Source organism: Dreissena polymorpha, unplaced genomic scaffold (assembly GCF_020536995.1).
Source record: "Dreissena polymorpha isolate Duluth1 unplaced genomic scaffold, UMN_Dpol_1.0 chrUn072, whole genome shotgun sequence".
In the NCBI taxonomy this organism is placed as follows: domain Eukaryota; kingdom Metazoa; phylum Mollusca; class Bivalvia; order Myida; family Dreissenidae; genus Dreissena; species Dreissena polymorpha.
The window spans coordinates 35093-107181 of record NW_026273386.1 but is presented as its reverse complement, the minus strand read 5'-3'; the positions used below and the strand labels follow the sequence as shown (position 1 = coordinate 107181).

Below are 72089 nucleotides of genomic sequence, written 5' to 3'. Positions count from 1 at the left end.
AACATGTCTGCTTGGCTAAAAATTTGATGTATACATCATTCGTGTACACGTTTATGAAACACGCAACGTGAAAATTTGGCACCGATTTCAGACGTATTCAATGATATTTTCTTAAATCTTAAGATATCGGCACAGATTGCAAGACAAACTCTCTTTCATACACTAAAGATTTTTGCAAATGTATTTTAATAACTTTTGATATTTCTAAAATACAATTCTTATGGGTGTGTTTAGATTCTGCCCAGCCCGGGTGTGCACCCCTGAAAACCCCGTTAATCTTGCACCCTGACAATAAAAGTGCACGATTATTGGACGGATGAATGCACATACAGACTTATTAATGGACGGATGAAAACATACATTATCACAGGGTCAAACCATAAACTGAGCAAGAGACATCTGAACACCACCTAAATAAATCTTTCATTTTTTTTATCCATGCAAACTGCAAATATAAACGACATTTACCTACCGCCATTTTTATCAGGTTAATCCTTAATCGCTTCCATGGTGGATACATATTATGTTCGTATTTGTCTTTATACAAATGTTCACAATATAAATGTTTCGAGCGTTTGTCATAGAATTCCATCAAACAATCGTTTAACATTTTCGATGAACGACTATCTCTATTGCAAGAGGATTCTTAGTTTATATAATATGGTTCGGTGAAAAAACATGTTAACTTTTGTCCGTATTGCATACGTGGTTCGATAGTTTTGCGCTGAGTCCTTTATGTATTAATCAGGTGTACCATTGGACGTAAGTTACCGAGCAATTAAGAATCGTTAGTCAAATAGCCCAATTTCAGATAAGCTTGATAGGTGCCCGACGTGCCCAGGTCAGAATATGTACATGTATGCATCGTTAAGGTTTAAAAGCCCATTCACACTCAACAACAACAAATATTCGTACAATATTTCGAAAATAAAATTTACACATCACCAATCAAGGTTCCTATAGCAATAACCAAAAGGTCAAAAAATGTGTAACAATGTATTCCTTGTAAATTTCCGGATACGATATCCGAACATTTACGAGCAAACGCGAGATTGGCTTCGGACAGCTTCAGAAGCACGACGCAATCTCCACGCAGAGTTGTCGTTCCTTGCTCTCACATACAACTCTGCATAAGGCTCAGCACGCCATTTTGTCTACCAAATAGCTAAAACCGAACAAACGCATACAATGTATATTTGAGTGGATATTTAAGATCGCATGCATTTAATTAAGAAAAATGACTTAAATGTACGATAAATCGTGCAAAAACTTGTGAGTTTTAATGCAACTCTTTGGAACTATTTTATTGCCCATTTACACAGATGTAATCATTCCACGCACTTCACAAATGTAAACAATTGTACATATTTTTTTTAGTGACGTTAGGCATTGCTTCGACGTATTTATGTATGTTGGTTTCTTAACATAAAAAAACATATCAATTTTAAAATAATTAATTAAGACTGATATAAGATATCATGGCATGAGATGGTTTTCTTTAATGCAGTTAATGCAATGTAACCGTCGTGCAAGAGATTGTTTAGTATACTGTAACCTCAATGATGAACGCTTGGAATGATCATGACATGAATGAGACGCTTTCAAAACAATAGTCCGTTCTGAGCCCAACACAGAGGTGAATGTAATGTGACCGTCGTGCAAGAGATTGAAGCACGACGTAGTTCTCTTGAATATGTCGTTCTTCCGACGCTGCCCGAAGACAGTCTCGGGTTCGCTTGTAAATGTCCGGATATCGTGGCGGGAAATTAACATGGAATATATTGTCGGGCAAAAAACGAGCGTTTTGTATCTCCTTAAATCTATGTTACCATCACACATCTAGCGTTAAAATTTTGGCTATTGCGAAAAGGATTACTGATTGTTTATGGGTAAGCTTTATTTTAGGAAATATTTTGCGAAATATTCGTTGATTTTGAGCATTTCTGATACGTTAACGTCGTTGCATCGTTAAGGGCCAGTGTTTTTCCTGTTGGAATAATTTTTTTTGTTCAACTTCACATACCCAAATATGTGATCGAGCGGTGCCAATGAGCTTACTGTGTATACACACTTTTAGATTACACAATTAAAAAAACTAATTGAAGAAAAATAACGCACATTTCTTTAATTATCCGGAAAACCATCTGTCAATCTCATCCATACTGATTATGAATTACAATGCAGTGCTTGTGGAAGGTAAGAAAATTAATAATAATTTAATGGTATCCATTAGTTTCAAAGGCGGTAATAATTGGCTCTCGCCAATTATTAAGCTCTCGCTTAATTTTCATTGTTTATGGTTCCTGAATGTTTGAGAAAACTACAAAAATCTAAGAAAAACGACAATTGCCAGAGTACATAAGGCGACTAAGCGGGTACTCTGCGCATAGTTATCATTTGTGTTGATATTATACAATATGAGAATACCTTGATTTTCGTCATTAAGCGAGAGCTTTTTCCGCCATTTTGTGCGTACGATGTACTTTTGTGATCACGTGATTCCCACAGTGATAAATCTGGAATGTGTTGACACGTGTTACTGAAGATGGAAGACATCTGCTGGACAAAAAAGCAATCTCTTGGGTTTACGTGCATTTAAATAATTTAAACGGGCTGTTTATAAGCATGTACGCTGTGCATTGTGGTAGTTATTGTTAAGATTGTCTGATTAAGTCGACAGAGGTTCCGCTGCTCTTTGAAATATTATGTATACTTGTCATTGATACATTAGCTAATTTTCGTTGATAAGATGGTTAATTATTCTTAATGAGAATTCGGCGGTCTCTTCGAGAGGCCACAATTCAACGCATGTTGACTATCTTTATAAAAGTTGGAATGCCATGTTATTTTTATATCATATTTCAGGGGTATAAATAAGATTTATGTCGCTAAATAAGTATTGGAAAGGTCTTGTTTGCAAAAACTACTGTAACTTTTATGGGCAAATGCGTTTTAATTGTCCGCTCCTAATCACGATTGGGTTCAGTATGTGTAACCGTGGCGCTTCATTTAATATAAGCGGTTTGCTTGCTTACTATTAAAGTAATAGACAAAGTATTGTATAGTCATCATTTTGTTTACTTGAAAGCCGCGTGTTACATAAATCAATCCCATGTCAAATGTAAGTTTAAATAAAAACTCAAATGCAATCTTCCCAATTTTGAGATGTATTCAACAGGTTGGGTATTGACATAATACTGAATATGCATATCAACGAACTGTAAACGTTCGCATTACTCAATTGTCTATAAAAATGTGAAAAATGCTGTCCATGAGCTTTAAATATCACCGTATTCAAATATCAAGATTAAAATGCTGCACTACATATTCATGAGCAAAGAGCAACACTGTAATCGTAGGGTCAAAATCATACACACAAGTCTCCATGGTGATATTTGCTATATACGCAAGACACGTACATTCTATACCGCAAATGCCAACCAAATTAACTATGGCTTCTGGGTTCGATATAATGTAATATAACAAGATAAACAGATATAATACATTAATGAAAATATACATAACGTCATTGGCAGCTGTAATACGAGGGGCAAAAAGATAGTACATCAGTAAATGGTGAAGCTGAAGAGTTTAAACCCGTATTTGCTTTATATGATGTACGTACTTTTGACAGTGTATATAATTGATAAGATACCCAATATCGACGGCTTAATGGCAGCTTAGAAATTACCCTACCTAACACAATAGGCATAAAATTAGCCGCGATCTTTGAACACTGGGCTTAATACATTTGCGTTAAGTGTCATGCAAGTTTAGCCTGTTCATTCCGCACAGTCTAATCAGCTATGACACTTAACGTTTAAATGGAAATTTCCTTTAAAAGAGGGTCTTTTCAAACGAAATTCAGTATAGGCGTTAAGTATTGTCCTGATTTGTTTGTGCGGACGACACAGGCTCCTCTGACAATCGCGCATGCTTTGAGCCCTGTTTTCCAAGAACGCGACTGGAATTAACTAAATATAAAGCGTACAACTACTCAAATCTAAAATGATGCATCCATCCTTATCGCCGATCTTTGTTGCATATGAAATACCGGTATTGTAATGTTTCTAGAATTGCAACAACAAATACAGTAAATACTACGTACATCGTAAACGCCCCATACAATACTTTACGGGTTCACATGTATGACCAAATGTGAATTTCACAAAGAAAATGTTATCTTAAATTTGCACTGAAATCAAAGACTAAAGTTAAGATTCCTCTTAGGAGCATTATGAATACTGACTTTAAACCGTTTGGGCAGAGATATCATATAATAGACAGCATGTTTGTTATGTGTCGTAAAAGCAATATTTGAAAATGACGAACATGTTTGTCGACCGTTGAATTGAGTGGGCTTGCGACCCTAAAGCATGAGAATTTCAGTCATATAAATAGAGGTACGCGATGTTTGGTAAGATAAAATGCATTACAACTTTCATTTCACAAGAAGTTGCTAAAATAAGGTGTAATCCGTTGTTTCCGTAGTTAACCAAATAACAAAAGCAATAAATAGGGAGCATGTCAAACAAAATTAATGGAAACCTGCATTGTTAATTCATTTCGTTTACATGTCATGAGAACAACTTAAGTAAGAATGGTTTATGTTAATATAAATGTTATCATAAATCAATTTCGCATGCCATTCAACCCAAAAACTGAAGTGCACATCTTTCATTTAGGAAGAACTTTAACCCAATAACTGAAGTGCACATGTTTCATTTGGGAAGAACTTCAACCAAATAACTGAAGTTCGCATGCTTCATTTAGTAAAACAATTCAACCCAATAAATGAAGTGCACATGTTTCATTTAGGAAGAACTTCGACCCAATAACTGAAGTGCACATGTTTCATATAGGAACGAACTTCAACCAAATAACTGAAGTGCGCATGCTTCATTTAGAAAGAGCTTCAAACAAATAACTGAAGTGCGCATGCTTCATTTGGGAAGAATGTCAACCAAATAACTGAAGTGCGCATGCTTCATTTAGGACGAATGTAAACCCAATAACTGAAGCTAGCATGTTTCATTAAGGAAGAATTTCAACCAAATAACTGAAGTGCGCATGTTTCATTTTGGAAGAACTTCAACCAAATAACTGAAGTGCGCATGTTTCATTAGAAAGAACTTCAACCAAATAATTGAAGTGCGCATGTTTCATTTAGGAATAATTTCAACCCAATAACTGAAGTGCACATGTTTCATTAAGGAAGACCTTCAACCAAATAACTGAAATGCACATTTTTCATTTGGGAAGAACCTCAACCAAATAACTGAAGTGCGCATGTTTCATTAGGAAGAACTTCAACCAAATAACTGAGGTGCACATGTTTCATTTAGGAAGAACTTCAACCAAATAACTGAAGTGCACATGCTTCGTTTGGGAAGAACTTCAATCTAATAACTGAAGAGCACAAGTTTCATTTAGAAAGAATGTCAACCAAATAACTGAAGCGCGCATGTTTCACTTAGGAAGAATGTCAACCCAATAACTGAAGCGCGCATGTTTCATTTAGGACGAATGTAAACCCAATAACTAAAGCGGGCATGCTTCATTTAGGAAGAATGTCAAGCAAATACCTTCATGACATTCCGTTTTGTTTTGCATCACGTCAATCTAATTGACTATAGAAGTAAGTTTAGTAGCCTGTGTGTCGACCAAATAATTGAAGTAAATTTATACAGTGTTTTAGTTCAGCCAAACAATTGACGCCTACGGTGTGAATTTTCAATAGCACGTGACCTAATGACATTATGGTGTTAAGTTCAGCTACACGTCTGCAAAATTACTAAACCTGCTTTTAATTCTGTATAACGTCAACCAACAACAGGACACAGTTTTACGGTCAGTAAAACGTTGACTTAATTTTGAAAGTTCAATATTTTTTCAGCCAATATCGACAGTAGATTTTAGTAGCCGATATCAAAACGAATCAATTTTTGTCAGCATATACCAATAGCCGAGGTCAGCATGATTCAACTTTTGTCAGAAGATTATCGCTCCAAAGATTTAAACAAGAGGGCCATGATGGCCCTGTATCACTCCCAGGCTGACAAAAGGCTCAAACAAATAGTCTCTGCATGTGCAAATACTTAAATATAGGCCATATTTAAGCACATGTACACTTTTGTGACCCCCTGGGCTGAGTCAAATTTAACCCCAGGGGCATAATTTGAGCAAACTTTGTAGAGGACTACTATATCGTACTACATGTACATACAAAATATGGTAGCCCTAGGTCCTAGAGTTAAGGACAAAAATATTTTTAAAGTTTTCACAAAATAAGCAAGATTTAAGCGTATAAAATGTTCAATTTTGTGACCCGCGGGGTCAGGGTCAAATTTGACCCAAAGGGCATAATTTAAACAAACTTGGTAGAGGACTATAAGATGTTACTGCATACCAAATTTAGTAGCCATAGTCTGAATGGTTTTCGACAAGAAGATTTTTAAAGATTTCACAAAATAGAAGCTATATTAGCGTTTATTCAATTTTGTGACCCCACAGGGCAGGGTCAAAGTTGACCCCAGAGGCATAATTTGAACAAACTTTAAAGAGAACTATAAGATGGTGTCACTACATACCAAATTTGGTAGCCCTATGCCTTATGGTTAAGGACAGCAAGATTTGGAAAGTGTTCACAAAATTGGCACTATATAAGCTTATAATCGATTTTGTGGCCCCCAGGGCATGGTCAAATTTGACTCCTGGGGCATAATTTGAATAAACTAAGTAGAGGACTATACAATGCCACTACATACCAAATTGTGTAGCCCTAGGCCTAATGGTAATGGACAATAATTTTTTTAAAGTTTTCACAAAATAGGCATTATATAAGCATATGTTCAATTTTGTGACCCCCGGGGCAGGTTCAAATTTGACCCCAGGGATAAAATTTGAACAAATTTGGTAGAGGACTATAAGATGTCACTACCTACCAAATTTGATAGCCCTAGGCCGGATGGTTAAGGACAAGAAGATTTTTGAAGTTTTCACAAAATAGGCCTTATATAAGCATATGTTCAATTTTGTGATCCCCCGGGACAGTTTCAAATTTGACCCAAGGGGTAAAATTTGAACAAACTAAGTAGAGAACTATTACATGTCACTACATACCAAATTTGGTAGCCCTATGCCATACGGTTATGGACAAGTAGATTTTTAAAGTTTTCCCACAATAGGCCTTATATAAGCATATGTTCAATTTTGTGACCCTCGGGGCAGGGTCAAACTTGACCCCAGGGGCATAATTTGAGCAAACTTGGTAGAGTACTATAAGATGTCACTACATTCCAAATTTGGTAGACCTATGCCCAATGTTTATGAACACGTAGATTTTTAAAGTTTTCAAAAAAAAAGATCTTTATAAGCATATTTTCAATTTTGTGACCCCCGGCGCAGGGTCAAATTTGACCCCATGGGGCATAATTTGAAAAAATTTGGTAGAGGACTATTAGATGTCTCTACATACCAAATTTGATAGCCCTTTGCCCAATCGTTATGGACTAGTAGATTTTGAAAATAGACCCAATAGAAGCATCTGTTCAATTTTTGTGATCCCCGGAGCAGGGTCAAATTTGACCCCAGGAGCATAATTTGAAGAAATTTGGTAGAGGACTATTTGATAGCCCTAGGCCCAATGGTAATGGACAAGAAGATTTTGAAAGTTTTCACAAAATAGGCCTTATATAAGCAAATTTTCATTTTTTGTGACCCCCGGGGCAGGGTGAAATTTGACCCCAGGGGTATAATTTGAACACATTTGAAAGAGGTTCACCCCAGGAACATTCCTGAGAAATTTCATCAGAATTGGACCAGTCGTTTAGGAGAAGAAGATGTTTTAAGGAAAAGTTTACGCACGCACGGACGCACGCACGACAGACACAGGACCATGACATAAGCCCCGCTGGCCTCTTGCCAGTGGAGCTAAAACAATCAACTGTTATCAGAGGATTTCAGCAGCTGCTGCACGACAATTTTCGTCTTTCGAACGCGTTTGAAGTCAGGGAGGTGTTCCACCATGGAGTGTTTCACGTGATGGTGATCCTTGACGACGTACTCCGTGTCAGCGAAGCGGAACGTTTGGCGTGTCACGATCACTCGGCCTCCTGGCTTCGGGGCGTCCTGGGACAAAGAGAGAAGTTACGTTGAAATAATGCATAAATGAGCCGCGTTCCGGTAAAACTGAGATGAATGCATGTGCGTGATATGACAGCCCGGGTCAGCCTGTGTTGTCCGCACAGGCTAATCTGGGATGCCACTTTACGCTCACGCATTAAAGGGATCTTTTTACGGTTTGGTAAATTGACAAAATTGAAAAAGTTGTTTCAGATTCGCAAATTTTCGTTTTAGTTATGATATTTGTGAGGAAAAAGTATTACTGAACATTTACCATGGTCTAATATAGCCAATATATGAATCTTTTGACGTTTTAAAAACCTAAAAAATATAAAGCATTGCAACGCAAAACGATTGAATAATTTGGAGAGTTCTGTTGTTGTCGTTAAATTTTGTGAAACTACGAAGATTGCTCATATAATGCATAAAATACTTTAACCAATCATGCTTAGCAGAATAGCCGTGCGGGCTATTGCGTTTTTACTCCAGGTTACTCCAGGACTCTGGGGGTCACTGGTTCGGGTCCAGCTGCGGCTACTTTTTTTCCTATTTTAAATTTTATTCGTGATTTTTACTGGAGCTTTTAAGATCTAATGTTTACATTTATCAATATAAAGCATGAAATGACGTATTTCAAAACATGCCAAAACTGTCAAAAGGCCCCTTTAAGCCCAGTTTCCCCCAGAACGAGGCTAAACTAATAAAATAAATGAACAAAAACATAACATAACAATCATGCAAATAAAATAATACTATAGAACATAAAACAAATATACACAATATAGCATACAATCACGAGCGAATTCGTACACATGATGTACGTTCATACCTACACTCGGACGTACACTCATCCACAATTGTCGCTAGCATAAAACATTATTTATATGAAAACACGTATTACATTCAATAACGTATAAAAATGGTGGGCATGAAGTAATGGCACAACAAGTTTGTTTTAGATGCATCTAAACTAATTTGTAACTTTTGATAATAATTGAAAAATCTGTTATAAAAATGAGAACGATGAATGTATACCGACTTTTCATTAAAGCTTTACTTTATCAAACCCGGCAATGTATACTTCATGTTGAGAAAAGTGGCCTGCTAAGTAATGATATTATTATCGTATAAATAATCTTATAAAGATTGACAAATATTAAAGGTGTCATAGTGCAAGAAAAGATTATTAAAATGTTAAATTAATGTTGCGGAAAAACAAGTGTCCCTTGTCGCTTAGCTATTGTTGTATTTAATGTTTGTTATAGCCCCGTCACACCAGACTGGCGTCCTTACTGCGTCCTTATGGCGACCCAGGTTGCAGTGAGGACGCCATAGACGCCGGAGGAACGCAATAAGGACGTAAGAGGACGCAGTGAAGACGCCGAAAATTGCTGAGGACGCGAGCCCACGGCGACCACTTTGAATATGTTCAAAGTGGTCGCCGAAGTCCGGCGTTCTGATAAGGACGCAATAGTCGTAGTAGGTACGTGGTAGGGTCGTTGTAAGGTCGCCATGGACGTCGTGTTGTCGCCGCTCAAACCCACAGAAAATGATAACTGACTGCAAGGCGACCGTCCGGCGACTTTATTGCGACTTTAGTACGTCCTTTGTAAGTCTATTGCGTCCTCAGAACGACTATGGGGTCCTTACTGCGACTTCATTGCGTCCTTATGGCGTCTACTGCGACCCTAACACGACTATGGCGTTCCTAGTGCGACCCCAGTGCGTCTTTAGGGACGTATTAAGGACGCCGTGAGGACGAGCAGAACGCCATAAACCAGAACGCTGGTATGACGGGAAGGCGAAAAACAGCATTTTTACCGAAAAAGCCATTGGCGTCCTTACTACGACAATCAGAAATTTCCAGAAACACAGTCGTAGGTCGCCGCAAGGACGCCAGTCAGGTGTGACGGGGCTATAATGCATAGTGTATGTTTGTCATTGATGTATACGACCGTATAATAGTTAATGCATTAAAGGAGTGCTCATAACATACTTTTTGCGGACGGTGGTAGAATATAAAAGGCGGACAGACTAATTAATAACTGCTTGTAAAATACTTATGCAGTCAAAGTTTGAACGGTTGTAGTACAGTTTATATATGGCAGACGGACATATCAAACCAATAACCGTTTGTAAAATACTTGAGAAGATGAGTTTTAACGTTCAATGAAAAGAAAGAAAAGATAATGGCAGGCAGGTTAATAAATAACTTCATTTATATACTTCCACGAAAAAAGGGTGAAGTTTGGTTAGATAGTATATACCGGTATGTGGCAACGAGCTTACCAATAACTCATTGTAACATGTTTTGCAGTCACAGTTTATTTTACAGTGTTAAGATAAAATGAATGGACATAAGGCAGACGGACACATCAATAAACGCGTGAAACACAGATTGAAGGGTGGAATAATAGTATATGTATGCAGGATAAGCAAGACACATAAGGGCTGCGAACGTTGTTTTTGGAGTGGAATAAATCAAAACATGCATAAATACATGTCCTTAAAGTTTCGTGCCAGATTAGCCAGTGCAATCTACACATACTAATCAGGGACGACACTCTCTGTAATAACTGGATTTTCGATAAGAAGAGACTTCCATTAAACAAAAAAATACCATAAAAGCGGAAAGGTTCGTCCCTGATTATCCGGTGCAGACTGCACAGACAAATCTGATGCGACTCTTTTCGCAAATGCATTAAGTGCCATTTTCCAAGAGCTAGACTTAATTATTGAACGAAATCTTACGTCGAGCTTGTATCGTTTCAGGGGCGGCAGATTTTTCGTTTTATGTCCCATCCCGTACTTGATGTGGAACGCTTGTATCGGGTTCTCGAGCAGTTTCAAAGACGGTTCGCTCGTCAAGAAATCCCTGTATGGCGTTTCTACCTCCATTAATGCCTGTAAATACCGAAATTATACATAAATTTTTATGAACATATTTTTTATGCTATTGTACGCCTTCTAAATTACTATTTTTGTTTACGATAATACTTATGTTAAACATGTTAATTAGGTTAATTACTGTTGTTTAACCCAAACGTCAGTATGTTTTTGTTCAATCATATTGCGTAATAAATCACGTGAGCTCTTTTGTCATTGGCAATCAAAATCGATCTTGGTCATTATGGATCGAATGGTTGCATTATGCACGGAAAGCATAACCTTATAAATTGTATATAAATATTATATAATATATAAATTAATCATTAATGTTGATCGTAAATTGCCCCGGATATGTTGCGTATCTGTATAAACAATACTCACTACACGTGAAATACATAATGTATTATTGGTAAATAAATAAAAGAAATTGAAAATATAGCATTTTAGTCACATTTAGTCCAGCCTTAACTATAATTATACCATAAAACGCGAATTTATAAGTAAGTGTTTTTGCCAGTACGTGTGTCGACGTATAATGAAGTACTTTATGTAAACTAACTTTACCAACCAAAACATGTTATAGTGCAAGAGTAATTATATTATCGTTTTCTTGTTCATAAGAACGTATCTGGGCACAAACAGGATGTTATAGGATGCTACCTTAAATAACGTGGGCTAAATGTACATCATACATATATCAAGCACAATCTGTGACAAACAAAGTCGAAAAAACGTATGATCTATACGCCTTTTTTAGTTTAACCTCATGGAAATTCATAAAAATATTTAAAAAAAAAAGCTTTTTTATTCAAGATTTAATCTTAGGTTAAAATGAAATTATTTAAAATATAATAAACTACATTATTAATATATGTAATCCATATGATTACAAGTATTTGTATTAATTTGTATACAATCTGAATACACACCATTTAAACCATAAAACAACTTATTTAACGGAATATTTAATATAACTTAATTTTCGTTCATGAGATAATTGTATAGATATACATTGACGTCATTATAAAATTGTCACCAATACACAAGCCGCAAAACGCATGGCAAATATTTGCGTTTAAACTACGCCTATAAATAATCACTGCATATATAAAAGTGCTGGAGATTTACTTTCGGCAAGTATGGGATTCGAACCCCCGACACTGGGTACTAGTCCGTCATCAACTAAAATGTGTGAATTAGTCCAAAATAATAGCGTTGTGTATCTCTTCCATTATGTTATGCTCGTAAAGATTTTGGCATGTTTTGAAGTTTGTCATTAACTGCTTTATATTGGAAAATGTGAACATTGGATCTAAAAAGCTCCATTAAAACAAGAATAAAGTTAAAGAAAGAAAATAACCCGCAGCGAGACTCGAACCACTGACCCCTAAAGTAAAACTCTAACGCTTAGACCACTCGGCCATCCGTGCTCATAAAATGAGTGATGTATTTGAATAAAATTTAAGAAAAGAAAAAAAGTAACCCTCAACTGGGCTCGAACCACTGACTCCTGGAGTAAAACTCTAACGCTTAGCCCACTCGGCCATCCGTGGTCATAAGATGAGTGATGTATTTTATACTTTATATAAGCAATCCACGTAGTATCACACAATATAACGACACCAGGGGACCGTTTCTTAAAACTACGTACGTTCAAAAATCATGCGTAAGTGCAAAACGTTCAGTTTGTAGCGTTTCTATAAACTTCGTAAAGTTACGTTTACCGTATTTTTGCACGTAAAATTACGTGTGCTCAAAGGCTCACGTAACTCAGTAATTTAGCGTAAATATGGCGGCGTATGCACCGATATTTCGGAGAACCGAACTTAGACTACGAAATCTACGAGCGCAACATCATTTTAGTTAATTTAAACCTTTATCTATATTACGATCTTGGTAGGGCATGGAAAGATACTGTAACGGAAATCCTTCGTTGATTGTGCAGGATCTATTGTGTGCGATTGGGGATTGAAGTTTTGCTAAAAGAGGAAATTTAACATGTTCGAATCGTTTGTTGATATGATTTGTTCGATTTTTCTTTTGACAATCATTCAACTTTCGTTTTGAACAAGGCTTTATCCATCACAAGACGCCAAGTTGAACTCAACGAATGTGACGTTTGCTGAGTGATAGAATCAATTCATTGTAAACATGGGTAAAAGTATACTTTTTCTGTAAGAATTATGTATTAGAATTGTATAATCTACGTTTTTGTAAATAGTTGCATTTGTATTATACTGCTGTGTCAATGAATGACAATTATACAGTAGTCTGCGCTAATATTATTTCAATTAATTTTAGCACAGATTACTGTATAATTGTCATTCATTGAAACAGCAGTATAATATAAATGCAACTTTTTACAAAAACGTAGATTACTGTATACAATTTTAATTGATATGTCAACAGCGCTTCTTATTAATGTGTATATGGTTGTCACTTTATTGTTGAATTTGGTACATTTACAGTTTAAGCAGAAGTTCTGCATCAAGATTCATTTCCTTGGAAATAATATCATGCATATATCATTTTGTCAAAACTGCGTAAAATAAAATATACTGCAGAGACTGTGAGATACAATCTGTCGACATGTTAGCTCAGTTCAGTTTGATTGGTCTTTGTCAGCTCTGGTACTACAATTGTATTTTATTTCAGGTGTGTGGCTTTAAATACTCATCACCTTCATTGTTTTCGACTGTGTGCTTATGGATTAATTTAATGTTTGATCTGCATAACGCCTGCATAATATCATAAGACAAAACATGTGCATAGTTGTCTTTTTGTAAGATTTGTTTTATATTGAAAACAATAATAACGTTTCATTTTTGTGCCGATATAATTTGCATAGATATTTAATTAGTTGTAAATATATGTCATAACTAATGAATATTAAGAATCACTCGCTCGAATCATGTTTCAAAATAAGGTTATACAATTCAAGTCTCTGTTGTTTCTTTGGCATTTAATGCTTAATGCATTTAATTTTGAATATAATACTTTACGTGAAGCTGCTATTTTATAAATAAAAAAAAAAAAATCATGAAAGCCACGCTGCTGCTTACGACGAGTACTTGTCAAACAAATTAAAACAAAATCCTCCCTTGATAATTTTGTTTTAATTTAAATAGATCAAATAAAAGAATTTGCCAGTACCGATAAATACAATCTAGAACATCCCAGTAAAGGGTCACCGAATATCGTCTTTCTTCAACAAGTGGCAACACAAGTGCAATACATTTTAGGTTTTAATACACTACTCAAACGTTAAGTACTTTCGCAAATATCACTGTTGATTTATTGACATACAGTTTAATAAAGCCAAGCATTTCTTAAGTAGCCTTACCCTACCGAGTTTGCCTTCGACTGTTTACTAAAGTAGATCAATAAGAACGCCGACTGCATATGAACGAGTGTATTTAAATCAATATTTGAACACAAATGGAAGGGGGATATCAAATCATCATCATCAGCAGCAGCAGCAGCAGCAGCAGCAGCATCATCATCATCATCATCATCATCATGATCATCATCATCATCATCATCATCATCATCATGATCATCATCATGATCATCATCATCATCATCATCATCATCATCATCATCATCATCATCATCATCATCATCATCATCATCATCATCATCATCATCATCATTATAGTCATCAAATTGTTTTGACAATTCCAGGCTTACCACATTAAATATATCTGACAATTCCACTGACATTTCAAAACAGTCCCAAACGGGCAAACCTAACCAAACCAACTGGCCATAACCATTTCGTAAAACCATGTTAGACTGTGACGAATGTTAGCTTCATGTTCTGTACGACTTTGGGCGAGTTTTCACTTGCCTTAAAGTGACGAGCTGGTCGTTTAAGGACGACATTTGCTCGAGTTCTCTTCAACATTGACACGAACATTTAGACGAGCTCAGCCAATATATATATTTATATATTCCTTATGTTAGTATATCAATCGCAGATATAATAACTGACTTTGAGAATGATCGAGTGTAGACGATTCTGCACGAGTTTATAAGCATATGTCGTTCGCGATTTGCCCCCCCCCCCCCCCCCAAATGCACACCAAAGTCGAGTTATGCCCTAGAATGCCAACAGAAAGCTACATTCTACGGGACGTGAAGACATGCAAAAGATGTGTATTCGAGAGTGCACGATTGTCATGAGACGTGCCCTCGCTACGTGTACGATAGGCGTCGACAATATTGAACAGTTTAAAATTGTCGCCGCTTCTTGGCGAGTTCGAGCAACAGAAGAATACAACACTGCGACATAGAACGACGAGTGGGCAGTTTCACACGACACAATGCAAGTTCTGGCGAGGTACATTGACTCCACATCACGATCATCAGAGATCAGACAGACAGACGAACGGACGGACGGACGGACAGACAGACGGACGGACAGACAGACAGACAGACAGACAGACAGACAGACAGACAGACAGACAGACAGACATACAGACAGACAGACAGACAGACAGACAGACAGACAGACAGACAGACAGACAGACAGACAGACAGACAGACAGACAGACAGACAGACAGACAGACAGACAGACAGACAGACAGACAGACAGACAGACAGACAGAGAGACAGACAGACAGACAGACAGACAGACAGACTTTTTATTCCAGACTTGTACACATTGTATATCGTCTGAACACATACATTTACACAGAAAATGTAAATATTATAACACGGTGCCTATACCACGTGACTTTTTAAGATCTGTGTGGGGAGTTTAATGTCAACAAAAGCACGACAAAGGTAAGATTTTTAAGGATAACTTTTTTAATATGTCATCATTTTCAATGGGATAAAGTGGAGAGCCCGCTCATTCATGAGAGTTTTCTATTAGTATCATGATTTTGTAAAACAAATGAATATTTTTTCAGTAAAGTGCAACCGCGCGTTTGAACGGTTAGAAAAAGATAGGATCAGTGTGGGGACATTATTTTATTTTGACACAGAAACATCACCTCTCGTGAAATAAAGCCATAAACTTTATGGGCGGAGCTTACACTATATCATTTTGCATTCTTTTTTCAGGTGTCTTTCATATATTTATGAAAACAAAATCAAGAAAAATATTCTAACAGTAATATGATCTGTGTGGTATACGTGTTTAGAAGGATCTGTGTGGTATCCGTGTTTCTACAATTTACGGATAAATTGAGATAATAACGACAATATATATATTTTTTTTTTTGCTTAATTTCAATTATTTCAATACAACAATTACTACTACTACTACTACTATTACTACTACTTCTGCTACTACTACTACTACTACTAATACTACTGCTACTACTACTACTACTACTACTACTACTACTACTACTTCTACAACAACTATTACTACTAGTAGTAGTAGTAGTAATAGTAGTAGTAGTAGATCTTTTATTATTATTTAAAAATTCATTCATTTCAGTAATCACCTATTTGGCACTAATGAGCGGACAAAGGTTAAGGGAAGAAAAAACAGAGGAAACAGTTTCACGAGACAGGAATGCTATACAGAAGGGGACACTAGGAGTAAGGTGGGAGCGGGCGAGACGAAACGATAGCAAACTGTTGCCAACAATAAGAATGCGGATAGACGAACACAATGGACATTTTAATTCTGACACAAATTCTGCAATAGAAATTGTGTCAAATATTACACAGGTTGACAAAAAGCAAAGGCATGTTCTTTCCGGAGTAATACGTATGCTTTAAAATTTGGAATACAAACTGATAAAACAGAATCCACCAGACGTATTGACTTGTCATTTTGTTGTTATTTAAAGTTTAAGGTAAACGGTATGTTTATTAAAAACAAAATACTGGTCATAGTAGAAACATATATATATATATGTGTGTGTTTGTGTGTTTTATTTCATATATGGAATTAATATTGTTGCATTAGTTTATTACATAGTATAGATATTGACAATCATCGCCATGTGTTGGTGATAATGTCATGTTATAAATTATGTCGTTGTCTTCAGTGTAATAAATGTATGCTTGTCTTAAGCGTTAATTATTTTGAAGAGAATATAAAAAGTAAATGAATAAATATTATATTATATTATATGATTATATATGTACGATTCTCCTCTTGTGTTGTGGATGGATGCAGCTCTGAAGAATGTCAAGACGTATTTCGAATTAAGGAGTATTGTATTGTATGCACAACCACATTGCATACATTGTCAGTGTTTTTTATGGCAATTTCGGGGCCGATATTCGGCCCCATTCCCCTCAAAAAAGAGTATATATTTTCCCCCCATTTTGTAGAAAAAAATCCCTTCCAAAAGTAAAAATAATAAAATAACTGTCTTATGATAAATATACAGGGCTCAGCATTTATGGTTGTCCTATTGCCCCTGGCAAGTAAAAGTTGGGTCTGGGCAAGTTATTTTATAATCTAGTATATAGTGCGCCCTCAAATGTGCAAAAAAGAACAGAGACCATTTAATTTAGACTTTAATTGCTGTAATCATTTTGTTAAATGTTAAAAAATAAAAAGGTTTTGTGGTGTATCATTTTGGTTTATCAAACAATATTAGGTTTACAGCTGATGTGATATTTCATGTTTGGGCAAGTTGCTTTACGTTCAGTGCAAGTAGATTTTGGAAGTACTGGCCCGGTAGGGCAAGTTGGTTTTTCGGTTAATGTTGAGCCCTGATATACCTCAAATTTATTTCATAAACAACTAATAAAGTATATAACTATAATTAATATGATTTTGAATTACTATAAAGAGTTATATTAAGTTAGTTTTTCCCAAATCAGTTAATTTAACAAGAATTGCATTTTTTTCCCAAAATGGCCAGGGAAAGGCCTGATGTATTTAAGTATATTTTGTCAATATTCGTTGATAAAAACATACCAATTTGGTCCATTTTATTGATAAAAAATGCTCACATTTTCCATTTTATCGATTTAAAAAATCCCAATTAGACTCAAAATGGCAAGGAAATCTAAGACTGTGCATGAAGGCTGAACTGTCTGAAACTAATGTTGAAAAAATCATTGGTATATATTATTTAAGAAATAGGACAAAGACATTCAGCTGTGAATATTACATTCATGCATACATGTGTATTCATATAATAAATATCATTACATATAAACGAGTAATTTTTTTATTTTCCTCTTTTCCTAAAAAACTACGCGTTTTTTGCCTTTGGACGGGCCCCGCCACTATTCCCCTATAGGTGAAAAAAACACTGATTGTTTACTGTCAATTACCACGGCCCAGAGTAATTATAAGCAGGCAGTTAATCATGTAAAGCAATCGTGAAAATCCCTAGTATTAGAAACCCTGGCTGCTTATGATTATCGAACTAGCTCGTGACAGCGGTATTTAAAATTGAAACCAACGAAAAAACATCGCAAAACTTTAATCAAGTTATAATTAAAAAAGAATCACAGATTCGATAATACAAATCACAGATGCGATATATTAATGAATAACGTAAATCCAAATTATTGCACAATTATTTGAGATGATTTCAAACACACAAACGAACTAAACGAAACCTAAAAATTAATCAAATTCGGATAACTTTAGAATAATTTTGAAAACTAAAGTAAAAGTAAAACAACGAATAAAATAACGTAAAACGATAATGAAGTTACACAGACAAACTGTAAACTATTATGATTTTAATCAGTATTCACGGATTTATGTGAAGTCCTCACGTATCGAGAAAGGTTTGTTTTGCGTTTGTACGTTTTGAAACACTCCTCACTACTGTAACACTTGTCATGCATGTGGGTATTGACGTGCTCTCTGAGTTCATTCTCACTCCTAACTGCCAACCCACACTGGTAACATTTCACCAATCCCTGTGTTTTGCACTTTTCTCTCTAGCCACGAGTAGGTACTTGTCCGCAAAGCTCCTGCCGCACTGTACACACACGTGACATTGGGGTCCTTTGTTCGTTGAAGCCTTCTAAGATTGTAGGCATCCTGAGAAAAAAACAACATATTTTATTCACGTGACATTTCAATGCGTAAACACGCTATTTCAAAAATGTTAGTATCTGAGGACACGCGTTCGTTAGTTTTAAATTACAAACGATTTGACGATTATTGAGTTATTTCAAAATATATGATAACCTGAGAGATGAGATATATTGTATATTTGTGTTGTTTCAAGAAAATCCGTTCATCTGTTTGTTAGCATAATTGTATAAAAATGTAATTATTTTTAAGGTATTTAATCTTACCTGAAATGCTTTCCCACAGCAGTTATAGTTTCCAGAGTTAGCGTGTAACCCTAATGTGGCGCAATAATCCAGCTCTGGTCTTCGACATTTTTCCGCAATCGGAGCATTGAGCCATACCTTAAAGCAAATATAATATCAAAAATAATATACGATACATTACTTCACCTGACAGTAGTGTTTGGCGCCAACATAAAAATGGAATTTGATACAATAACATAAAGTATACACTTATTTAAGGTAAGCACGGACTTGTCATCGATTTAAGATGCTCCAGCGTAAGATGTTAATATTATAATGGGGATTGTACAGCATGCCTGTATATCATAATTATGTATTATTTTAACAAGAGGTGCAAGCGTAGTGTATAGCCATTATGTGTTTTACATGCAAGCGCATTTAAAAATCCCGTTTCAAATACATTGTTGACAAGCATTTTCAACTAAATAGAACTGAAAAACTGAAAAACAGTATACCACACAGATCCGTTGAAAAACGTATACCACACAGATCATATTACTGTAAGAATAGTTTTCTTGAATTTTGTTTCGTAAATAAATAAAAGAAACCTGAAAATGGATGCAAAATGATTTAGTGTAAGCTCCGCCCATAAAATTTATTTCTTAATTTCACCAGAGGTGATGTTTTTGTGTACAAAAAAATAATGTCCCCACACTGATCCTACCCTTTTCTAACCGTTCAAACGCGCGGTTGCACTTTACTGAAAAAATACTTATTTGTTTTATAAAATCATGATACCTATAGAAAACTCTCATGAATGAGCGGGCTCTCCACTTTATCCCATTAAAAATGGTGACATATTAAAAAAATTATTCTTAAAAATCTTACCTTCGTCGCGCTTTTGTTGATATTTTACTCCCCACACAGATCTTAAAAAGTCACGTGGTATAGGCACCGTGTATATGCACCTTTCAGTTTCTCATTTGCAGTGGGCTTATTTGGCAAATGTAAGAAAGTTTTGTTATTGAAACTATTTCCACTGGTATAAGACATTTATAATTTCAATCTGTACAGGGTAGCAATTCAAATTGATTGTTATTTCATTGTTTTATCTTAAATTGTGTTCGCCGAAGAAGTAGAAGTAATATGTCTTTTTAATTGAATTTGCTATAACATATAACATATATATATATTCGGACTAGTACTTGAAATTTCCCTGGGTACTCTTATGTATGCTACAAAATACCCTGGGTACAGAAAATATACTTAAACATACCCAGGAATACTTAGGCTTAATCTGCTGTTGTTGGCTCTATTTTCAAATTAATAATGTTTCCGTTTACATTCTGTGAAATGGCCTCCGCGATGATATTATCGAAACTCGTACTCAAAAAAGCATATTGAGTTAAGTTTTGTTCAAAGATGAGTTAGGTTTTGTTCAAAGAGGATTTTGTTTCGTATTCGGAAGTGCGTTTGATGACATCAAATTTTAGGCAGGAATAAAATTCTGTACCCAGGGTACATTGAAGTGTACTTAAGAGTACCCCGGGTACTTTTAAGTAGTACGGGGCCAACAATGACCAATCAAGCTTCAGTTGTTTAAGCGCTGCAATAACAACTGGAAGTAAAGGTCAAAGCTCACACACTTGGCTAACTTTGCGCAATGGTTATTGTAACAACTGAAACTTAAGTTATCTGAATATTTATAATGGCTAATTTTAAAGTAGGTTTGAAAAGTTTTCACTGTTTAAGTAAATTTACTGAAAAAATGTATTGAAATGTACCAAATATGTCATTTTATACAAAAACTGTCAAAACACTATGACTTTTAAACCAATGAGATTTGTTTTTGGTAAGTTACAGTTGTAAGATGCTCAAAGTTGTATTTTTAGCGAGGCTGTTTTCGGAGAGAGAAAACCCGAGCTATTGTCATATCCAGCTAGTTGTCCAACGTCCGCCCGTCTACTGTAGGCAATGTGCTAAAACCTTAACATTTGGCTCTAAAATCAAAGTGCTTCCACCTTCAACTTTGAAACTTCATATGTAGATGCACTTTGATGAGTTCTAAACGCCACACCCATTTTGGGTCACTAGGTTATAGGTCAATGTCACTGTGACCTCTACAAAAATATAAAATTCTGACAAGCTTTCACAGCCCAGCGTGTTTTTTACCAATCCATGCATTTTCTTAAATATTGAACAAAAAAATATAATATAATTATATATGTGAAGAAGCATACTTTATGATAATTGCAAATGCCTTTTGTCTCAAATTAATAGAAGCATTCATGGACAATGTTAATTTATCACAGAAAAAAGATTCTCATTTTACCAGTACGTGTCCCCAAAACAACCCGGCTTCCCTCGACTCTTTAAGCAGCAGTTACCTTCACCTAGTGTGACCTGGGCACTTAAGATTTCCATTACCGTGATTTCGCCATGATGTTGGCTCATAGCAGTGTTAGGGCATCGGTTATCGTTCGGTAGTGTCAGTTCGTGTAACAGGCTATTGTTTAAGGGTAGTGCTCTAGCAAATTTTCGTTCCATGAGTTTCTGTGGGGCCCTTGCCAGTGTTTGAACACTGTGGAACACTGTGCCATAACTTAACCCCCAAGTACGAGCAGCGGGTTGCTCTCCCATCCCCAGCTGCCCGGTATGTAATACTGCGGCGCTTTTTATGGGCCATTGCTTTCTTCCGCACGAGGTTGGCTATGAATCCCCCGCACCCAAGCCACGGCGTTGCCTGAACGGTTGGGTTGTGTTGGGTGGTGTAGGTAACCGCCTAAGCACGGATGAAAATGTTTCCGAACATGGCCTAAAACAAGCGAAAACACGAATGACTTATCCTGTCTTGCAGGCCCGTAAAGCCTGCGTGTACCTATTACGTGTACGTTTAGTAAGTGGTCAGGGATGGCGCTGGTAAGCACTCAAATTGACCTTTCTGTGTATGTTAAACCGATTTATTTATGCTCCCTTATCGTTAGGGAAACGAGTATGTGTGAGTTAGTTAGTTGGTTAGTTAGTTGGTTAGTGAGTGAGTGAGTGAGTGAGTGAGTGAGTGAGTGAGTGAGTGAGTGAGTGAGTGAGTTAGTGAGTGAGTCGGTTGGCTAATGAGTGTTTGGGTAGTGCATAAGTTGTTGACAATGTCACGAGATATTTCTTTCAGTATCGCTTAGGTGGCCCTAAAAAGGGCCGTTTGGGTAACGTTTCAAGCCAGAGAAGGCGCTTATTTGCCACCAGCCTGCTTGGTCTTCTTGGGCAGAAGAACGGCCTGGATGTTTGGCAGCACACCACCCTGAGCGATGGTGACTCCAGACAGAAGTTTGTCCAACTCTTCGTCGTTGCGGATGGCGAGCTGCAGGTGACGAGGGATGATTCTTGACTTCTTGTTGTCTCGGGCAGCGTTGCCAGCCAGCTCGAGAACTTCAGCGGCCAAGTACTCGAGAACGGCAGCCAAGTACACGGGTGCACCAGCTCCAACACGTTCGGCGTAGTTGCCCTTGCGCAGGAGACGGTGGATTCTGCCCACTGGGAACTGAAGTCCAGCCCTGGATGAGCGGCTCTTTGCCTTTCCCTTTGTCTTTCCTCCCTTTCCACGTCCAGACATGATTGTGCTTTCGGTTGTGAGTGCAACAGAAAATACCTCGGCACACGTGTGTGTATTTCAGAGTTTATTTACAGGTCCTACTGGCCTCTTCACGAGGTTATAGTAGCCCGACCTGCCCCTGTGACCTTTCAGGGGAGAAAGATTAATTTAGAGCCAAAGTAGGTCAAATTTACCCCGGCTTCCCGGGTATTCGCCAAAGAAATAATTTAGATCCAAATAGACCAGTGCACGGTGGCCAATGAGACCTTAATGTGCACTGGAAGTAAGACAATCTCAAAAGACAAATTCATGTCTGAACGCAGCACCGCTGCAGCACACAGCTCCGCCTTTATGGCCCACTTGTTGTCATCAGCCGTCGTCTTCATCCCCGAGACAGTTTCCCCAGTGCGTTGAGCGTACTGAGTACCGCTGTCCCGGGGTCCCTCTCTAAAGCCACCCCCTCGATGTTCTGGGTGTATGTCGCCCCAGGTCCGTCCCGTATGTCCCCCACACTGGTGGTCTCGCTGTCCCGCCGTCCCCGGCCCTCTTCAGACGGGACCTCTGGCAGGTCCGGGCCGGCGAACTCTCGACGATAAACAGCAGGTGTTTATAATGGTATAAGGCCCTGCACCGTGCACTCCAGTCCGACATGGTTCTTCGAGTTTGAAGGAGAAAGGGTGGGGTGTCAAAGAGGAAGGGAGGGGGTGCAATGCAGCCAACAATCCCAGGTTACTGGACAGCCTCGTCCTTTCTTGTAGTAAGAAATGCCATAAAATATGATTGTATTAAAAAACTGAAAAATGTAAATGCTAAAACCCTGACTATTGGGGTTATTTACCCTCGGGACTTCGGTTAAAAACCATTGCCCGAGCACACTGCTTAACATAGAACTCTGCATAAAAAGCCGAAAACGGCCATAAAATGGACAGCCCGATTTTACTGGGCTGTACCATTGGTATAAATATAAAACTTTGCAGTGTTGGTGCGGTGCCTTAATAAAAATCTATTGGTTTAAAAATATATAACCTTTATATGAAGCGTTAAAAAGACGCAGTGCTATACAGTGAATAGGCCTAACGCGGTTAAAAAGCGGCGTTTTAATTGGTTGATGCGCTTATATAACGATGGCGCTGATTGGCCGAAATTTCTTATTAAGGATTGCCAGTAGGTCAATCCGTTTTAAAATAGATTTTCCCACGGCTGACTTTGTACTTTTAAGAAAAAGTAAACAATGATGGTTGATATGCAAAAATATAAATGAAAGAACAAGAATGAGTTAATCCAAAAGAACTTGGATTTGTTTTATAGTATTAGATTACTATGTTTTTTGTTACATTACTGTGCTTATTATTAATTTATATCATTCATATGATGTTGTTATTGTATGTTATTCTTTGTATTGTTTTTTAAGGAGGAGAGAGAGAAAGAATAGCCCAATTTTTATAAGTAAAGATGGTGAAAACACACATACTGTTGTATGTGGCAGCATCATTACCAGACCCATTGTTCAGTATATACTGCAATGGGTTTGTTGGAGTCTTTAGACTTTGTGATCTGTAGTTTAAAAATTTGAATCCAAATAGGACTATTTAATATATTAATTATAGAAAAAGGAATACACAGATGTGTAATATGTTTGTGTAACAATATAAAACCCGTTTTTGTCAGGCTATTTAAACACAAAGAGCACTGTGTGGTGACCTGCTAACCTACTTTCGGGCTGCTTAACGCTGATTGGTCGGTGGTCGAATCTGATTGGTCGAAGAAAATCAGTGAAATGGCCGATTTGCGTGTGCATGCGAGTTTGATATGGAATATGTCTGTTCATACGATACTAAACGGCGTTTTCTTGATTGAAATATGTACAATATGTGGCCGTTATTTGTTGCGTGCATTGACTTTGTGTTGTCGTAAGTGCATGACTGTGTACTGTGACGGTAAAGTTGAGGTCTGAGGCGATGTTGGTCTGAAACAAGTCTCAATCTTGGTCACTTTACACGTGAGTTTGTCAACGGGGTGGTTTCAATACGCGAAACCTATGATGTATGTGTGTTGTATGTCATATTGTGAATGACTTATGAACGACACGGCTCGTAATTCAACCCGTAAGTGTTATAACGAGATGCTTTAAAGTGAAGGATCATTGCATATCTGAGTGAAGGGTCATTGCATATCTGACGAACATGAATTGAGATGCGAGTGTACACCATAGCGTTCCTGACGCGTATATGTGTTGGCCGGGTCCGGGTACTGTTGATATATATTGGGACGTGAATAGTCGGTTTAGGCTAAGTTTAATTGACTTTGACAACTGAAAAATATTCTCTCTTAATGTTTATGTGGCCCTAAAAAGGGCCGTTGTTTGTGTTTTAGCCAAGTGCAAAAGCTTACGCACGTTCACCGCGAATACGGCGTGCGAGCTGGATGTCCTTTGGCATGATGGTGACACGCTTGGCGTGGATGGCGCACAAGTTGGTGTCCTCGAAAAGGCCGACCAGGTAAGCCTCGCTGGCCTCTTGGAGAGCCATGACAGCGGAGCTCTGGAATCGGAGGTCAGTCTTGAAGTCCTGAGCGATTTCACGAACCAGGCGCTGGAATGGCAGTTTCCTGATGAGGAGCTCGGTGCTCTTCTGGTACCTTCTGATTTCACGAAGGGCGGCGGTTCCTGGCCTGTATCTGTGAGGCTTCTTGACACCGCCGGTTGCTGGTGCGCTCTTGCGAGCGGCCTTGGTAGCCAGCTGTTTGCGTGGAGCCTTTCCACCGGTAGATTTACGAGCGGTCTGCTTTGTTCTTGCCATCGTTGCTGCTGTAAGACAGTATGTTCGACAACTGAAAAAACGGGCTAATATAACGAAACAAGCGGTGTGCGAGTGACAGTCGATTGGCTGTAATCCGCGTTGCAAATTTCGTATCTGAAAACGGATAGTAAATTAACAAATCAACGCCAGCGTGACAAACAGCGTCAGCCAATCAAAACGCTCATAGTATCGCGGGTTAGGCCGGTGCGAATAACTGTTGTAAATATGCGAGTTATGTACGTGTTGTTAAGCGATAATATAGCTTTGAAAAAGCAATGTGTATGAAACAAGCTGCACAATTTAAAATTATGTCTTTGATATAAACAGTATATACATGGACAAGGCCGTGGCGTGTTAAACCTTTGAGTATTTTGCATGTAAAATAGCCCTATGAAAGGCTAGCTACACAAACCTAAACATGTATATTTTGGAGTTAAATCAAGTCCAATGTGATGTTTATGAAGCTCATACATGCATAAATATAGAAGACACATATGAACTTAGCAAAGTAGCCAAAACAAATTAATTCACTGTGACTGTTTTTGTCTCCAAGTTGGGGAATTTTGTTAAAATAGCTGCTTGCTAATATTAGTGTAACATGAAACTCAAAATCTGCAGACCTACCTTTGTGCTAACAGGTACACGTTGTCCACTATGTCTGTCTCTATGCCAAAACATTACACGTGTATGGTTCATAGCTTAACATAAAGACAAATGTTGAATTTTATGCCTGCGAGTAATTTTGTATGGTATACAAATGGCAAATCGACAGCCGACAAAGACAATTCTTTCAAAATAGGATGAATGGTCCTGAAAAGGACCTTTGAGTTGAAGTCTGTGAGACACTTGGGAAGCCCTTTACTTTTACGCCTTCTTTGGTGTCTTTGCCTTCTTGGGTGCCTTGGGCTTCTTTGGTGACTTAGAAGCAGCCTTCTTAGGCTTGGCAGCAGCCTTCTTTGGCTTAGCAGCGGCAGCCTTCTTTGGTGTCTTGGCCTTCTTTGGCTTGGCTGGGGCCTTCTTGGCAGCGGTTTTCTTGGCTGCAGGCTTCTTGGCGCCCGCCTTCTTGGGTGTCTTGGCCTTCTTAGGGGCCTTTGCCTTCTTGGGCTTGGCAGCCTTAGGCTTGGCAGCCTTCTTTGCGGCCTTCTTCACCTCTCCAAGCTTGAAGGATCCAGAGGCACCGGTGCCCTTGGACTGCTTAACGGCTCCACTCTTGACGCCAGCCTTGAGGGCCAGTTTCAGGTGGGCGTTGACGGCACTGACGTTATCCCCGACCTTGTAGTTGGCCTGGATGTACTTCAGGATAGCCTGTCTTGAGGAGCCAGACCTCTCTTTCAGGGCACCAAGTGCGGAGGCAATCATCTCGCTGTACTTGGGATGACTTGCGGGCTTCTTGGGCTTGGCAGCCTTCTTCACCTTGGCGGGTGTTGGGGCAGCGACGGGAGCAGCGACAGCGGTATCAGCCATTTTGATGATGTGGTATTCAGTGATAGAATGATACAAAAACCGGCTGCCTAAGTCTTTATATGTAAAGTAGGTCACCAGCGTTGGTATTTGATCGCGCGGACGTGATAGAGAAACCGGCAGGTGCGCGCAGAAATTTTATGTTCGTGTGTTTCTTCGTGCTTGTATTATTGCATATTTCTAATGTATCATTTGTGTAAATTGATGCGAATGAACATAGGTACGTAGATGAAAGATAGATCTTCAAGCACTACCAGGTTTTATAAGGATTGGGCATGGAAATAACGACGAAAATAGTATTACAAGTCACACAAGTCGCCACAAAAGCACGGTGGACAGATATTTATGGGTTAAAACAGCGACAATACACTTGCCTAGTCCTCTTTCTATCGTTGTTCATACTTGAATCGCATCACAATATGACCTGCCCATACAGTACGTATATTTGTGGGAGTCCCTAGTACAGAGAAACACCAAGTCCTTGATAAAAACGAACACACGAGAAACACAGAGTAAGAAAGCACTAAACACCATGCGTGCAGTACCAGTACGTGTCCCCAAAACTACCCGGCGTGCGTCCCTCGACTCTTTAAGCATCAGTAACCTTCACATAGTGTGAGCCTGGGCCCTTAAGCTTTCCATAATCGTGATTTAGCCATGGTTTTGGCTCATACCAGTGTTAGGGCATCGGCTATCGTTCGGTAGTGTCAGTCAGTGCGTATGAGAGGCTATTGTTTAAGGCAAGTGCTCTAGCAAATTCTCGTACCAGGATTTTCGGTGGGGCCCTTGCCAGTGTTTGAAAACTGCACAATAACTTGACCCCAAGTACGAGCAGTGGGTTGCTCTCCCATCCCCAGCTTCCCGGAATGTAATACTGCGATGCTTATGGGTCATTGCTGTCTTCCGAACGAGGTTGGCTATGAAGCCCACGCACCCTATCCACGGCGTTGCCTGACCGGTTGGGTGGTGTAGGTAACCGCCTGAGCAAGGATGAAAATGTTTCCGAACATGGCCTAAAACAAGCGAATACACGTGTGACTTATTCTGTCTTCAAGGCCCCTAAAGCCTGCGTGGACCTATTACGTTACGTTAGTTTACGTCAGTGGTCTGGAAGAGAGGGCTGGTAAGCACCCAAAATGGTATTTCTTTGTATGTTATACCGATGTATTTATACTCCCCAATCGTTAGGGAAGCGAATGAAGGAGGGAGCGAGCGAGCGAGCGAGCGAGCGAGCGGGCGGACAGGCAGGCAAGTGAGTGAGTGAGTGAGTGAGTGAGTGAGTGAGTGAGTGAGTGAGTGAGTGAGTGAGTGAGTGAGTCAGTCGGCTAATGAGTGTTTGGTTAGTGCATAAGTTGTTGACAATGTCACGAGATATTTCTTTCAGTATCGTTTAGGTGGCCCTAAAAAGGGCCGTTTGCGTAACGTTTCAAGCCAGAGAAGGTGCTTATTTGCCACCAGCCTGCTTGGTCTTCTTGGGCAGAAGAACGGCCTGGATGTTTGGCAGCACACCACCCTGAGCGATGGTGACTCCAGACAGAAGTTTGTTCAACTCCTCGTCGTTGCGGATGGCGAGCTGCAGGTGACGAGGGATGATTCTTGACTTCTTGTTGTCTCGGGCAGCGTTGCCAGCCAGCTCGAGAACTTCAGCGGCCAAGTACTCGAGAACGGCAGCCAAGTACACGGGTGCACCAGCTCCAACACGCTCGGCGTAGTTGCCCTTGCGCAGGAGACGGTGGATTCTGCCCACTGGGAACTGAAGTCCAGCCCTGGATGAGCGGCTCTTTGCCTTCCCCTTTGTCTTTCCTCCCTTTCCGCGTCCAGACATGATTGTGCTTTCGGTTGTGAGTGCAACAGAAAATACATCGGCAATGTGTGTTTCAGAGTTTATTTACAGGTCCTACTGGCCTCTTCACGAGGTTACGGTAGCCCGACCTGCCCCTGTGACCTCTCAGGAGAAAAAAAATATTTTTAGAGTCAAAGTAGGTCAAATTTACCCCGGTTTCCCGGGTATTCGCCAAATACTTTAATTTTTAAAAGAGTTTGTTGCACGTTGGCCAATGAGACCTTAATGTGCTAGCTACCTAAAGGTGGTGTTGAGAAGCGGATCCCGCCAAGTGTCCCGCACATTACTTATGTACAAGAAACTCAACGCGATCCACAACTCAACACCACCCGGTACATAGGACCCGGAACACACACACCCACTCATTACGGGTGGCGCGTATGAGAGCGCCACGCCCGTGCGTTCCGGGTTCCTTGGTGGTGATGTGTATGGTTGTGTATAGTGTGTGGTATGTGATTGTTGTGCATCTGTCTGGAGCGGAAGAGGAGGTGTCTGTCAGTAATTTACGGTCGTCGGTCAGTCGTGAAGGGTAGTATATTGTTGCAGTTCCCAGATCGCAGAACCCGCCGCCCCGCACAGGCGCACCCACGCCGAGCGAGCCCGAGCCCCCCCCGCGCCCGCATACTGCCCCGGTCCGAGCACCCAACCGCTGAAGACCCTCGAGACAAGCACCCTCATCCACCCACTTGCTGCGCGCGACAACAAATCCGTCGAGAACCAACCATGGAGCCATCCAAAGCCCTATCCAGAGTCACCATCGTTCCTTCCCACCCGCCTGCCAAACATCCAGACCGTGTATCAGGCTGGGATGTATTAATTTTGCTGTTATGTTGTATTTGCTTTTATAATTGGATAGGTAAAGTAAATAAATGATCTAAAAACTCCGTTGATATATCATATGATTTATTTATGTTTGATGTTAATTTGTAAAACTCATGGTATTATAGATTATGTCCTGTGCTCTAGCTTTCATTTACCCAAGTGTGGTTGTTGTGCTCTCCGCCCCATGAGAGGTGTTAGTGGGGGTTCGAGCAGGATACAGGAAACGCCCCGATTCCAGAGGCGCCCCTGGTTCTTTTAAGTGCCCGGTGTATAGCACCGATACACTGCACCCCCGTTTAACGTCCCTCGCGGAGGACATATTAGTACATAGTGTTAGAATTGGTGTTTATATACATGTGTAGTTCTGCTGTTTTGTGCCATAGCTTGCGGTAACGTGGGCTCTCTCTGTTGTTATTTGGTCTGTAGTATGGATGTTATTGCGTAGGGTAGGCTAGTTTTTGAAAGATCATGTATAAGATGATAGAAGAAGGTGACTATGTTTGTTTGATTGGGCCGAGATGACTAGTTCGTTGGGGGCAGACAATCTTTTTGTAAATTCTTTCTTATTGATGTGTTAAGTGTCTTGTGAGACTGTGGTGTTGTAAGGGCCAGACTAGTTTTGATAGGTCATTTATTTGATGAAAGAAGAGAGGGGCTGAGTTTGAGTGTATTTGGTATTAGGGAGAGCGCACACGTTAGTGTTTCTGGTTATACAAGCAAAGATAGCATTCCTATGTGTTTGTGTAATATGCCAGGTTTAGTATTGTGGTCTGGTCTAGGGCATGTCGAGCTAAGGGCTCGAGCCGGCTACATAGGAACATATAAAGGTTAGTGTACCAATGAACTGCAAACAGTCATTCTTTTCAGTATCTTTCAAGAGGGACGGCATGTAGCGTCTCTCGCTGAAGGCATATTAGTATATAGTGTTAGTAAGGTACATATAGAGATCTGCTGCCTTGTGTCATATGTTATAGTAGCTTGGGCACTCTCTGTTGCTTTTTTGGGTAATGGTTGTATGCTGATTTGAGGGTCAGACTGGATTTTTGACAGATCATGTATTAGATGATAGAAGAGAGGGACTGAGTGTGTGTAAATGGACCAAGATGACTATTTTGTTTTGTGGGCTTAGACAATTTCGAGATTTTCTTTCTTCTTTCTGAGGTGATTGCCTGTGGCACTGTGGTGTTGTGAGGGCCAGACTTTGTTTTTGATAGATCATTTATTTGATGATAGAAGAGATGGGCTGTGGTTATGGTAGTTTGGTATTAGGAGAGTGAGCGCTTTACTGGTTCGGGTTATGTATGATATCAGAGGCAGCAGTTCTATGTGCTATTGTGGCTATTTCAATGGTTAGTAAATACATGGACTGCAATGAGTTATTCTATCTATACACTGAGAAACAAATATACTAACTATCATCACTTTTCTTTTTTTTTTGGTAATCTTGGGTGGGTCGTGTCGACACAGCCGCAGTGCGAAGGGGGGCGTCTCACCACCCCAGCCGACACGCTCCATCCAACATTTTTTTTTAAATATAATGCATATATAAAATGGTTGTGATATCTACATCTAAAGGGGTTGTACTGAAGGTTTCTCTATTGAGTTACCTGAGTGCGCACTTGATGCGGCTTCCGTCTCTGTGCGGAAGTGTAGTGTCTGCGTGCTTACCCCACTACAGTCGTCGTCGGCTGCTGCGTGCTGGTTGCAGCGGCAAAAATTTAAAATAACGAGGACCAGCACAGGGGGGGGGAGGGTCTCGCGGAACCCGGATACTGTTAGCCCGATTTTTTGGTTTACAAAGGGGGGATTTAGATTTGTCCATATCTTTACATAGTGGTTACAGATGTTCGTTTTTATTTTTATCAAGCGTACCTATCCGTCATTGATTCTGGTAGCGTGCCCTTAGGGTTAAGATGCGTTTATGTTGTACGGTCGCGGTTGTTAACGAGACAGGCGACCGATACATTATTTGGTTGACAGTTATATTCGGTACCGTAATCCCTTCCGTCGTTTTAGTAAGAGAGTGTTGTTGATGTTTTACTGGGTAGCTTGTCAGCCCTTACCCGTCCGTGGCGTCGTCACAGGGCACAGACCAGGGGGCCCCACTGACACACAGGTGTGACCCGTTGGCTATGCCCTGCGACGAATAACTATAGGTCGGTTGTCATATCCGCGTTATGCTCAGGCCGTGATAGTACCGTAGGTTCACTCTGTGCTGGCCCGGGCGAGCAGCCCCAGTGACATACGGAAGTGACCGTCGTCCGTGCCCGCACAGAGGGTTCCCTTATGGCTATAGTCCACGGGCGGGGTCCGGCAGACAGTGTAGATGTTATGTAGTTACCTACATGTGTGTTTAGTCCGGCATCAGAACGCGCTTTATTCGCACTTTTGTAAGTTACGCGATTTGTTTATACGCATATTTATGTTATTACGGCCTAAGGAAGGTAGTTTATGCAAAAAGACTCTGGATAGTTAGTATGCCCTGCTGTATCGCTTTATTTTATAGATTAAGTGCAGGTATGTATCTAGTTTTACCCTTAATTTTGATTTTAATGCGATTTTCCTTATATCTTGCTTATGCAAAGGAGATAATAGAAATACTCAAAGTTCGTAAAAATAGTCCTTTCCGTGCATATTTATGTTTGTTTTGCAATATATATGGGAATTAAACCTTTAGTTACTATTAGTATGGGGATGGAGAGATATTGTTACGGATATATGATGTCTGTATAATATCTTGGGATACACATACATATATATATGCTATTATAACACCTACTCCCCTGCGGCGTCTCCCGCACCAACGCGGCGTCCCACTCGGGGTCTACGGTTTAATAATCAGGTTGTTAGAGAAACAATTTATCTAGTGTATTTATATTGTAATATTTATAATATTTAGATTGCTAAGGAAACAATGTATCTTGTGTATTTAACTTGTAATACTTATATTCTATTTTATTAAGGCATACGCAGTGGAAGCTCGCTTATCGGAGTATTTTAACTGTTTGTCTAATATGCGATGTAATTATTGAATTTATATTTTATTGAGATATCCCGTATCCCGCAAAAATTTAAAAACATGTTGTCTTATAACTGATCCGATCTTGTTCGGGGGCATTAACAGTAGGCTGCGATCAATTATAACAGAAATATTGTTATATGCTGCTATTATACCTGCACTTAGTTCTAGTCTTTGGGCCGCGTGTTGAGGGCATATGAAGAACAAATGTTCGAAGGTGTCTGGGACACTGCATATGGGGCACAGAACAGTTTCGTAGCTATCACCGTGTAACCTAGTCACCCCTAAGCGCATACGCGTATATGCCATATCTTCTTGCTTAATGGGGCTATAGATATGGATCTTATGGCTGGGGTTAGTGATAAGTGGTAAATCATGCTCAGTGCAGTATTTTGACCATTTGTAGTCCTGTTCATTGAACGCTTTTTGGTTTATAATGGCTATAATTTCGCGTGCGCTGGGTTTTAGCTCAGAGAGTAGGCCGTCTTGGGATCCTAACTTGGCAAGTTTATCTGCGTATTCATTGCCCGGGATGCCTACATGACTAGGTATCCAAATAAGTTTAAGAGATATGTTTTTATTAGTCAGTTTTGTGATACCTTTTAGAGCTGCTTATATCAAATCTGGTCGCGTTTTCGAGGATCCTGCGTGTAGTGCTTGCAATGCGCTAAGAGAGTCGGTTAGAATCGCGTAGTTAGTCTGTTCGTGCGTGTTAAGCGTGTTAAGCCACCTTACTGCGTCATTAATTATTGCTAGCTCGCAGGCAAATATGGAAAGTTCTTTTTTAAGTTTTAATCTGTTGTGGTGGATAATGACATTTTGAGGGTTGTATACTACGTACGCAGCGCCGGCTAATTTTAAATCCTCGTTTTTACTACCGTCTGTGAAAATCTGTGTGTATCCGCCGTATGTATTATTTATGTAATTTAAGGCTATGGTTGCGCTATTGGAGTCGATTTCGGATTTTTTAATCAGTGTTGATAGATGAAAGTCGATGTCGGGTTTTACTATTTCACTAAGGCTGTAGTAGGTAGGTGGTTGGAGTTCAATTTCGTTAATTTTATAGTATAAATTAAGCGCTCGGACATTTTGCGCGTACGGGACTCCAATGCGACTTTTTGGTTTACGGTAGGCCGGGTCTTCGGTGACCTTTGAGTTGATCGGTAGGTTGTTTTCCATAGGATTAGTGCGCGCGTAATACTTCATTTGATTTATTTGCCTTTGATGGTCCAGGTCAAGCATTCCACACTCGAGATGGATAAGAACGGTGCTTGTGGTTTTACGTGTGCCCGTGATTATTTTGAGTGCCGTGTTTTGGATAACTTGTAGTTTTTTTAGTAGTGTATCGCTGGCTGAGTTATATGCTATGCTTCCGTAATTTATCTTTGCCCAGATAGTGGCTTTGTAAATACTCATCAGTGCTTTCTTGTCTGTGCCCCAGTTATTTTTTTGAATGCATTTGAGAAAATTAAGATCTTTCTGGCAGCGCACTGTTAATTTGAGGATGTGTTCTTCCCACGTTAGGTATTTATCAAATGTCATTCCTAGGAAAGTAATTTTGTCGAGGTACGGAAGCGGAGCGCCACATAGTCTTAATTGCGGAAGTTCTGAGATTTTTTTAGAAGTTGCTTTGGATGCGCGGTTAGAAAAAACAATTGCTTGAGTTTTTGAGGGATTAATTTGAAAGCCGTATGATGCACTCCAAGTTTCTATAGCAGTCAGTGCGTTTTGAATTTTATCAATTGCTAGTTTAGGCGACCATGAGGTAGTCCATATGGCACTGTCATCTACAAAGAGGGAAAGATCAATTAGGTCTGTTTTATTTTGTGCATTATGTTTATGAATCGTGCGTTCTAGCGAATTCATTGTAACGGAAAATAATATGGGGGAGAGGACACTTCCCTGGGGACAGCCGTTTGTTGTGTCGACCGTTTCGGAGGTCGCGTCATGTAGTCTTACCTTTATTTTCCGCGTTGTGAGGAAGGCTGCGAGCCATTTGAGCATGGTGCCCTCTATACCTAATGTATGTAACATATAGATCGCATGTTCATTCCATAATTTATCGAACGCGGCAGTGAGATCTAAGAAAACAGCTGCTACCGATTGGCCTAGATTTTGAGCTCTTCTGATGTCGGCTTCGAGGCGCACTATATGATCTTCGCACGAGTGGTGGGCTCTACACCCTGATTGATTTTTCGAAATTAGGTTGTGTTTTTCAAGATAAGCGCATAATCGAGGTTTAATCATTTTTTGCATTAGTTTTGTAAACGTTGATGTTAACGAGATCGGCCGGTATGAGGCTGGAGATTCTTTGGGTTTGTTAGGTTTGAGGATCGGTATAATTGTTGCCTCATGCCATTCATCCGGGAGGGTGCCTTCGGCCCATGATTTATTGTATAAGGCAAGGAGCTCTTGTTTTGCAGAGATAGGGAGTTGCTTCAGTATTTTGTAATGTATATTATCATCACCTGGCGCGCCGTTTTTACAAGTCAGTAAGGCTGTTTCTAGTTCGAATAAGCTAAAAGGCGAGTTGTATTTGTGAGTTTTGGTCTGTGTACGAGATTCGAGCCATTCTGGAAATTCGTTTTTAGTTTTAAGTTTTCGCGCTATGAAGGCTCGCGAGTAGCCTTTGTCACTGCTTACCGTTTGGTAGTGGCGTACTAAGGCCGTAGCTTTATCTGCGTTTGTTACAAGTATTTCATTATTGATGCGGAATATCGGAGTTATAGGAGGCGGTCTGCCTTGCATACGGTGTACTTGAGACCAAAGTTCTTTGCTAGTGGTTTTATACGAGAGATTGTTACAGAACTCGTTCCAGCTATCTAGTTTTGCTTTTTTAATTACTTGTTTTACCTTAGCGCGGGCTTCTTTAAGTTTTTCATATTTGGGGCCCGTTCTGATTCTGATGCATTTTTTCCTGCATTTTTCTCGGTATTTAATAGCGGTTTCACATTCCTCGTTCCACCAAGGTACTGAGCGTTTAATTTTTTTAGGTTTTTTGTTGGCTATAGGAATAGAATTGTCTAGCGCTGTCGTGAGTTTATTTAGATAGGAATGGAAGTGAGTGTTAGAGTCAGTATTATCTTTGTTGGGTAGAAATTCGTTATTGCATTGAACTTTAAAGTTATTCCATTGATCAGGTGTAGCCTTATGGATTTTCCACTTATGTTGTATTGACGGAAGGGTGTGTTCAATTTTCAGTTTTAAATTCACCACGATAGGGAGATGGTCGCTACCAAATGAATTGTCGAGTACATTAAAGTCGCTTATCGCTTGTAATTTAGCTGATATAAGGGCGAGATCGATCGCGCTGTCGGAATGGCCGGCGCGGTCGGCTAGTCTCGTGACCTGCCCGTCGTTTAAGAAATTGAGGCTTGTGTTATTTAGTAATTTTAATAGATTTTCCGCATGATCATCACATCGCGGATCGCCCTCGGGGTTCCAGCAGGGGTGTTTGAGGTTAAAATCGCCAATGATAATATTGTTTTGTCTATGGTCTAGTGAGTGAAAAATTTTTGAGTAGTTTTTTAGAGTATTTTCTACAGTTTGAGCGTAGACACATTGGATACGAAAGGACAGGTTTTTATCGAGGTAGAGTGTGATAGCACACGATTCAATCGGGCAGTCCTGGTTAATCTTAATTTCAGTAAATGGGATTCCCAATTTTACATATATAGCTACCCCCGTGGCCGTTGCCTTTTTCCCTTCTATTGATCTCACGGGTTCTTGGTATCCTTTTAATTGAACTTGTTTATTTTTGCTTCTAAAGTTTGTTTCTTGGATGCATACAACATGTATCTCATTATTATTTACATAGTTTTGGAGCTCATACAATTTGTTATTGGTTTCATGACAGCCAACCCCTCGGGCGTTCCACGACATTACGGTTAGATTTGACGTAATATTAGGTGCTGTCGTAGCCATTGAGGGGCTTGTATTGGGAGATTGCACAAGCTTAAGTTATTCTATTAATATAGACCGTACGCGTGACGGAAGTATATCGGGAATGGCGGCGCGAGCGCTTGCCTTTTGTGCTGGCTATGTCGCATGATGATAGGATTCGGGCGGTATCGGTTCAAATTAAGTTTTTTCCTATGGATGTGTAGAGGCGAGCTCTCATTGTTTTTAGGTTGCCAGTTGTGACGTTGGAATTGTGTGCGTAGTGGTGTTTGTTGTTGTTGTTTGGGGGTGACCGGGTTGTTAGCGTTAATGGTTGGTTTGTGGGTTTTTGCTTGCTGTGATTGTTGTTGTTGTGTGGGAGGAGGATTCATAACCTGTTTTGGTTTTGTGGGTTGAACGGGCGTTGGTGATGGTTGCACGGGCGGTGTTGGTTTGATGATGAGTTGCTCAGCCTCTTTTTCAGGGAATTTATTTTTGAGAATAGTTAGTATTTCAGCTTCAGATTTACCTACAAGTTGTTTAGCAATTTGTTCTAGATTAGGGCGCTGATTTGTTGTAGACATGTTATTAAGGTAGTTGTTAGTAAGTTGCAGGTTTTTGTTGTTAATAGTGGTTTGGTACTTGAGGTACACTGGCCACCCCTTATACGCCGCGCTGTGGCCTCCACCACAGTTTGCGCACTTCCTAGTGTTCCTTGATGTGCACGACGCGTGCGAGTGGTTACCCGCGCAGTGTGGGCATTTCGCATTGTTTTTGCAAACGTGCGATGCATGGCCGAACATCTGACACTTAAAGCACCGTAGGCTGGCGAATAGTGCGGGCTTAACGTTGTGGCCTAGGATGTTGGTTGGCGCGTTTTCGGATTTAAACGTAACTGTTATAAATTTGTTTCTTGCTCCACTATGGACGGCCTCTACGTTAGGTTTAGATTTTAGTTCATTCTTTAGTTTCTCGACGTTCGCATTTAGGGGGGCATGAATTATGCCTTTGCCTAGTTTTGGTTGTTCGGTCAGTTTAAAGTCGTAGTTACCAAAGGAGAATTGATGTGCTTTATTGATCGCGTCTTTTCTTATTTTAAATAGCAGTCCGGCTTTAACTTCCTTAAGCGGTTTGGTTTGTTCTGATCCAACGAACTTCACAAAAGCATCACCAATTGCCTTGGCCTTGTTGCGCGGGAAGATCGCTGCGACAGTGCCAAGGCAGAGGGTGAGCCATATTGCCTGTCCAGGGTCATAGTTGTTGGATTGCCTAGTGGACTGAGGCCTGGGAGATTTATTAGGTACATTCACCGGCTTGTCATTGAGGGTTTGATTGACCTTTGAGGGGGTAGAGTTTGTCTGATGCGTCGCGTCATTTGTTATCAGAGTGGCAATGAATTGGGGAGAGTTAGGGATAGAATCAGGGATGGTATCCGGGCTTGGATCCGAGTTACGCGTGGCGTGTTGATTGGGGGTCAGGGGTTCCTTAGGGGTCAACGTGACTGTGTAAGGTGTACCCGTCTCCGAATCTATTGAGAGGTCACCGGCGCGGAAAGAAGATTTTTGAATCTTTGGAGTCACCATTAACGTGGCGGTTACATTGGCATACGTTTTCATTGTTAACGTTTTTGTGACACGTTGCATTTTTCCCTTGTGGGTTGGTCTTATTAGTACACGAACTACGTTGTATTATCGGCTGTTTAAGTCTGTACTTCTAAAGTAGGTCACCTATATTGGAGCGCGCGGACGTGATGGAGATACCGGCAGGTGCGCGGTTGTATTAAACTGGTATGTTACTGGCGTGCTAATGAGGTAAACTAAGAAAAGTAATAACCCAAGTTAATTTCTGGTACAGTCAATGTACTACTACCTAAGACTAGTTTAACTGTTTAGCTGTTGTGAAAAAGGATTAGTTCAATGGGTTAAAGGTGGAAAAAGTGGTAAATAATGTTAGATTTGGCACTTGACAAGACTTACTACTTCCGCGACCCTTCTTTGTTCTCAAAATCCACCCACTTTATTACACTTAAGAGAGATTAAACCACTAATTAAATCACTGATATCTTATTTAATTATCCTCTATTAATCCCTGTAATTGCTTATGGTTCACTAGTCCACTGATTAAGTAATTTCTGACAGATTTGTTCCTAAAGACTCTGTTGAAAAGTAGAAAAAGAAAGAAAACTATGATCCTTTTGATTTGAATAATTCTTATCTTCCCTTAATTTCCTAACACTGATTCACTTTGGAGCTTATTGCTGTTAGAGCACTATCTCCGAAGTAGGACTTCAGAGGATAGACCCTGACTTAAGGTTGAGCTTGTTACGAGATATTCTAAGACTCTAAGTTGAAGAACACGGTTGTAAGATAAAAAATATTAAAGCTAATCCAATAATCCGACTAACGCAAGAAACACGTCCGTTCGCCACGAGATTAACGATCCGAATGAAAATGAAATACATCGGCAATGTGTGTTTCAGAGTTTATTTACAGGTCCTACTGGCCTCTTCACGAGGTTACGGTAGCCCGACCTGCCCCTGTGACCTCTCAGGGGAAAAAGATTAATTTTAGAGTCAAAGTAGGTCAAATTTACCCCGGTTTCCCGGGTATTCGCCAAATACTTTAATTTTTAAAAGAGTTCGTTGCACGTTGGCCAATGAGACCTTAATGTGCTAGCTACCTAGAGGTGGTGATGAGGAGCGGATCCCGCCGAGTGTCCCGCACATTACTAATGTACAAGACCCTCAACGCGATCCACATCCCAACACCACCCGGTACGTAGGACCCGGAACACACACACGTATCGCTCTCACACACCCACTCATTACGGGTGGCGCGTATGAGAGCGCCACGCCCGTGCGTTCCGGGTTCCTTGGTGGTGATCTGTGTATGGTTGTGTATAGTGTGTGGTATGTGATTGTTGTGCATTTGTCTGGAGCGGAAGAGGAGGTGTCTGTCGGTAATTTAAGGTCGTCGGTCAGTCGTGAAGGGTTGTATATTGTTGCAGTTCCCAGGTCGCAGAACCCGCCGCCCCCGCACAAGCGCATCCACGCCGAGCGAGCCCGAGCCCCCCCCCTCGCGCCCGCATACTGCCCCGGCCCGAGCACCCAACCGCTGAAGACCCCCGAGACAAGCACCCTCATCCACCCACTTGCTGCGCGCGACAACAAATCAGTCGAGAACCAACCATGGAGCCATCCAAAGCCCTATCCAGAGTCACCATCGTTCCTTCCCACCCGCCTGCCAAACATCCAGACCATGTATCAAGCTGGGATGTATTAATTTTGCTGTTATGTTGTATTTGCTTTTATGATTGGATAGGTAAAGTAAATAGATGATCTAAAAACTCCGTTAATATATCATATGATTTGTTTATGTTTGATGTTAATTTGTAAAACTCATGGTATTATAGATTATGTCCTGTGTTTCATAGCTTTCATTTACCCAAGTGTGGTTGTTGTGCTCTCCGCCCCATGAGAGGTGTTAGTGGGGGTTCGAGCAGGATACAGGAAACGCCCCGATTCCAGAGGCGCCCCTGGTTCTTTTAAGTGCCCGGTGTATAGCACCGATACACTGCACCCCCGTTTAACGTCCCTCGCGGAGGACATATTAGTACATAGTGTTAGTATTGGTGTTTATATACATGTGTAGTTCTGCTGTTTTGTACCATAGCTTGCGGTAACGTGGGCTCTCTCTGTTGTTATTTGGTATGTAGTTTGGATGTTATTGCGTAGGGTAGGCTAGTTTTTGAAAGATCATGTATACGATGATAGAAGAGGGGGACTATGTTTGTTTGATTGGGCCGAGATGACTAGTTCGTTGGGGGGCAGACAATCTTTTTGTAAATTCTTTCTTGTTGATGTGTTAAGTGTCTTGTGAGACTGTGGTGTTGTAAGGGCCAGACTAGTTTTGATAGGTCATTTATTTGATGAAAGAAGAGAGGGGCTGAGTTTGAGTAAATTTGGTATTAGGGAGAGCGCACACGTTAGTGTTTCTGGTTATAAAAGCAAAGACAGCATTCCTATGTGTTTGTGTAATATGCCAGGTTTAGAATTGTGGTCCGGACTAGGGCATGTCGAGCTAAGGGCTCGAGCCGGCTACATAGGAACATATAAAGGTTAGTGTACAAATGAACTGCAAACAGTAATTATTTTCAGTATTTTTCAAGAGGGACGGCATATAGCGTCTCTCGCTGAAGGCATATTAGTATATAGTGTTAGTAAGGTACATATAGAGATCTGCTGCCTTGTGTCATATGTTATAGTAGTTTGGGCACTCTCTGTTGCTTTTTTGGGTAATGGTTGTATGCTGATTTGAGGGTCAGACTAGATTTTTGACAGATCATGTATTAGATGATAGAAGAGAGGGACTGAGTGTGTGTAAATGGACCAAGATGACTATTTTGTTTTGTGGGCTTAGACAATTTCGAGATTTTCTTTCTTCTTTCTGAGGTGATTGCCTGTGGCACTGTGGTGTTGTGAGGGCCAGACTTTGTTTTTGATAGATCATTTATTTGATGATAGAAGAGATGGGCTGTGGTTATGGTAGTTTGGTATTAGGAGAGTGAGCGCTTTACTGGTTCGGGTTATGTATGATATCAGAGGCAGCAGTTCTATGTGCTATTGTGGCTATTTCAATGGTTAGTAAATACATGGATTGCAATGAGTTATTCTATCTATACACTGAGAAACAAATATACTAACTATCATCACTTTTCTTTTTTTGGTAATCTTGGGTGGGTCGTGTCGACAGAGCCGCAGTGCGAATGGGGGCGTCTCACCACCCCAGCCGACACGCTCCATCCAACATTTTTTTAAATATAATGCATATATAAAATGGTTGTGATATCTACATCTAAAGGGGTTGTACTGAAGGTTTCTCTATTGAGTTACCTGAGTGCGCACTTGATGCGGCTTCCGTCTCTGTGCGGGAGTGTAGTGTCTGCGTGCTTACCCCACTACAGTCGTCGTCGGCTGCTGCGTGCTGGGTGCAGCGGCAAAAATTTAAAATAACGAGGACCAGCACAGGGGGGGGGAGGGTCTCGCGGAACCCGGATACTGTTAGCCCGATTTTTTGGTTTACAAAGGGGTGATTTAGATTTGTCCATATCTTTACATAGTGGTTACAGATGTTCGTTTTTATTTTTATCAAGCGTACCTATCCGTCATTGATTCTGGTAGCGTGCCCTTAGGGTTAAGATGCGTTTATGTTGTACGGTCGCGGTTGTTAACGAGACAGGCGACCGATACATTATTTGGTTGACAGTTATATTCGGTACCGTAATCCCTTCCGTCGTTTTAGTAAGAGAGTGTTGTTGATGTTTTACTGTGTAGCTTGTCAGCCCTTGCCCGTCCGTGGCGTCGTCACAGGGCACAGACCAGGGGGCCCCACTGACACACAGGTGTGACCCGTTGGCTATGCCCTGCGACGAATAACTATAGGTCGGTTGTCATATCCGCGTTATGCTCAGGCCGTGATAATACCGTAGGTTTACTCTATGCGGGCCCGGGCGAGCAGCCCCAGGGACATACGGAAGTGACCGTCGTCCGTGCCCGCACAGAGGGTTCCTTTATGGCTATAGTCCACGGACGGAGTCAGGTAGAAAGGTAGATGATATGTAATATGTAGTTACCTAAATGCGTTTTTAATCCGGCACCAGAACGCGCTATATTCGCACTTTTTGTAAGTTACGCGATTTGTTTATACGCATATTTTTGCTATTTCGGATAAGCCTAAGGAAGATAGTTTATGCAAGAAGACTCTGGATAGTTAGTATGCCCTACTGTATCGATTTATTTTATAGATTAAGTGCAGGTATGCATCTAGTTTTACCCTTAATTTTGATTTTAATGCGATTTTCCTTATATCTTACTTTTGCAAGGGAGATAATAGAAATACTCAAAGTTCGTAAAAATAGTCCTTTCCGTTCATCTTTATGTTTGTTTTGCAATATATATGGGAATTAAACCTTAAGTTACTATTAGAATGGGGACGAAGAGATATTGTTACGGATATATGATGTCTGTATAATATCTTGGGATAAATCAATACATATATATACTATTATAGTACCCACTCCTCTGCGGCGTCTCCCGCACCAACGCGGCGTCCCACTCGGGTCTACTGTTTAATACTTAGTTTGTTAGAGAAACAATTTATCTAGTGTATTTATATTGTAATATTTATAATATTTAGATTGCTAAGGAAACAATGTACCTTGTGTATTTAACTTGTAATATTTATATTTTATTTTAATAAGGAATACGCATCGGAAGCTCGCTTTTGGGAGTATTTTAACTGTTTGTCTAAGGTGCGAAGTAATCATTGTATTTATATTTTATTGAGATATCCCGTATCCCGCAAAAATTTAAAAACATGTTGTCGTATAACTGATCCGATCTTGTTCGGGGGCATTAATAGTAGGCTGCGATCAATTATAACAGAAATATTGTTATATGCTGCTATTATACCTGCACTTAGTTCTAGTCTTTGGGCCGCGTGATGAGGGCATATGAAGAACAAATGTTCGAAGGTGTCTGGGACACTGCATTTGGGGCACAGAACAGTTTCGTAGCTATCACCGTGTAACCTAGTCACCCCTAAGCGCATACGTGTATATGCCCTATCTTCTTGCTTAATGGGGCTATAGATATGGATCTTATGGCTGGGGTTAGTGATAAGTGGTAAATCATGCTCAGTGCAGTATTTTGACCATTTGTAGTCCTGTTCATTGTACGCTTTTTGGTTTATAATGGCTATAATTTCGCGTGTGCTGGGTTTTAGCTCAGAGAGTAGGCCGTCTTGGGATCCTAACTTGGCAAGTTTATCTGCGTATTCATTGCCCGGGATGCCTACATGACTAGGTATCCAAATTAGTTTAAGAGATATGTTTTTATTGGTCAGTTTTGTGATACCTTTTAGAGCTGCGTATATCAAATCTGGTCGCGTTTTCGAGGATCCTGCGTGTAGTGCTTGCAATGCGCTAAGAGAGTCGGTTAGAATCGCGTAGTTAGTCTGTTCGTGCGTGTTAAGCGTGTTAAGCCACCTTACTGCGTCATTAATTATTGCTAGCTCGCAGGCAAATATGGAGAGTTCTTTTTTAAGTTTTAATCTGTTGTGGTGGATAATGACATTTTGAGGGTTGTATACTACGTACGCAGCGCCGGCTAATTTTAAATCCTCGTTTTTACTACCGTCTGTGAAAATCTGTGTGAACCCGCCGTATGTATTATTTATGTAATTTAAGGCTATGGTTGCGCTATTGGAGTCGATTTCGGATTTTTTAATCAGTGTTGATAGATGAAAGTCGATGTCGGGTTTTACTATTTCACTAAGGCTGTAGTAGGTAGGTGGTTGGAGTTCAATTTCGTTAATTTTATAGTATAAATTAAGCGCTCGGACATTTTGCGCGTACGGGACTCCAATGCGACTTTTAGGTTTACGGTAGGCCGGGTCTTCGGTGACCTTTGAGTTGATCGGTAGGTTGTTTTCCATAGGATTAGTGCGCGCGTAATACTTCATTTGATTTATTTGCCTTTGATGGTCCAGGTCAAGCATTCCACACTCGAGATGGATAAGAACGGTGCTTGTGGTTTTACGTGTGCCCGTGATTATTTTGAGTGCCGTGTTTTGGATAACTTGTAGTTTTTTTAGTAGTGTATCGCTGGCTGAGTTATATGCTATGCTTCCGTAATTTATCTTTGCCCAGATAGTGGCTTTGTAAATACTCATCAGTGCTTTCTTGTCTGTGCCCCAGTTATTTTTGTGAATGCATTTGAGAAAATTAAGATCTTTCTGGCAGCGCACTGTTAATTTGAGGATGTGTTCTTCCCATGTTAGGTATTTATCAAATGTCATTCCTAGGAAAGTAATTTTGTCGAGGTACGGAAGCGGAGCGCCACATAGTCTTAATTGCGGAAGTTCTGAGATTTTTTTAGAAGTTGCTTTGGATGCGCGGTTAGAAAAAACAATTGCTTGAGTTTTTGAGGGATTAATTTGAAAGCCGTATGATGCACTCCAAGTTTCTATAGCAGTCAGTGCGTTTTGAATTTTATCAATTGCTAGTTTAGGCGACCATGAGGTAGTCCATATGGCACTGTCATCTACAAAGAGGGAAAGATCAATTAGGTCTGTTTTATTTTGTGCATTATGTTTATGAATCGTGCGTTCTAGCGAATTCATTGTAACGGAAAATAATATGGGGGAGAGGACACTTCCCTGGGGGCAGCCGTTTGTTGTGTCGACCGTTTCGGAGGTCGCGTCATGTAGTCTTACTTTTATTTTCCGCGTTGTGAGGAAGGCTGCGAGCCATTTGAGCATGGTGCCCTCTATACCTAATGTATGTAACATATAGATCGCATGTTCATTCCATAATTTATCGAACGCGGCAGTGAGATCTAAGAAAACAGCTGCTACCGATTGGCCTAGATTTTGAGCTCTTCTGATGTCGGCTTCGAGGCGCACTATATGATCTTCGCACGAGTGGTGGGCTCTACACCCTGATTGATTTTTCGAAATTAGGTTGTGTTTTTCAAGATAAGCGCATAATCGAGGTTTAATCATTTTTTGCATTAGTTTTGTAAACGTTGATGTTAACGAGATCGGCCGGTATGAGGCTGGAGATTCTTTGGGTTTGTTAGGTTTGAGGATCGGTATAATTGTTGCCTCATGCCATTCATCCGGGAGGGTGCCTTCGGCCCATGATTTATTGTATAAGGCAAGGAGCTCTTGTTTTGCAGAGAGAGGGAGTTGCTTCAGTATTTTGTAATGTATATTATCATCACCTGGCGCGCCGTTTTTACAAGTCAGTAAGGCTGTTTCTAGTTCGAATAAGCTAAAAGGAGAATTGTATTTGTGAGTTTTGGTCTGTGTATGAGATTCGAGCCATTCTGGAAATTCGTTTTTAGTTTTAAGTTTTCGCGCTATGAAGGCTCGCGAGTAGCCTTTGTCACTGCTTACCGTTTGGTAGTGGCGTACTAAGGCCGTAGCTTTATCTGCGTTTGTTACAAGTATTTCATTATTGATGCGGAATATCGGAGTTATAGGAGGCGGTCTGCCTTGCATACGGTGTACTTGAGACCAAAGTTCTTTGCTAGTGGTTTTATACGAGAGATTGTTACAGAACTCGTTCCAGCTATCTAGTTTTGCTTTTTTAATTACTTGTTTTACCTTAGCGCGGGCTTCTTTAAGTTTTTCATATTTGGGGCCCGTTCTGATTCTGATGCATTTTTTCCTGCATTTTTCTCGGTATTTAATAGCGGTTTCACATTCCTCGTTCCACCAAGGTACTGAGCGTTTAATTTTTTTAGGTTTTTTGTTGGCTATAGGAATAGAATTGTCTAGCGCTGTCGTGAGTTTATTTAGATAGGAATGGAAGTGAGTGTTAGAGTCAGTATTATCTTTGTTGGGCAGAAATTCGTTATTGCATTGAACTTTAAAGTTATTCCATTGATCAGGTGTAGCCTTATGGATTTTCCACTTATGTTGTATTGACGGAAGGGTGTGTTCAATTTTCAGTTTTAAATTCACCACGATAGGGAGATGGTCGCTACCAAATGAATTGTCGAGTACATTAAAGTCGCTTATCGCTTGTAATTTAGCTGATATAAGGGCGAGATCGATCGCGCTGTCGGAATGGCCGGCGCGGTCGGCTAGTCTCGTGACCTGCCCGTCGTTTAAGAAATTGAGGCTTGTGTTATTTAGTAATTTTAATAGATTTTCCGCATGATCATCACATCGCGGATCGCCCTCGGGGTTCCAGCAGGGGTGTTTGAGGTTAAAATCGCCAATGATAATATTGTTTTGTCTATGGTCTAGTGAGTGAAAAATTTTTGAGTAGTTTTTTAGAGTATTTTCTACAGTTTGAGCGTAGACACATTGGATACGAAAGGACAGGTTTTTATCGAGGTAGAGTGTGATAGCACACGACTCAATCGGGCAATCCTGGTTAATCTTAATTTCAGTAAATGGGATTCCCAATTTTACATATATAGCTACCCCCGTGGCCGTTGCCTTTTTCCCTTCTAGTGATCTCACGGGTTCTTGGTATCCTTTTAATTGAACTTGTCTATTTTTGCTTCTAAAATTTGTTTCTTGGATGCATACAACATGTATCTCATTGTTATTTACATAGTTTTGTAGCTCATACAATTTGTTATTGGTTTCATGACAGCCAACCCCTCGGGCGTTCCACGACATTACGGTTAGATTTGACGTAATATTAGGTGCTGTCGTAGCCATTGAGGGGCTTGTATTGGGAGATTGCACAAGCTTAAGTTATTCTATTAATATAGACCGTACGCGTGACGGAAGTATATCGGGAACGGCGGCGCGAGCGTTTGCCTTTTGTGCTGGCTATGTCGCATGATGATAGGATTCGGGCGGTATCGGTTCAAATTAAGTTTTTTCCTATGGATGTGTAGAGGCGAGCTCTCATTGCTTTTAGGTTGCGAGTTGTGACGTTGGAATTGTGTGCGTAGTGGTGTTTGTTGTTGTTGTTTGGGGGTGACCGGGTTGTTAGCGTTAATGGTTGGTTTGTGGGTTTTTGCTTGCTGTGATTGTTGTTGTTGAGTGGGAGGAGGATTCATAACCTGTTTTTGTTTTGTGGTTTGAACGGGCGTTGGTGATGGTTGCACGGGCGGTGTTGGTTTGATGATTAGTTGCTCAGCCTCTTTTTCAGGGAATTTATTTTTGAGAATAGTTAGTATTTCAGCTTCAGATTTACCTACAAGTTGTTTAGCAATTTGTTCTAGATTAGGGCGCTGATTTGTTGTAGACATGTTATGAAGGTAGTTGTTAGTAAGCCGAAGGTTTTTGTTGTTAATAGTGGTTTGGTACTTGAGGTACACTGGGCACCCCTTATACGCCGCGCTGTGGCCTCCACCACAGTTTGCGCACTTCCTAGTGTTTCTTGATGTGCACGACGCGTGCGAGTGGTTATCCGCGCAGTGTGGGCATTTCGCATTGTTTTTGCAAACGTGCGATGCATGGCCGAACATCTGACACTTAAAGCACCGTAGGCTGGCGAATAGTGCGGGCTTAACGTTGTGGCCTAGGATGTTGGTTGGCGCGTTTTCGGATTTAAACGTAACTGTTATAAATTTGTTTCTTGCTCCACTATGGACGGCCTCTACGTTAGGTTTAGATTTTAGTTCATTCTTTAGTTTCTCGATGTTTGCATTTAGGGGGACATGAATTATGCCTTTGCCTAGTTTTGGTTGTTCGGTCAGTTTAAAGTCGTAGTTACCATAGGAGAATTGATGTGCTTTAGTGATCGCGTCTTTTCTTATTTTAAATAGCAGTCCGGCTTTAACTTCCTTAAGCGGTTTGGTTTGTTCTGATCCAACAAACTTCACAAAAGCATCACCAATTGCCTTGGCCTTGTCGCGCGGGAAGATCGCTGCGACAGTGCCAAGGCAGAGGGTGAGCCATATTGCCTGTCCAGGGTCATAGTGGTTGGATTGCCTAGTGGACTGAGGCCTGGGAGATTTATTAGGTACCTTTACCGGCTTGTCATTGAGGGTTTGATTGACCTTTGAGGGGGTAGAGTTTGTCTGATGCGTCGCGTCATTCGTTATCAGAGTGGCAATGAATTGGGGAGAGTTAGGGATAGAATCAGGGATGGTATCCGGGCTTGGATCCGAGTTACGCGTGACGTGTTGGTTGGGGGTCAGGGGTTCCTTAGGGGTCAACGTGACTGTGTAAGGTGTACCCGTCTCCGAGTCTATTGAGAGGTCACCGGCGCGGAAAGAAGATTTTTGAATCTTTGGAGTCACCATTAACGTAGCGGTTACATTGGCATACGTTTTCATTGTTAACGTTTTTGTGACACGTTGCATTTTTCCCTTGTGGGTTGGTCTTATTAGTACACGAACTACGTTGTATTATCGGCGGTTTAAGTCTGTACGTCTAAAGTAGGTCACCTATATTGGATCGCGCGGACGTGATGGAGATACCGGCAGGTGCGCGGTTGTATTGAACTGGTATGTTACTGGCGTGCTAATGAGGTAAACTAAGAAAAGTAATAACCCAAGTTAATTTCTGGTACAGTCAATGTACTACTACCTAAGGCTAGTTTAACTGTTTAGCTGTTGAGAAAAAGGATTAGTTCAATGGGTTAAAGGTGGTAAAAGTGGTAAATAATGTTAGATTTGGCACTTGACAAGACTTACTACTTCCGCAACCCTTCTTTGTTCTCGAAATCCACCCACTTTATCACACTTAAGAGAGATTAAACCACTTATTAAATCACTGATTAAATCACTAATGATATTGATCCGACTTGGGTTATCTTATTTAATTATCCTCTATTAATCCCTGTAATTGCTTATGGTTCACTAGTCCACTGATTAAGTAATTTCTGACAGATTTGTTCCTAAAGACTCTGTTGAAAAGTAGAAAAAGAAAGAAAACTATGATCCTATTGATTTGAATAATTCTTATCTTCCCTTAATTTCCTAACACTAATTCACTTGGAGCTTATTGCTGTTAGAGCACTATCTCCGAAGTAGGACTTCAGAGGATAGACCCTGACTTAAGGTTGAGCTTGTTACGAGATTTTCTAAGACTCTAAGTTGAAGAACACGGTTGTAAGATAAAAAATATTTAAGCTAATCCAGTAATCCGATTAACGCAAGAAACACGTCCGTTCGCCACGAGATTAACGATCCGAATGGACCTGAAATACATCGGCAAACGCGTTTTGCCGTATATATATTATTATTATTTTTTTTTTTTTGTTTCGAAAACGGATTGACCTACTTTGCTTTGCGAAGTTAAGCAATTTCAGCCAATCAGCGTCCTCGTTACAAAAGCAGGTCAACCAATCAGCGCGAAGTTTATTTCGACATGTTCGGCAAGTTTATTTCGTTGTGTGCTTGTTCCGTGTATGTTGGAACGTAACATTCGGTGATAATTTTCAATAATTGTTAACAAACATATGACTATAAAATGCTACCCGTTGGTACATGCCTTAACTGTGTGTAATACGAGATCGTTACTTCTAAGATACACGTACGACTATTGATTATACACTTGACCACACTCACGGAGGAACACTATTTGGCCCTTATTTTCAACGTTTATGTTATGTAGAGTTTGTAGTCTGAACACGTTCTATTACGTGAATAGTGTAAAGGGCATCAAAACAAACCTCTGCCATATACTTAAAATTGTTTGTTTTTACTATTTGGCACTAATATTAAGCAATGATATTTATGTTCGTGTGACAATAAGACAATTCTTTCGTAAGAAAGTTGGGTGGCCCTAAAAAGGGCCGTTTGTTTTGAAGCACCACAGAAGTTGTTTACTTGCTGCTGGTGTACTTGGTGACAGCCTTTGTGCCCTCGGACACGGCGTGCTTGGCGAGCTCACCAGGCAGCAGGAGACGCACAGCGGTCTGGATCTCTCTGCTTGTGATGGTGGATCGCTTGTTGTAGTGGGCAAGACGGGAAGCCTCGGCAGCAATGCGCTCGAAGATGTCGTTGACAAAGCTGTTCATGATCGACATGGCCTTGCTGGACACTCCGGTGTCGGGGTGCACCTGCTTCAAGACTTTGTAGATGTAGATGGCGTAGGATTCCCTCCTCCTCCTGCGCTTCTTCTTGTCAGTGGAGCGCGCGGTCTTAGCCTTAGTGGCGGCCTTCTTAGAGCCCTTGCTTGCAACACCCTTGGTCGGCATGATTTCTAAATCGATGCAGAGATGAATGTTTGCATTTTTTTTTTTTTTTTTTGGATCAGAGTTTATTTCCAGGTCCTACCGGCCCCTTCATGAGGTCTTTATGGTCCGACCTGCCCCTGTGACCTTTCAGGGGAAAAAGATTAATTTTGAGCCAAAGTAGGTCAAATTTACCCCGGCTTCCCGGGTATTCGCCAAAGATATAATTTAGATCCAAATATACCAGTGCACGGTGGCCAATGAGACCTTAATGTGCACTGGTAGTTGACAATTCAAAGACAAATTCTTGTCTGTACGCAGCTCCACCAAAGGAGTGCAAGCAAGCAGCTCTGCCTTTATGGCCCCTCTCGCTGTCACCGGCTGTCGTCTTCATCCCCGAGACAGTTTCCCCAGTGCGTTGAGCGTACTGAGTACCGCTGTCCCGGGGTCCCTCTTTAAAGCCACCCCCTCGATGTTCTTGGGTGTATGTCAAACCCAGGTCCGTCCCGTATGTCCCCCACACTGGTGGTCTCGCTGTCCCGCCGCCCCCGGCCCTCTTCAGACGGGACCTCTGGCAGGTCCGGGCCGGCGAACTCTCGACGATAAACAGCGGGTGACAAGTCCGCTGCATCTTGGAGAAGACAGCAATCCCAGCAGTGTGGAAGACGTCCGGCTCGAGGGTGACGGACTCTGCTGGATTAGCAGAGCCACCCGCAGAAGTTCCCCTCTATAAGGAAATATGTACAGGTGAGAAAATCTTCTGCGGGCGACTCTCGCCTCGGTCGCGACGCGCACGCTCCAGCAGCTGACCGAGTTGAATGTTTGCAACGCGTTTCAACTGCTATTTATATGAACGACTCACTCTCGAAAACGGATTGACCTACTTCCAATGCAGTGTACAGCGCGCTCGCTCGCGATTGGCTGCAGTTTTAACGCATGCGCGTTCGTATTAACACGTGTTAACGAAGGCTAAAGCAATACTGTCGAAGCCCTATGTTTGCATCGCAAATTATTAATGATCTATTAAGACTAAGTAATGTGTTTACTTATTAATAAGTCCTCCACAATGTTCAATATGAAACCTAATGCACATGCTTACGTCAATGGTGTCTGTAATAGAAAAAAATGAACGCAAACACCGCCAGGCCGCATGTCCGGTAACGAAACATTCAAATGCGAATGATGATAGTTTCGCCTTATAAAACTGGTACATGGGTTGAACGAAATAATGCCCTAAAATTAGGCTTAATATTGGTAATTGAGCGTGTGACCGCACTGTAAAGAAGTAATGAATTCGGGACCTTGCGTTAGTCTTATGAACCATACGACTCATACCAGAGTGTGTGTATCTAATGCATGAATGCAAGTAACCTAACAATCTGACGCTTTAACGTAACACTAGTATATTGTGACAATTTTTAAGACAAGTCTTTCGAAATGTGTGTGTGGCCCTAAAAAGGGCCGTTTTGTAGCTTCTGTAAAGAAGGTTCGATTAACCGCCGAATCCGTACAGAGTCCTGCCTTGTCTCTTGAGGGCATAGACGACGTCCATGGCAGTGACGGTCTTCCTCTTGGAGTGCTCAGTGTATGTCACGGCATCGCGGATGACGTTCTCAAGGAACACCTTGAGGACACCTCGGGTCTCCTCGTAGATGAGGCCAGAGATGCGTTTCACACCACCACGACGAGCGAGACGGCGGATTGCGGGCTTCGTGATACCCTGGATGTTATCACGCAGAACCTTTCGGTGACGCTTGGCGCCTCCCTTTCCGAGTCCTTTTCCTCCCTTACCACGTCCAGACATATTGTATTTATCAGGTAGTAGCTGTAGAATGCTAAAACCGACTGACTATTGGGGTTATTTACCCTCGGGACTTCGGTTAAAAACCATTGCCCGAGCACACTGCTTAACATAGAACTCTGCATAAAAAGCCGAAAACGGCCATAAAATGGACAGCCCGATTTTACTGGGCTGTACCATTGGTATAAATATAAAACTTTGCAGTGTTGGTGCGGTGCCTTAATAAAAATCTATTGGTTTAAAAATATATAACCTTTATATGAAGCGTTAAAAAGACGCAGTGCTATACAGTGAATAGGCCTAACGCGGTTAAAAAGCGGCGTTTTAATTGGTTGATGCGCTTATATAACGATGGCGCTGATTGGCCGAAATTTCTTATTAAGGATTGCCAGTAGGTCAATCCGTTTTAAAATAGATTTTCCCACGGCTGACTTTGTACTTTTAAGAAAAAGTAAACAATGATGGTTGATATGCAAAAATATAAATGAAAGAACAAGAATGAGTTAATCCAAAAGAACTTGGATTTGTTTTATAGTATTAGATTACTATGTTTTTTGTTACATTACTGTGCTTATTATTAATTTATATCATTCATATGATGTTGTTATTGTATGTTATTCTTTGTATTGTTTTTTAAGGAGGAGAGAGAGAAAGAATAGCCCAATTTTTATAAGTAAAGATGGTGAAAACACACATACTGTTGTATGTGGCAGCATCATTACCAGACCCATTGTTCAGTATATACTGCAATGGGTTTGTTGGAGTCTTTAGACTTTGTGATCTGTAGTTTAAAAATTTGAATCCAAATAGGACTATTTAATATATTAATTATAGAAAAAGAAATACACAGATGTGTAATATGTTTGTGTAACAATATAATAATATTTGAGGGTTTTCCAGATCACAAAGTGGTTGAACATTGCCACAATATGTTTACATGCATAGTCAAGTACCATTTTTATGTGTATGTTTAAAGTTTAAACTAAATGCCAAACAACAAGATCTAATCATAAGAGAGATATGTTTATATCTAAGAACATTTATTAATAGGGATGCCAGAGCCTGATTTAACAGCTCTCAAATGTAGAGTGAAGTTGCATGTGAAAATGCAATTATATGAGAAGGAAAGGAAAAAAAAAGACAATATATGATGTCACATAGAGCGTGTAACTCTCAATTATATATTAATATTGCAATTAAGTATTGAGTTATTAAAAAAAAATAATGAGTACAAGTTTATGTATGTGGCTGAATGTTGAACACTTGCAGACAGGGAATATAGCCGTAATGCTCCAACATAAGACCCTGTCTGTATGGAACTTAAGGAGGATTGGGCTATAGGAAAGAGAGATCCCCCCAGAGTGGCAATAAAACAATATTTTAAAAGTGGGTTTAGTAATAAACCCTTATGTTAAGGGCAATAACTTACGTGTCTCCAAACGGTCACCTTCATAGGGCCACATAAAAATTAAGGGTAAGACAATGTACTTTACAGTTAAAAATAAGACAGACAGCTAAATTTGTACAAGATGTACATTATTTACAATATGTACAGGACTATATGCATTTATATATTTAAAATACATGTTGCCACCCTGGAGGGTTGAAAGAAGGAGAGATTTTATGGAAGTGTAGGCCGATATGGGTGGGGGAAAAGAAGAGCCAGCAGGGGTGGTGTCACTCAGTTGTACAAGGGAGGTAATTATGATGATGAAGTCTACAATGGTTGTTTCCCCTGGACCAGAGGGAGTGCACGGTCAATATGGAATGAGTGATGTATTGGACGTCATCATTGATGACGTTCAATCGAACGAATGATAAAGGGGGCTAAGTTTCGTTAAGCTCCAGGGTATAGCCGCGATTTGTGGGCCATGAAAACTGGCCCAACACTGTGCCTGAAATTTGACCTGTATATGGACCAGAACGCGATCTAGGCGATGGCGTATTCGTCATGTCTGGAAAAAGTCCAGTTTTTGATAAAATGACGAAAAAGTGGTGTTTTTTATTGCGCAATCGCTATAAAATGAGTTCTCGCCGGAAGCGTTAATAGCGTTAATAGGGGTGGCAGACGTTTCTCCCCCAAGACGTTTCCTCCCCAGACGTTTCCTCCCCAGACGTTTCACCCCCAAAATGGGGGTGAAACGTCTGCATAATATATAAATGTATATTAGCAACAGTTATTTGTAATAAAGTGAAAATAAAGTATTAGTATTTTAATTGAGTGCATTTTATGTGTAAAAAAATGATGTTAGTTGAGTCCTGACTAATTGAAATATTAATTAATGATTTTATATGGTTGTTTAGGGAAGCCTCTAACAAATTTAACAATTAAATAGATCTAATTATACTTGATTTTATAAGTGCCTTAAATTGTTCTTGCATTAATTAAGCTCATTGAAAAATTGAGTAAAATCAAAGCTTTGATGTTCTTTGATGGTCATTTTAAATGGAAAAGTATGTTACAAATTAAAATAATTATAACTATTGTATCAATCAATTGGGTAAAAGCACACCTTTGATGTTCTTTGATGGTCATTGTAAGTGGAATGGTATGCTACAAATTAAACAATTATAACTATTGTATAAATCAATTGAGTAAACAAACACCTTTTTTTTGATGATCATTTTAAGTGGAATGGTATGTTACAAAGTAAAGAATTACTATTATTGAATTAATGAATTCATGTTGCTACAAACAAATCTATAATTTAAGTTTAATAAGATATTTTCCATTACTTGTTCATTAACAGTGATTGAATTTTTTTCATTTAAAGTGCATTTTTGCACGGCATGGACACAGTGTCATTTTATGAGGATTTTTTTTTTAATTAATAAAAAATCCAGTTTTGAAGTAAAATCAATTTAAATAATGCTATTATAATCAGAAAATTTGAATACGGAAAAATGTTTATTATTTTAATAAAACATCTTTGTGCTTCTCGTGAAAATTTAACAAAATGTCACTTACGCTACTTTTTACATTCAGAAAATGACATGCGTTTGTTATGTCCATTTCGAAAATTGGATAAAAACATTATTTTTACCAAAAAGGTTGACTTAATATTTTATCAGTTGATGTATGTCACCTTAAAAAACACAAAATTGGAAAAAAGTAAAAATGTATAAAAATGTCAGTTACATGACTTATTACATTCAGTAGGCGATATGTTTTAATTATAATTTGTAAAACTAGATAAATACAACATATAAAACTGCATATTATGCACTTTTGATTTAACACAATTTATTCCCAAATTGATGTCTTATTCCCAATTCACATAATGCAGTGTTATAATGAAAATAAGCCATAAGTTATGATTTTTAAGAATGAATAATAACTATAACATATTTTTATTTTTATTTTGAGTAAATAAAGTTGTTATATGACATTAAAATTATAATTTATTACAGCCAGTATTGAATTGTAGTTCTCAAAAATAATTTTGATAAATAACTATCAGTGTGTCATAGATCTTTATTAATACCATTTACCTTCCAATTTAAAAATTAATTTAATTTGAAGCCAAAAAAATGTGACAGCATTTTCATCATTTGGCTAATATTAAATAACAACCACACCTACCATTATACAAGATATTAGGCACTTAGGGTGCAACAAACAAGCATTGATTAGATTAGCAAGTGTAGTACAACAGATAACAGCTAGATTATGGGTGCAATATACAGGCCCTTTAATCAGCATTGATGAGATTAGGTGACAGGGGGATAAGATGAGATTAGCACATTATTATGCAAAAAAAAAACGTTTTTAAATAGTTTATCACTGTATTAAATATTATTAATGAATAGATTTGATTTGACTTAATTGATAGTTTTATATATGGAACAGAACAGAACAGATAGTCATATAACTTGAACATTTACAGTTCATCGTTACATATACAAAAGTGACAATATAATAAGCAATAAGCACATGCATAGTAATGCGAAAGTGACCAAACTAGTACATTAAAGGTGTTATATATAATATACAATTACTTTGTTTAACAGTATACAATTTATGAAATATTTTATTATTCGTACATAGCGATTTATATATAATGGGTATCGCCCTAGTTCTTGTATACAGCTGAATTAGCGGTACTCATTTTGACACCCAGTATTCGTTTCAAAAATCTTCTGTGAAATCTTCGCAATTAAAGAAATCCGACAACGTCCCCATATGTCTTACACATAATTTCACTTCATCATACATAGACCGAATAATTTTTAACAATCTACCGTTTATTTCGCTCTTAATAAGCTTGTACCATAGTCCGTTTCAATATATTGAATCATAACATTTCATAAGGTCGATATAGCAACAGTATAGTTTCTTTTTAGAACTAAATGTTTATCTATAAAAGCCTTTAGTAGGAAAATAGCATCCACAGTGCTATAATTGGTTTTGAATCCAAACTATGGTAGTCATAGACGCATCTGTTGTATTTCACAGTGACATCCAATCATTTTATTATATACATACATATAAATGCATGAAAAAAATATAATTGTTGACAATTATATAGTTTATTTATTTATCATATTTAACTGTTACAAGGAAAACAGTTTTGAAATTTATATAAATGTGATTTAACCATTTAATCAATTCACCAATTGACCCTATTTAATTGGATTAATTGGATTAAAAACAACAAACAACTACAGTTCCTCAACACTTATGATTTACATGCATTCCATTCACAGTTAAACCAAACAAATAATCAAACAAGCTGCTTCATAAATTAATAGCAACCCAAACACAATTCACCCCCAGGAGACAATTCACGCGCTAGGCAATTCAAATTTGATTTTAAATAATACATAATGCGATTTTATTCCAAAATTAATTAATAATTTCATCTTGCGTTTAACATACGTTTAAGAAAATATTAACATAACAAACAAAAACAAACAACCGTTAAATTTTATTGTTGTAAATATGGTAACCTGATTACATATCCACTAGCGTCTATGCATATTTACACATAAAAAATAGTTCGTAAGTAAGCAACAAACAATCACATTTAAACTCAAATTATTGAACAAAATATATAAATTTAAGCTAGAAATCGAAACTTAAATACAATGTCTGCACTAAAAACACAATACCAATATTTTGTACAATAACACATTCGACATGTACATGTACTTCCAACAACACGCCAACCGCTATTTTCAAAGCGAATGTGTAGAGTAGCATTTCAACAATAAAGACAAAATGGAACTGGATTTTAACGTAGTGCGCAAATTGGAAGTGATTACAGTAATTTATTTTTCAACTTGTCAATCTCCGTAGTATACGTTTAGTTGTGAGATGTTAACGGTTTCCAAAAAAAAACATGCCTTCGCTGCGAAGTCAAAGTTGGTGGGGAACGAGACTGCTTGTGGATTTCGAGTTGCTGGAAGTTTGTAACGAAGCTGCTTTTCTGCAATATTCAGCGATTTTGCAAGCTGTGTGTTTGAAGTCGGAGATATATATTGCTGACATTAATGATGTGTACGTTCTTGTGACCACTGATCTGCATATGATGCCAGTGGGAGAGCATCCCGAATCCCACATAGTCTGCAACAGATGTTTCCTGGTCGAGTGGTTGGTAAGTTTCATCGTTATACATGCATATTACACATTTTACATTATTTGTGCTATTTTTGACACCCATTTTTCATGCTGATGAACCAACGGTCAGTGCCAGTAGTCCTACTGTCATTGGTCTGTGTGCTTGTTGAAAGTACATGTAGAAAGGGTTGTTTAGCTTCAATAAGCCATGTTGCTATTTTTTGGATAAAATTTATTGCAGTGGGCTTTTTATCTTTGTGCAGCAACCTCAGCCGCCTCATTTTTTGAAAACATTAGTCGCACACTGTTCATATTGTGGAAAAATGAGTCGCGCACTGTTCACAGTGAGAAAAATGGGTGGTGACTATTCAGTGATTTTTTTTGCTTTAATTTGTTACAGCCTGTGCCTTTTGAATTGGGAAAATAAGCGCGATAAACCGTGAAATTGGGAAAAATAGCGCGATAAACCATGAACTTGGGAAAAATTAACATTATAAATAGGATTATAAGTAACAGAAGTGATATTGTGATATTGTTTTTAAGTGCATGTTCAGGGAGTTTTCTAGAAAAGGAGTCTGGTCAAATTGTTGTTTTTTTAATCAATAAAAGTGGCAAGTTTGGGAATGATTTATGGACAAAAATGACTAAATTCAAGTTATATATTTTGTAAGTTTTATGAGACTTCTTTCTAAAAAAAATAAAAAAATGTTTTGTTTTTTTTGGAAGTTGGGCTTTTTGGGGGAAATTTTGGTCAGAATTTTGGGAAAAAACGTGTATTTTTGCGATTGGGAAGCAGCCGAAATTCGGCTGTAAATTTGAGCAAAAAAAATCACTGACTATTCAACAATGTGAAAAAATGAGTCGCGCATTGTTTAAAATTCTTAAAATATCAGTCGCAAACATTAGAAAATTGTAAAAAAAAGTCTCACAATGTTGGAAATTGTGAAATATGAGTCGCACAATGTTGAAGGTTGTAAAAAATGAGCCTCGCGATCTAGACAATTATGGAAAAATAAGTCAGGGGAAAAAAATTCCACTCGTCCGCTCATATTGACGAGTGAAAACTTTATAAGGACAAGTGAATTTCCCTAAAGCGCTCATCCTACAGGACAAGAGGAAAAGCAGATGTTAAAATATGTATTTTAGGACCCGTAAATAATTAAATAAAATCATTTTCTTAAAGCATATCTATTCCGAAAGTAGAACGAGAATGAACTGGAAATAGTAATTGTAAATTTCATACAACAGGTGCGCATTGTTATGCGAGACTAAGTCCCGAGTACATGTAAATGTTGGTGTCAATGTTGACAGGGAACCATCCAACTGCATTCACTGTAAGTGTTGATTTTTAAAGAATTATTTAACTGCAGAGTACAGTTTATAACTAGTCTGAATTTCGTCCGAAAAATATCTGACATTTGAGCGTTCTTTAAAGGGATGGGGGGGGGTTGATGTTCAAACGTCCGAAACAGAAATCACGCAAGCATTAGAAAAAGTAAAACAGCAGTCTTCATTAATTTATTTTGTGTTCCTCATAAAGAACTTATTTCACTGCTTAACATTTCTTTTTTGATCAGCTGGCATGAATAACTGAGTAAGCAGCATTTTAGCAGTGATATAGGCAATTTTATTAGTCATATGAGCCCTTTGAAAAATTTATTTCACACATATTCAAGGACGAGTGCATGTGTTTGCAGGACGAGTGCAAATTTAAATGCACTCGTCCTGCAGGACGAGTGCAGTTTAGAAATATTTTTGTCCCCTATAAGTTGCACACTGTTCAAAATTGTGAACAAATTTGACTTGTGACTGTTGGAAATTGTGAAAATAATTTATTGAGCATTGTTCAAATTTGTGAAAATATGAGTCTCAAACTGTTCAAATTTGTGAGAAAAAAAAAGTCGCTAACTGTTCAAAAATGTGAAAAAATGAGTTGCACACTTTTTTAAATACTGACCATTTGCATTGCAAATTCCTCTAATTAAAATACTGACCATTTGCATAGCAAATTCCTCTAATTTGTGACAAAACAGCTATCGCTAGTAATGATTGAGGAAAAAAACAAGTCTATTATAAAAAAGGTTTCAGTTTAAAGATATTCGTAATTATTTTTTATTTAAAGTTGATTACGGCCATATCATATGCCTATATTATCTAGGGCTGTAACCAATACACTAGGTGACGAATACGATACGTATCAGGAATACAGGGTAGCGAATATGAATATTTATTCGTGAATATGAATTTCAATGAACAAAAGTAATACTGACAACTTGACATGACATTATATAGTATGAAACTATGTGTATTTGTCAATTTGATTAATTGAGTATCATTGCATACTGAAAATATGACATATAACACTTTGAAATAACAAAACACTGCAAATTGTCATCGTCTCATCGTCTTTTTTGGGGAAACCAAAGTAGCGCCAGACAAACAACGTGTATTTGGCAGGCATGTCAACGATACCAATAGCATTCCTTGTGCAAGGCTCCATGTTTGTTGATAAGTTGCACAATCATTGTCGTAAAGATAAACAAAAAAAAAATTGCATCTGCTTATCCTTTGTGTGTATGTTTAAGCATCAAATCATTCGTATTTACCTAAATAAACATTAAACAACTACGAAAGATTTTTCAATTCATTTCAATGTCGTAAATATTTAACCGGTTCCCGCCATTTTTGTTGATAATCTCACTGTGTAACATAGTGGGTGGGGTAAACATGATGAAAAACACCGGAATTAGGAGAAGAACATTTAAATATAGGGGTTAATTGTATGAACATTCATTTGTAAGGTAAGATGATTAAACTTTCAAACTCGAACCACGTTGTTTGTATTCGTCAAATATTCGGTTCGGGAGGTGGCGAATAACGAATACGAATCATCCACAGCCGTATTCGAGTAATTCGAATGTATTTTTACAGTCCTAATATTATCATTTTTTTATAATGATATTGTGTGACAGTGGTCCTTATATAATATAAGGACAACTCTTGTGTTTTAACTGTTTAACAAATTAACAGTATATGTAAAGACTCACACTGGACAAATTAATCATTAAATCTAAATTGAATGAATGAATGGGAAGAAAACATTTGTCCCTCTATTTACCTTTTTTTTTTTCATTATTGAGTTTTTTTTCTCTGACTCATGACATCAAATGGAAAAGATGAAACTGATCAAACAGCGAAGCTCTCGTATGGTATGAAATTACTGAGGAGGTATATCCCATACACCATCACTCACTTACTATGGCTTGATTGGTCATTTTCGGCTCGGGTTCTACTTACATGTACCCCAAGTACTCTAAAGTATACTTACATGTACTCCGGGTATGGTAAATATACTTAAACGTACCCGGTGATGTTAGACTGTACCCTAGTTGTATATCCGCCCAAAGTCCGATGTCGTAAAACACGCTACTGATTACCGTAAAATGATATTGTTTACCTTAAACAAACTTCTTTTTCAAAATATCTGCATCATGTTGCTTTTTGAGTATGCGTTTAGATACTATAAAGGCTGTTTAGCAGAAAATTGACATAAATGTGAACATAATTAATTTTTACAAATTTGCCAACAACAACCGATTTAGCGTTAAAATTCACCAGTACGTTGTAGTATATTTATTGAACCCAGGGTACATGTCAGTGTACTTAAGAGTACCTGAGGTGCATGTAAGTACATGTACATGTAGTACCCGAGGCGAAAATGACCAATGGAGCCTTACTAACTGTATAATGATTATATCTCACAAACTACCTTTACCTTGTTGTGTTTATCAACCATAAATTTATGTAAATTCTGGCTTTTTTACTTTAATTTTCCATTCCATTGATAGCGCAATTTTTGTCTTATCTCGTATGATCTTATTTTACTCTTTGGATTTCAATGAAGACAAGCTAAAAGTGTCATTTTATTTTACAAACAAATCTAAGATGTATTTTAATATTTAGTGTTTGTCATGCATAATTCAGTGTTTTCCAAAAAAAATTGTGTAGCCAGTTATATGGCCAGCAACTATGCAGTAAAACTAAAGCATTTGTGACATTTTACTTGATATACTTTGGGAAAATAGTTGGCGTCTAGAGTAAATGTAACCGGCGAAATGGCCCGCTGCCGGTCTTACAGAGAACACTGATAATGGTAAACTAAATAAAAAAACTCGCTGCGACTGGATTATGGGTTTGTAAAATTGTTTTTTGGGTCATAATATGGTCAGCATTCAATACAAATGTTATTATAAAGTATTGTGGTTTAAAATTCATTTTGAGAATGGGATGGAAGAACAGAAAATGAAAGGGTATACAGGGATGAAAATTAGTGGTTTCCCGTGAGCCCAGGGCAAGTAGCTTTGGCCTGGGCAACTCAATTTCCAAAGTTGATAGTCCGGCCGGGCAACTTTTTTTTTTTTAAAGCTTAAAACAATTCAGTGCAATAAAAATTGAATAACAATTGACCACCATGGATCAATACTAGTTAAATAACATTCATTATTTAGGAATAGGAAATGATCAAATTCAGGCTCATAATAAAACATCAAACATTGAGTAGTGCAATGTCAGCAAATTTATTTAATTATCTATTATTTTATTAAAAGAAAGTATAATATACACATGTACATATTTCTGGGCTCGTTATTTTTTATCTGGGCAACCAAAATACTAAAGATGGTTGCCAGTGCGGGCAACCAATAGTAATAAGTTAGTTTTAATCAATGAAATATCATTGTAACTTTATTGTTATAAGCATTGCATTAAAGTTGTGATTGAGGTAAGCTTGTTTTTATTAATAGAGTATATTTACTTTTTAGCTCGACTATTATATATGAAATATATAAAGTGGAGCTATCCTACTGACCCCGGCATTGGCGTTAGCGTGCAAATGTTATAGTTTGCGTACCACCCCAAATATTTCCTATGTCCCTTGACGTATTGCTTCCATATTTTGCATATTTCTTAACCAACATGTCCCCAACCTAAATACAAGAGCAGACAACTGTTTCACTTGCATTTCGTAAGAATTATGACACTTTTTCCATGTAGAATATGCATATTATTGATAACTCTACAGTGTTTGAAATTCGCACTAGCCCGGGGCTAGTTGATCTTGTTTCGGGCTACTGAATTTCCATGGGTACTAGCCCGATTGGGCTATTGATTTTTCGAACCATACCTTAGAGGGTTTATTTAGCTTCGTATCGCGTTTCCTCACCCTTCCGATTATGTTGACATGACAGAGTTTGAATGACATTTTTTTTTGATACAGTGCGAATAAAATGCGGATCTACCCAGCTTGTTCAATTTGCTGTACTTTCAGAAAACCATACAAGTCTACAAATGTTTTAAATGTCCGCCATCTTGGATTTGTAATGATCTATTGACGAATTAACACATTGCAATATCATATTTTAATAGAATATGTCAACCAAATTATATATTGATAGCGTAGTTGCTTGGTTACTTTTTACTGATTTTCAGTTTTGGCAGTCAAACGATATGCATATTTTATTTCACGTGCAAAGACTGACATTGATATGTTTTTGGACAGTTGTTTCCAGATACGGTATTATCTGTCGATTTTAATTTATTTTCGACATTCTTGATAAAAAATATCTAGAATGATGAATACACATGCGATGTTACGGATGGTCTGGTTGATAATTTTTCACATTGTACTCACCAGAATTGGACCTAGAAAGACTATAAAAAAGAACAGTAAGCTAGGGGGAGGAGACACTGCCCTCTATTCGCTTTATCATACGGCCTCAGACTTTCGGCTAAATGTTTCGGATTTCAAATTTGGGACAATTGACATCTAAAATTATTTACAGACTGGATATATACCTTTGCATCTTGACTGCATGTAAGGTATTGATTGACGAATATCCTCATACATAAATATTATAATCGTATTGTGTCATTGAAATATTATAATAACATTTCCAGTTAATTGGGATCAACTGTTAGTTGCAATCCCTATCAATTACACCCTACCTGCAATAAAATCTATCCAGAACCGCAAAAATATCAACTTATTTTAAAAACTTGTGATAAACAGTTCGGGCTAGTAAACTTTGGTTCGGGCTAGTGAAAAATTCCATCTGGTAGCCCGAACGGGCTAGTGGTTTTAAAAGTGAAATTTGCACACTGACTCTATGTTAAAGTGTGCGTACCACCCCAAATATTTCCTATATCCCTTGATATATTGCTTTCATATCTTGAATAATGTTAACGTGCATATTTTGTATTAACGTCTTGTTATTGTAGTGTACATATTTTTCGGATTTCGGACAGCCCATTCATCGAGTATTATTGTTGTGGTTTTGTGAGTACTCTTCATGTAAAATACTGCTGTTTAGATGTTCATTTTTAGTCGTATATATATCAGGATTCAATACCTATACCTTAGTGAAAATGGCATCGGAAGAACATTTGTTCATTGTACTAGATAGAATTAAACATTAAGATAGAATTAAACATTATATCTATCCATCTTATTATTTATTGCAGTTTCAGTAATATTCTGTCTAAAAATGATTTCAACATGATATAATTTTAAATCATGGCTAGGAAATGTGTTTATATGAAGCAAAAATAAAAAATAGACGGTTCATTTTTTCCCCATTTACATGTATGTATATTTATCTATGTATACATCTTTTGTTGTAAACAGTTATGCGACATGTCCGAAAACGCCCAGGACAAATATATCGATGTAATGATTTTTTCACTTATGTGGGCGTATGTTGGCTCCACTTCACACGATACAGTCATTGTAGTTTAATTGAAAAATGCATCTTACAATGTGAGATGAGTTCTGGGTTCAAGCCCCAGCAGTTGCCTATCAAGTGTGAAATACGGAGCCATTATGATTAAATATACACAGTTATCTTTTTAAACAATACAATTAAATATAAGGAATAATGTTAAAGGGGAATTGCTGCTTAGCTATTTTTGACATTGAATAACAGGGTTTATATACACCCCAAGGATAAATGCTTCTAAATTTGTAAAAAAAACAAACAAGTCGAAGTGTGCAGATTATGAAACATTTGAACTTTCTGATGTCTTAAAGTCATTAAATGCCACTTAAAGTTTACTTTTTTTTTACAAAATGACCCATTTTGTGCTGTCCGTTATCGGTTAATGTTTTACGCTGTCAGGTCCAGAAGCGCTCATTCTGTAGCTTGTTTGGACCATAATCTATAATGCGACCAAGTTTCAGCAGATTCGGCCCAGTGGTTCTGATTTTATACGCTGTGCCTAGCTTTTATTGAGTATAAGTACTATTACTCACTGATTTAAGCATATGAGCTCAGCTGTTTTCGGACAAAAGGTTTTGTCATAGCAAGCTCATTGTGTCATGAAGTGTCTTTTCGCCACCGGCGTCTGCCATGCTAAAACCTTAACATGAACCCATTGTACCCAGAATTTTTTTTCGTACCCATTTTTTTCGTACCCAAATATTTTTCTTAATCAAATGTTTTTCGTACCCAAATGTTTTTGTACCCAATTTTTTCCTTCTAAATTTTTTTTGTACCCAAATTTTTGTTTCGTACCCATTTTTTTCGTACCCAATTTTTTTTTTTCGGACCCATTTATTTCGTACCCAATTTTTTTTCGTACCCAATTTTTTTTTGTACCCACATGTTTTTGTACCCAATTTTTTTTTCGTACCCATTTTTTCGTACCCAAACTTTTTTGTACCCAAACTTTTTCGTACCCACTCTTTTTTTTTACCCAAAATTTTTCGTACCCAATTTTTTTTCGTACCCAAATTTTTTCGTTCCCATTTTTTTTCTACCCAAATTTTTCGTACCCAAATTTTTTCGTACTCAATTATTTTTTCGTTCCCATTTTTTTTGTACCCAATTTTTTTTCGTATCCAAACGTTTTCGTACCCACATTTTTTATTCTTACCCATTTATTTTTTTCGTACCCAAATGTTTTTCGTACCCAATTTTTTTGTAGAAATAATCGGTTTACAATTTGATTTGATCTCCCCACTCATTCCATCCTGCGAAACCCTTAAGGTGTCGCAACTCTGGTAAAAAATAGTTTGTATACTATTGAAGGAATATTGATAATGGTAAGATGTAAAATGGTAAAAAGACCAAATATTACCTAGATACGTTAAGATAAACCCTAAAAGCTCTAATCTATCCAATATTATTAGTATACTGATGATAACATTGGAAGAAATAGTACTAAAGTACCTTATATGGTATCCAAGATGACAATTAGACAGTAAAACCGAGGCAATTTGCTATATAAAATAGCAATTTAATATAAAAATTAGGATATTTGCTATAAAAGTAGCAATTTTAACAATTAACAATTAGACAGTAAAACTGAGGCAATTTGCTATATAAAATAGCAATGTAATATAAAAATTAGGATATTTGCTATAAAAATAGCAATTTTAACATGAGTTAATGCAATAATAATAAAATTAAGGCAATTTGCTATATAAAATAGCAGTTTTCACAAAAATAAGGAAGGAAGGAAGGAGGATCCGCTACAATGCTAAAACCGACTGACTATTGGGGTTATTTACCCTCGGGACTTCGGTTAAAAACCATTGCCCGAGCACACTGCTTAACATAGAACTCTGCATAAAAGCCGAAAACGGCCATAAAATGGACAGCCCGATTTTACTGGGCTGTACCATTGGTATAAATATAAAACTTTGCAGTGTTGGTGCGGTGCCTTAATAAAAATCTATTGGTTTAAAAATATATAACCTTTATATGAAGCGTTAAAAAGACGCAGTGCTATACAGTGAATAGGCCTAACGCGGTTTAAAAAGCGGCGTTTTAATTGGTTGATGCGCTTATATAACGATGGCGCTGATTGGCCGAAATTTCTTATTAAGGATTGCCAGTAGGTCAATCCGTTTTAAAATAGATTTTCCCACGGCTGACTTTGTACTTTTAAGAAAAAGCAACATAACCCGTTTTTGTCAGGCTATTTAAACACAAAGAGCACTGTGTGGTGACCTGCTAACCTACTTTCGGGCTGCTTAACGCTGATTGGTCGGTGGTCGAATCTGATTGGTCGAAGAAAATCAGTGAAATGGCCGATTTTAGAGAGGGACCCCGGGACAGCGGTACTGAGTACCGCTGTACCGGGGTCCCTCTCTAAAGCCACCCCCTCGATGTTCTGGGTGTATGTCGCCCCAGGTCCGTCCCGTATGTCCCCCACACTGGTGGTCTCGCTGTCCCGCCGTCCCCGGCCCTCTTCAGACGGGACCTCTGGCAGGTCCGGGCCGGCGAACTCTCGACGATAAACAGCGGGTGACAAGTCCGCTGCATCTTGGAGAAGACAGCAATCCCAGCAGTGTAAAAGACGTCCGGCTCGAGGGTGACGGACTCTGCTGGATTAGCAGAGCCACCCGCAGAAGTTCCCCTCTATAAGGAAATATGTACAGGTGAGAAAATCTTCTGCGGGCGACTCTCGCCTCGGTCGCGACGCGCACGCTCCAGCAGCTGACCGAGAAATACATCGGCAAACGCGTTTTGCCGTATATATATTATTTTTTTTGTTTCGAAAACGGATTGACCTACTTTGCTTTGCGAAGTTAAGCAATTTCAGCCAATCAGCGTCCTCGTTACAAAAGCAGGTCAACCAATCAGCGCGAAGTTTATTTCGACATGTTCGGCAAGTTTATTTCGTTGTGTGCTTGTTCCGTGTATGTTGGAACGTAACATTCGGTGATAATTTTCAATAATTGTTAACAAACATATGACTATAAAATGCTACCCGTTGGTACATGCCTTAACTGTGTGTAATACGAGATCGTTACTTCTAAGATACACGTACGACTATTGATTATACACTTGACCACACTCACGGAGGAACACTATTTGGCCCTTATTTTCAACGTTTATGTTATGTAGAGTTTGTAGTCTGAACACGTTCTATTACGTGAATAGTGTAAAGGGCATCAAAACAAACCTCTGCCATATACTTAAAATTGTTTGTTTTTACTATTTGGCACTAATATTAAGCAATGATATTTATGTTCGTGTGACAATAAGACAATTCTTTCGTAAGAAAGTTGGGTGGCCCTAAAAAGGGCCGTTTGTTTTGAAGCACCACAGAAGTTGTTTACTTGCTGCTGGTGTACTTGGTGACAGCCTTTGTGCCCTCGGACACGGCGTGCTTGGCGAGCTCACCAGGCAGCAGGAGACGCACAGCGGTCTGGATCTCTCTGCTTGTGATGGTGGATCGCTTGTTGTAGTGGGCAAGGCGGGAAGCCTCGGCAGCAATGCGCTCGAAGATGTCGTTGACAAAGCTGTTCATGATCGACATGGCCTTGCTGGACACTCCGGTGTCGGGGTGCACCTGCTTCAAGACTTTGTAGATGTAGATGGCGTAGGATTCCCTCCTCCTCCTGCGCTTCTTCTTGTCAGTGGAGCGCGCGGTCTTAGCCTTAGTGGCGGCCTTCTTAGAGCCCTTGCTTGCAACACCCTTGGTCGGCATGATTTCTAAATCGATGCAGAGATGAATGTTTGCAACGCGTTTCAACTGCTATTTATATGAACGACTCACTCTCGAAAACGGATTGACCTACTTCCAATGCAGTGTACAGCGCGCTCGCTCGCGATTGGCTGCAGTTTTAACGCATGCGCGTTCGTATTAACACGTGTTAACGAAGGCTAAAGCAATACTGTCGAAGCCCTATGTTTGCATCGCAAATTATTAATGATCTATTAAGACTAAGTAATGTGTTTACTTATTAATAAGTCCTCCACAATGTTCAATATGAAACCTAATGCACATGCTTACGTCAATGGTGTCTGTAATAGAAAAAAATGAACGCAAACACCGCCAGGCCGCATGTCCGGTAACGAAACATTCAAATGCGAATGATGATAGTTTCGCCTTATAAAACTGGTACATGGGTTGAACGAAATAATGCCCTAAAATTAGGCTTAATATTGGTAATTGAGCGTGTGACCGCACTGTAAAGAAGTAATGAATTCGGGACCTTGCGTTAGTCTTATGAACCATACGACTCATACTAGAGTGTGTGTATCTAATGCATGAATGCAAGTAACCTAACAATCTGACGCTTTAACGTAACACTAGTATATTGTGACAATTTGTAAGACAAGTCTTTCGAAATGTGTGTGTGGCCCTAAAAAGGGCCGTTTTGTAGCTTCTGTAAAGAAGGTTCGATTAACCGCCGAATCCGTACAGAGTCCTGCCTTGTCTCTTGAGGGCATAGACGACGTCCATGGCAGTGACGGTCTTCCTCTTGGCGTGCTCAGTGTATGTCACGGCATCGCGGATGACGTTCTCAAGGAACACCTTGAGGACACCTCGGGTCTCCTCGTAGATGAGGCCAGAGATGCGTTTCACACCACCACGACGAGCGAGACGGCGGATTGCGGGCTTCGTGATACCCTGGATGTTATCACGCAGAACCTTTCGGTGACGCTTGGCGCCTCCCTTTCCGAGTCCTTTTCCTCCCTTACCACGTCCAGACATATTGTATCTATCAGGTAGTAGCTGTAGAATGCTAAAACCGACTGACTATTGGGGTTATTTACCCTCGGGACTTCGGTTAAAAACCATTGCCCGAGCACACTGCTTAACATAGAACTCTGCATAAAAAGCCGAAAACGGCCATAAAATGGACAGCCCGATTTTACTGGGCTGTACCATTGGTATAAATATCAAACTTTGCAGTGTTGGTGCGGTGCCTTAATAAAAATCTATTGGTTTAAAAATATATAACCTTTATATGAAGCGTTAAAAGACGCAGTGCTATACAGTGAATAGGCCTAACGCGGTTAAAAAGCGGTGTTTTAATTGGTTGATGCGCTTATATAACGATGGCGCTGATTGGCCGAAATTTCTTATTAAGGATTGCCAGTAGGTCAATCCGTTTTAAAATAGATTTTCCCACGGCTGACTTTGTACTTTTAAGAAAAAGTAAACAATGATGGTTGATATGCAAAAATATAAATGAAAGAACAAGAATGAGTTAATCCAAAAGAACTTGGATTTGTTTTATAGTATTAGATTACTATGTTTTTTGTTACATTACTGTGCTTATTATTAATTTATATCATTCATATGATGTTGTTATTGTATGTTATTCTTTGTATTGTTTTTTAAGGAGGAGAGAGAGAAAGAATAGCCCAATTTTTATAAGTAAAGATGGTGAAAACACACATACTGTTGTATGTGGCAGCATCATTACCAGACCCATTGTTCAGTATATACTGCAATGGGTTTGTTGGAGTCTTTAGACTTTGTGATCTGTAGTTTAAAAATTTGAATCCAAATAGGACTATTTAATATATTAATTATAGAAAAAGGAATACACAGATGTGTAATATGTTTGTGTAACAATATAATAATATTTGAGGGTTTTCCAGATCACAAAGTGGTTGAACATTGCCACAATATGTTTACATGCATAGTCAAGTACCATTTTTATGTGTATGTTTAAAGTTTAAACTAAATGCCAAACAACAAGATCTAATCATAAGAGAGATATGTTTATATTTAAGAACATTTATTAATAGGGATGCCAGAGCCTGATTTAACAGCTCTCAAATGTAGAGTGAAGTTGCATGTGAAAATGCAATTATATGAGAAGGAAAGGAAAAAAAAAGACAATATATGATGTCACATAGAGCGTGTAACTCTCAATTATATATTAATATTGCAATTAAGTATTGTGTTATTAAAAAATTAATGAGTACAAGTTTATGTATGTGGTTCAATGTTGAACACTTGCTGACAGGGAATATAGCCGTAATGCTCCAACATAAGACCCTGTCTGTATGGAACTTAAGGAGGATTGGGCTATAGGAAAGAGAGATCCCCCCAGAGTGGCAATAAAACAATATTTTAAAAGTGGGTTTAGTAATAAACCCTTATGTTAAGGGCAATAACTTACGTGTCTCCAAACGGTCACCTTCATAGGGCCACATAAAAATTAAGGGTAAGACAATGTACTTTACAGTTAAAAATAAGACAGACAACTAAATTTGTACAAGATGTACATTATTTACAATATGTACAGGACTATATGCATTTATATATTTAAAATACATGTTGCCACCCTGGAGGGTTGAAAGAAGGAGAGATTTTATGGAAGTGTAGGCCGATATGGGTGGGGGAAAAAGAAGAGCCAGCAGGGGTGGTGTCACTCAGTTGTACAAGGGAGGTAATTATGATGATGAAGTCTACAATGGTTGTTTCCCCTGGACCAGAGGGAGTGCACGGTCAATAAAAAATAGTTTGTATACTATTGAAGGAAAATTGATAATAGTAAGATGTAAAATGGTAAAAAGACCAAATATTACCTAGATACGTTAAGATAAACCCTAAAAGCTCTAATCTATCCAATATTATTAGTATACTGATGATAACATTGGAAGAAATAGTACTAAAGTACCTTATATGGTATCCAAGATGACAATTAGACAGTAAAACCGAGGCAATTTGCTATATAAAATAGCAATTTAATATAAAAATTAGGATATTTGCTATAAAAGTAGCAATTTTAACAATTAACAATTAGACAGTAAAACTGAGGCAATTTGCTATATAAAATAGCAATGTAATATAAAAATTAGGATATTTGCTATAAAAATAGCAATTTTAACATGAGTTAATGCAATAATAATAAAATTAAGGCAATTTGCTATATAAAATAGCAGTTTTCACAAAAATAAGGAAATTGCTACACAAGATAGCAGTTATAGTAATCCTTAATGTACTCCAAGGTACAAGATTAGTACTTTCAACAAGGTCGACAATACTTTGTCCTAGATAGGGCTAAATAGGTGTTTATAATGGTATAAGGCCCTGCACCGTGCACTCCAGTCCGACATGGTTCTTCGAGTTTGAAGGAGAAAGGGTGGGGTGTCAAAGAGGAAGGGAGGGGGTGCAATGCAGCCAACAATCCCAGGTTACTGGACAGCCTCGTCCTTTCTTGTAGTAAGAAATGCCATAAAATATGATTGTATTAAAAAACTGAAAAATGTAAATGGTGGACTAACGTCATGCTCTCATAAAAAATGTATTAAAATAAAGAAGACCAGGTCAATGCCATTGGCCTGATTTAGAAAGGGCGGGGTAGAACAATAAACCCATTAAAAACTAAAATAAAGGTTGTGTAAAAGCGACACAAATCCACACAATTATTTGATTACATCAGGTTTGTGCAGAGATTACACATTTTTAAAAGAAAACAGTCACAAGACTGTATAATTAGGTGGGTGTTGGCTGCTCTCCCTCCCCCAATGACCTAGATTTTGTCAGTTATTTGACAATCTAGTAAGTATTTGGAGAGGGCAGAGAAGACCGGGCCCCTAGCTGCTCCCTTGGGGTCTAGCACGTTGGTAAGGTTTAAAAACTAGTCCATGGGAGTGCAATGCAGCTTCAAGGTGGTCCCTCTGCGCCTTATGGTTAGGACAG

At 38.9% G+C, this 72089-nt stretch overlaps 7 protein-coding genes across 7 annotated transcripts; all 7 read right to left on the bottom strand.

Annotated features, from left to right (window-relative positions):
- Positions 1–22384: 22384 nt before the first annotated feature.
- On the bottom strand, positions 22385–28904 carry LOC127863979 (histone H2A-like). Its single transcript, XM_052403651.1, has 2 exons — positions 28638–28904; positions 22385–22574 (listed from the first exon to the last, which is right to left on the bottom strand). Exons 1-2 carry the CDS (start codon positions 28881–28883, stop codon positions 22440–22442), a joined length of 381 nt encoding a protein of 126 aa, XP_052259611.1. The 5' UTR covers positions 28884–28904; the 3' UTR covers positions 22385–22439.
- Positions 25134–25641, bottom strand: LOC127863978 (histone H3-like). Its single transcript, XM_052403650.1, has one exon. It carries the CDS (start codon positions 25595–25597, stop codon positions 25187–25189), a length of 411 nt encoding a protein of 136 aa, XP_052259610.1. The 5' UTR covers positions 25598–25641; the 3' UTR covers positions 25134–25186.
- On the bottom strand, positions 26461–27062 carry LOC127863977 (histone H1-delta-like). The gene has a single exon (XM_052403649.1). The coding sequence runs from the start codon at positions 27059–27061 to the stop codon at positions 26462–26464; it is 600 nt and encodes a 199-aa protein (XP_052259609.1). The 5' UTR covers position 27062; the 3' UTR covers position 26461.
- A 20969-nt stretch (positions 28905–49873) lies between the features above and the next one.
- LOC127863981 (histone H2B-like) lies at positions 49874–51086 on the bottom strand. Its single transcript, XM_052403652.1, has one exon. The coding sequence runs from the start codon at positions 50296–50298 to the stop codon at positions 49924–49926; it is 375 nt and encodes a 124-aa protein (XP_052259612.1). The 5' UTR covers positions 50299–51086; the 3' UTR covers positions 49874–49923.
- Positions 51087–51766: 680 nt separating this feature from the next.
- LOC127863982 (histone H4-like) lies at positions 51767–53829 on the bottom strand. The gene has a single exon (XM_052403653.1). It carries the CDS (start codon positions 52076–52078, stop codon positions 51767–51769), a length of 312 nt encoding a protein of 103 aa, XP_052259613.1. The 5' UTR covers positions 52079–53829.
- Positions 53830–67704: 13875 nt separating this feature from the next.
- Positions 67705–68164, bottom strand: LOC127863985 (histone H2B-like). Its single transcript, XM_052403657.1, has one exon. The coding sequence runs from the start codon at positions 68127–68129 to the stop codon at positions 67755–67757; it is 375 nt and encodes a 124-aa protein (XP_052259617.1). The 5' UTR covers positions 68130–68164; the 3' UTR covers positions 67705–67754.
- Positions 68165–68778: 614 nt separating this feature from the next.
- LOC127863984 (histone H4) lies at positions 68779–69327 on the bottom strand. The gene has a single exon (XM_052403656.1). It carries the CDS (start codon positions 69138–69140, stop codon positions 68829–68831), a length of 312 nt encoding a protein of 103 aa, XP_052259616.1. The 5' UTR covers positions 69141–69327; the 3' UTR covers positions 68779–68828.
- Between the last annotated feature and the right edge of the window lie 2762 nt (positions 69328–72089).

Coding starts and splice junctions, on each gene's coding strand:
- LOC127863978 (XM_052403650.1), bottom strand. CDS start 25,597: ATGGCAAGAACAAAGCAGACCGCTCGTAAATCTACCGGTGGAAAGGCT.
- LOC127863977 (XM_052403649.1), bottom strand. CDS start 27,061: ATGGCTGATACCGCTGTCGCTGCTCCCGTCGCTGCCCCAACACCCGCC.
- LOC127863979 (XM_052403651.1), bottom strand. CDS start 28,883: ATGTCTGGACGCGGAAAGGGAGGAAAGACAAAGGGGAAGGCAAAGAGC. Junction 22,575..28,637: donor CAAGAATCATCCCTCGTCAC/CTGCAGCTCGCC, acceptor ATCCCTCGTCAC/CTGCAGCTCGCCATCCGCAA.
- LOC127863981 (XM_052403652.1), bottom strand. CDS start 50,298: ATGCCGACCAAGGGTGTTGCAAGCAAGGGCTCTAAGAAGGCCGCCACT.
- LOC127863982 (XM_052403653.1), bottom strand. CDS start 52,078: ATGTCTGGACGTGGTAAGGGAGGAAAAGGACTCGGAAAGGGAGGCGCC.
- LOC127863985 (XM_052403657.1), bottom strand. CDS start 68,129: ATGCCGACCAAGGGTGTTGCAAGCAAGGGCTCTAAGAAGGCCGCCACT.
- LOC127863984 (XM_052403656.1), bottom strand. CDS start 69,140: ATGTCTGGACGTGGTAAGGGAGGAAAAGGACTCGGAAAGGGAGGCGCC.